At 35.8% G+C, this 60,948-nt stretch overlaps 2 protein-coding genes and 2 non-coding genes across 5 annotated transcripts; 2 read left to right on the forward strand and 2 right to left on the reverse strand.

The window, feature by feature from the left end:
* Positions 1-3,566: 3,566 nt before the first annotated feature.
* Trnaa-ugc lies at positions 3,567-3,638 on the reverse strand. Its single transcript has one exon. It is a non-coding gene; the product is annotated as a tRNA-Ala (tRNA).
* Positions 3,639-9,578: 5,940 nt separating this feature from the next.
* On the forward strand, positions 9,579-11,623 carry LOC120633719 (uncharacterized oxidoreductase TM_0325-like). Its single transcript, XM_039904043.1, has one exon. The coding sequence runs from the start codon at positions 9,734-9,736 to the stop codon at positions 10,493-10,495; it is 762 nt and encodes a 253-aa protein (XP_039759977.1). The 5' UTR covers positions 9,579-9,733; the 3' UTR covers positions 10,496-11,623.
* Positions 11,624-12,822: 1,199 nt separating this feature from the next.
* Positions 12,823-12,894, forward strand: Trnaa-ugc. Its single transcript has one exon. It is a non-coding gene; the product is annotated as a tRNA-Ala (tRNA).
* A 4,446-nt stretch (positions 12,895-17,340) lies between these two features.
* On the reverse strand, positions 17,341-60,498 carry LOC120633718 (tubulin polyglutamylase ttll-4-like). 2 transcript variants are annotated; one of them, XM_039904042.1, is made up of 15 exons: positions 59,597-60,498; positions 58,306-58,650; positions 56,857-57,112; positions 37,591-37,769; positions 36,150-36,334; positions 33,417-33,665; positions 32,546-32,820; positions 31,426-31,633; positions 30,974-31,100; positions 30,264-30,483; positions 28,320-28,469; positions 27,286-27,384; positions 26,614-26,821; positions 25,439-25,506; positions 17,341-18,044 (listed from the first exon to the last, which is right to left on the reverse strand). In XM_039904042.1, the coding sequence occupies exons 1-15, from the start codon at positions 59,971-59,973 to the stop codon at positions 17,796-17,798; spliced, it is 3,195 nt and encodes a 1,064-aa protein (XP_039759976.1). In that variant the 5' UTR covers positions 59,974-60,498; the 3' UTR covers positions 17,341-17,795. The 2 variants fall into 2 exon arrangements, with proteins under 2 accessions (XP_039759976.1, XP_039759974.1); XM_039904040.1 differs by having other exon boundaries at positions 17,341-18,076.
* Positions 60,499-60,948: the final 450 nt, after the last annotated feature.

A 60,948-nucleotide genomic window follows, 5' to 3' on the forward strand; every position in this document is an offset into this window, starting at 1 on the left:
GGTATGTAGGTACATTATTAACAAAAGATCCAAGCCTTATTCATATTAGGTGCAATACCACAGATAATTTCCCAATAACTAGTATATAATCGTCGAAAGCTCATTTAACAGGGTTAAATCCTTCATTTGGCGCGTGAAGATATTTTTATGGGCGGCTAGGAATCTCATCAAAGGATCTTGGCGAGAGGCACCCCCGGTCCACCCCTTGACAACTTTATGATTTAATGCTTTCCTACAATTTGATTATAATAGGATCCATATTGTATTGTTATTATAAATGCGAAAGTGGGTGTCCGTTTAGCTGCTACCTTGATATATTCTGGCTCAACCGCTAACACTGGAGCATGATGGAAACATGGGTATATACAAATCCCGCTCTGGAAACGTAATAGTGGATTGTTCAAATTCAAATTCAAATTCAAATTCATTTATTGCATATTACAGGTCAGGTTGGATAGAATTATAAATATGAAGTCCCAATGTATATTGCCTCTTTGGGCGTGCAACAATTACAGTGTAGGTATTATATTTTACAGACTAAAGTTAATTATTTAGAACTAGTACATTAAATGTCATATTTAAACTAATTATAAAATTCATTAATATTATAAAATGTATTGTTAATTAAAAATTTAAAACACTCTTTTTTAAAATTAATTAAATTATTTTCCCTTACGATCTTTGGTAACTTATTATATATTTGTATAGCCATCACACAGACACTTTTGTTAAAGAACGCGGTTTTGTGAGGGGGAAACCTAACAAAACCGCGGTCTTTAACAAAATTGTTAAACGTGACGGAAGACACCCTCAAACTCTCTCTCTATGGTCGTTCCTTCATCACTGAAGATCGTGGTCCTGGTGAGATCTCAACTTCGCGTTGGTAAACTGTCTCCATCGACTTCTGTTGGAGGCCATTTTTGCAATTTGATAGAAGCGGTCTGAATTTGATTTTTTCAGCTGGTCTGCCCATCTGGTTGGGGACCGGCCTCTAGGTCTTTTGCCTTCGGTGTTGCCCGTAACTATAATATTTTTTTCCCCCATTATTTTTTTACCCTCAAACTATTTACGCTAATTTAGAGAATTGGGTTTTTCCCGAGTTGAACTACTTTTCAAATCGATCGTGAGGAAAGATATACAATAAACAAACATACATAAGCACAGAGAAATCAGATATATTAAAAGAAAGAACTATTTTTTTTTATTCCACCTCACGTTAGACTTTGTTTTGTCGGTAGGGTAGTAGTTACTAGCCACGGCCGAAGCATCTTACCAGACCAGACCAGAGAAAATTAAAACTTGAAAAGTTCCTAAATTGCCTGGGCCGGGCATCGAACCCGAGACCTACTTAATACAACAGCGCGCACCTCTGCGCCGGGGAGGTCGTCCACTTAAAAATATCTACATAGTATTTATTTTATTTTTTATTGTAGCATATTATTTATTTTGTTTTACGTAGGTATACTTATCGATATTTGTATAACATGATGAATTGGATGAAACATATAATATGTCTTCATTAAAATGTGTACACAACGGGTTTATATGAAGTAAATGTTGATTTAAGCCTCTAAAGGCACAATAATCCATATATGCAAAATGAGTAGTAGTAGAGACATTAATTTTTTGCTGTGGTCCTACAAATCCCGAGTTCAATCTCCGGCAAGGTAAATTAAGATAAATATATTCCGACAATAATTAAATAATTCACACATCGCAATCTAGCCCTAAAGTAAGCGTAGCTTGTGTTATGGGTAAGATAACTGATGAATAATTTAAAATAATTTACATAAATACTTTTTATACGTAAATATTTTTTTTAATAATTTATGAATATTTTAAAATAATTAAATTATATAAAAATTATTTAAAATTCATAAATTATAAATTTATAAATATTTTACATATTTTTTTTTTATAATTTATGAATAATTTACATAAAAAAAAAAAAAATTTAAAAAAAAAAAAAAAAAAAAAAAAATTTACATAAATACTTTTAATATACAGATAAACACCGACACCGAATTCATGTTTATGACGCAAACTTTTTCCATTTGTGGGAATTGAACCCACGGCCTTGGACTTTTAAATTAAATTAATTTATTATATCTCTATCAAATTAGCCCATCGATTATAAAACAGACTTGTGATACCTATTGGATAGAAGCAGGCGTTACTTTGCGGAATTCCATGATATATTATGAAAAGCAGGAGAATCTACAGCAATTTATAATTTCTTCAATCCTTATACTCCATAACAAACAAATCTACGGACGTATCGGAGCATTATCAGTACACGTTGACTTTACAATTAATAATTGTTAAGAAATAATCCACTTACATTTTTAAGTGTAATTCTTAAAAATGTAAGTGGATTCTTCTGCTTTTCGGCGAGTATAGCAAGTTAAGCGAAATTTTCATAACTTTTGATATCGACTTTAAGACAGCATTTAACCACTGGGATTTCCGATTCGTTGCCGATTATTTTATTCATCATCGTCATCATATCAACCCCTACCAGCCGACTACAGGGCACGGGTCTCCTCCCACAATGAGAAGGGGTTAAGACCGTAGTCCACCACGCTGGCCCAGTGGACATTAGACTTCACACGCCTTTGAGAACAGATAACTCTTAGGCATGCAGTTTTCCCCACGATGTTTTACTTCACCGTGTAAGCATGTGACATTTTAATGAACTTAAAACGAACATAACTTAGAAAAATTAAAGGTGCTTGCTGGGATTCGAACTCTGTTCCCGAAAGTGAACCCACTGGACAATCACCGCATACCTAGCCATAAATAGTCAGTAATCGTCTATCCTGAATCCCGGTGCAATCGACGGATAACGCGATACATCAGCTTAGGCCTGCCATCTATCCCGGTAATGGCGCCGTACGTACGTACAAACCGACCGTTACACTGAATGTTTTATATCGAGGATCTATTGCTTTGATACCTGTACTTCACTTACCTACTCTAAAAGATTAGCTTAGTTATAATTTAACAAATAATTTAATCACAGTCCGATTTCAAATTTCAAGTGCATGTTCACAATTTTGCGCCGTCTGAGCCTCTCAACATGACAAGTATATAGTATTATTTCGCTCGTATTTATATCCAAATATCCACTGACACGATCTTGTGAACATTTTGTGAATCAAATATTATTTTAATTAATTCTTGAAAACGATTTAATAACGTTAATAAAAGTATAAGCTCATTGGTTAAAAACGCTATTGTAATAAAAAATCAGGCATATATGAAGTAATTAAAAATTTAACTATTTAAAAAAAATACTGTAACATTATACATATTTATAGTTTTCAGTGAAAATCTGTTCTTAAGTAGTTTTAAGGAAAGTTTGAGATTGCGGGCGTAGTGGCAAGCAAAAGCTAGTGAAGATAATTGTTGGTATGATTTTTATCATCTACCCAATATTAAAAATAATATTTTATTTTAAGAGTACTAAATCATCATATCACGTCTTAAGGCTATCACGCTTAGGCTGGAATAAACTTTAAAGACATAAAAAAATCCAAAGAAAAATGTTTATTTAACAAAAAAACTGGAGATGCCGGGGATCGAACCCGGGGCCTTTCACATGCAAAGCGAACGCTCTACCACTGAGCTACATCCCCTGTTACATTCCCATGTGTAAATCGATACCTTAAAATACCGACTTACCTACTTAAAAGTGAAAGCCTTCAATTTGATTATTGCGACAACGTATGCGCAGCATATATAATCAGCGTCACAAGAAGGCATTCGGTATAATTTATAATAATAAGTTTACAGTATTTTTATAAAATGGGTAAATAATTTAACTTTGGATAGATACATTTTGATTTATGATACAAATTTTGTAAAACTTATTAACATTTTAACAAATGTGCAGATAATTCTTATTTAATAATTAAACGTCACAAGAATGCATTAGGCATAATTTATAATAATAAGGTAGAAGAAATAGAAGAAGAAGAAATACTTTATTGTACACAAACATCGAAATATACATAAAATATAGAATAAGAAACAGAACAAGAATTGTAGGCATGCAAAGGCGGCCTTATTGCATATATATATATATATATATAAGTTATGTATTGTTACAGTATTTTTATAAAATGGGTAAATAATTTAACTTTGGATAGATAAATTTTCATTTATGATACATATTTCATAAAACAAATGTGCTGATAATTCTTAAATAGTTTCTGAGAATTAGTTAAAATTTAATTTGATTCATAGCCAATGTTAATGACATCCCTGTCTATATTTTATTTGTTTTTATATGTAATATATTTATATATATATATAATAGTTATATTTATATATATATATATATTTTATTTATATATTAGTATAATTTTAAATCTTATTTATTGCACCACCTACCTCATTTCTATTTTTTTTTCCGTTAACGCCATTGGTTGCCTGGAAGAAATCGCTATGTAGCAATAAGGCCACCAAATTGTACTCTCTTGATAAGTATTTATATCTCTGTAACTATTTTTTTTCTTTGGTGTACAATAAAAGTGTATTCATTCATTCATTCATTCATTCATTCATTGTGCCAGTGGGTATTTTATAAATACGGGTGCATTTTCGATAAACTTCTGTCTGTATGGACTCGAACGATGCAAAGACACCAGGGTCTTAGTCGTTATTCATATAGTATCTAACTGCCTCAGTGCTCACGTACTTAGTAACTTCGATTCTTCTTTGAGTCCTTTTACACCTGGTTGTGCTTAGGACCGAAAATACTTTTTCCCACCCAGATCTTTTTAAATTGGAATTTATTTCCGCTTCCAGATACCGCTTCCATATTGCCTTTGGCCACGCTTTGTTTGCCCCCCCGGCGGCCATTTAAATGCTTCTTGTTGGGCACCGGATATTAGTCGTAAAGCTAGTAAGTTCGATAACGCACCACAAAGTCCTGGATTCGAATAAACTAATTGTTTTAACTAGGGTCGATTCTGGATTGAATTCCAGTAATTGCTCTAACTCGGTTGCTCTTGGCATAGTTTTTAGTGACAATATGAGATTTATATATAATATGACATATAACAATCTTTTAAGGTCGACTCATAAGCGAACGTGGTCGCGAACGACCGCTAGTAATTAATAAAAAAGTAATTCTATTACAACTCTGTGGCATGACGGCGTCCGAGAGCGTTATGCCACAAAAATGTTTATATTTTCTAGTAGGTATAGCCTTAATTGGCAACGCGGCCTGACTGGGAACAGAATGAGTAGTGAATTTGACAAGGAGAGATTGCACAAGAAATAATTTTGTAAATGTATCAAGACGATGAATAATCTTGCGAGTAAGGTTAACATTATTTTATATTTAAATGGAAAATAATTTGTCGTAAACGAACATTCGAATTGCAGTAAAATCGTAATTAAAAGTGAGCGCACAAATTTTTCTCAATTTCTCCGCGATCCAATAAAGAAATGCAAATGAGGTGCTACCAAGAATTATTGCACCACGCTTTAGGGATGTTCTTATGGCAGAATATCGATAAAAATATCGGGAAATGTTTTCGTTCTTAGAATGAATCGCCTGCCTGCCCGCCTGTCCACCCGCTTGATTACTCGCCGGTCTACCCGCGTGCCTGCCCGCCTGTCTACCCGCCTGTCTGCACGCCTGTCTGCCCGCCTAAATAAGAAACCAATCAACTTGATTTTTGGCGTGGAGTTAGATGAGAGGTTTTTCATTTGAGATACCTACACATATGAACTTGCTCTTGATAGATAGGTACTTATCTTTATTATTTTCGATCTAAATATCTAAAGCTAGACATATAAGTTTTTGATTTATGAGAAATACAACAGTGGCAGAATAGTGAAGCGTAGCTTTTGATGCGTACATAAAAATTACACGATAGTGAGATGATGGCGATAACCACATTCGTAAAGAGCTACGAGGGTTCCAAACGCGTCCTGGTCTAAGAAGAAGCCCAAGGTGGTTTTTTTTTTGTTATCACCATCTCACAATGTCATTTAAAATTATTAGAAGAGCAACCTGGTTAGAGCAATAATTCACACCCAAGCTTTTTAATCGATTACGTAGTCCTTTATACTATAATAAGACTTTTCTATAAGCTTACGTTTAATACAAACTTTGAACTTTTTAAGAGACGTCTCCAAGATGTGAATTGGTAGTTTATTGTAGAATTGGATGCAATTAATATAAACGATAAATGGAAACCTTAAATATTTATTATAATATAGTGTAATGCTATTCATCACAAACATTGTATCGGTGTGCAGAATTTAATTTAAATTCGCTCAGTCGTTCCGTCATTAAGTCACAAACATGTTTTTTTTTAAGTTTCGTTTACCCGTGGCGACGAAACTGCCGCCACTGACTACTTTCAAAAGGCAAGAACTTATGGATTGTTAAAGCGTCAAACAGAGTGGGCGAAAGGAAATCGGCATAGTGTACAGGTCCGCGAACTTTAGTTAGTAGAAAAACCAATAGTAGGCGTTAACAACCAGCATCGGTTATGATTTCCTAGTGTAAAAAGTACCTAACTTAAGCCACTAGCTAGCCAATTTATCCGTATTTAAAAAATATCGATAATACCAAGTAACTACATCACTTCTACCTAGCGCCCCTGTGGATTGTAAAAAAGTTTTTATTGCTAATTCCCACGTCACAGGACACAGCGTGTTCCGTCGGCCATTTCGCTGACTCGCGATTGTCTCCTGTAAATGAACTTCAGATGAGTTCGACAACACTTTTACTGTCTATTGCTCGTTTCGCTTTTATACATTGTGGTTAGATACAAGTACCTACCTTAGTTTTATGAGCACCTAGTACCTACCCACGATTTATGATTGTTGTTTGTTTGTTTAATTTTAAACCGCTTTACTTATTTATTTAAGTTTATTTGTAGATGGCATAATCATTGGTTCAGTGGTGAGCATGGTTGACTAAAGTTCACGAGCTCCTGGGTTCTATTAAATTCAGGGCAAAAATTATCAATTACAGTCCGGAGTTGAGAAATTTGCAAAGCACGATCACCGCGCCAGTCCCTGTTACGAACATTAATATTGTCCAAAGCCCGCCAACATAAATTTAAGTAGCTTGGAGGGTCTGCACTCTAAATTCTAAATAAACTGATAATCTTAAGTAAATTACTTATATGTTATTTGATAAGAATACTTTTAGGTACATTTTTCTTGAAATACATTTCCAGATCCTAGAACTATTTAACATTTCGAATCGAATGTATTGTAACAAATAAAATAAATTGCCTAATGCAAAACCCCAAAAAAAAAAGGTAAAATGCACTATTTTTCAGAGCAACAAAATTTATGGCGGCTCAATTGAATTTCACAGTTGATTTGCGGGGATGCTTGAAAAATCCTTCCGGTCGCCACATTCCCAACGCATCTGTCAAATAGAGGCGGGAAAACCGCTAATGTAAGAAACCAAAGACACTCAGTTCTTACTCAATAACAGGATACCCAATAAATAAAAAGAGATTTTTTTTTACCTAAGTGTGCTTTTATTAATGTCTTAATCATTTTAAAATAAACTTTACACTCAAAAAGACCGAAAAGATTGTTTAAGAAAGGTAAAAAAAATTCTTTACTCTAAGGTATCTAATATGATATTCGAGCTACAGTGTGAAAAAAGTACCAAATTATTTGAATTTTTAAACAAAGAAATTAGGTACATGTTATTGTACCTACTTACTCTCGCGTTACATACGAAGCGCTATATATCCTATATTTGTCTCTTAGGGGCATTTAGACTATAACTTTTTGGACCTAGACGCTGCCGCTACGTGTAGATGGTTAATTATATAGGTCTTACCAGTTTTTGCTATGAAATTTCCTTAGGTCCGACATTCAAGGTAACCTAATAGAACTATTTCCTATTGATCCGAAGCGTTTTGTAAATAGGTGTGTATACCTACATACATAACTGCAGATTTTTTCAGTAAGTAGATATTGTTGCCAATACTTTTGTACACAAATCTTAGAATACAACACCCCTACTTTTGACAGGTCTACCTTAATGTAGGGCTATTCACAATAACTCCTTAAGAAAAAGATAGTCCTACTTTGTGTTATTTTTTCAGATTTATATACAACAGAATCGGTACCATTACATTGTAAGGTCCTTTGTAATTTTTACTTTCAACGCATAACTGAGTATCTAGATTTCAGTACATCAACGTAGATAACATAGTGTTGCCCGCTTAACCGGAGGGTCGCCATGCGTCAAACGGGAAATAGTTATTTATGGGGCCCATTCACAAATTGCATTCGTGGCCGAATTGATATATCGCTATGTTTTATATGTTAATGTGATCTTAGATGAATGCCTTGCCCCAGAAACGGATACCGAATGATTTATGCGCTGGTAATATGATTTCGTATCTCATGACAATATTTTGTATGTGGCTGTGATGAATTGGGTAAAATATCGAGCTCTTGAATGAAGCGATTACTATTTGTTGCCCACGACATCTTCAGCGTTCATTTTTTAAATTTCATAATCCCTCAGGAATCCTTTATTTTCACGGTATTCAATGTATCCTATGACCCCAGAATGCAAAGTGCGAATTATATAACTATTTTTATATTACCTATCTAATTATAATACCTAATGAAACAACGGAAAATAAAAATAAGTAGGTTCTATTTATTACTCCATTTCTCTCTAGTATATAAATTCATTTAAATTAATCTGAGCAAGTATAGTTATAAAGTTCAATATAGTTAGGTATTAAAATACTATACTAAAACCAACTACTTAATCATGCTATGAATTGCAATCCATAGCCAATAGACCCTATATTTTAAAATTGATTTGTTCAGTTTTTTCTCTGAAGCAAGTAACATCAAACATGTAATATAACCTTCTTACAGTGTTCGTTTTTCATAAAAATATAGTAAAACAATTTCACCGGAATTCGGCAGTCCGACAGACAGAAATGGTCACGTAATTAAACTTCTTAAAAACCTACTTGTACGTTTGCGTATTCACGTCACCAAGCAAAGTATAGCTACCTTTCAGGCTTTGTATTTTTTCATTTATCATCCTATTAATAGTCTCCACATACAAATCATAAGTATGATAATAATAGCTGATATTAAAAATTCGCGCCAAATTTGCTTATCACGTGCAGTTGACGTCATATGTGACGTAGTGACAATAATGTTGCCCAACTATCACGAAATCTCCTATAATGGTACTAAATAACATGAAAATGGTACTTAGTTCAATAAAAGAATTTTAAAATTGGGAGTTTATAGATGTACTATAATCAGTGAAATTTATAATAAGGTAGGTACCTTCCTATTGTTTTTATTTAGAACTCAATCGAAGTATGTAGCTACGCAAAATAATCCTAAGAATTAGGGTAAGTAGGATTTAGTAAATAATCTTAAATAAATTTACCCTATTACACCGTGGTTGCTATTCGTATAATTCAAATCCAAAATTTTCTTTAATCTTATAAACCTAGTTACTCGTTCTTATAACTCTACTTACCTAAATTTCCTACCAAATCATTTGGTAGGAAATTTATTCTTGATTCGGGTACCACTTATCACCAGTGCGTAATACTTAATTTGCCATTTGGTGTTGTGTTTTGCTTTAGTCTGAAGTGCATAGTTCGTCTGTGCGTTTGTGTTAAGTTAGCACACAGCTAACACTAAATAACATATACACCTGTTGTATTACAAGGTGATACTGATACAGTTGAAAATGGATTTCAACGACAAAGTTGTTCTTATCACCGGCGCCAGTTCTGGAATCGGCGCAGCGACAGCGATACACTTCTCAAAACTGTCTGCGAGTTTAGCACTCGTCGGCCGCAAAGAGAACAACCTGAAAAGAATTGCTCTGTACTGCGAAAAGGCTAAAGCTATAAAACCTCTGACTATAGTGGCTGATGTTACAGATGATTCGGCTTTAGAGCGGATTGTAACAGAAACTATTGATAACTTCGGTAAGATAGACGTTTTGATCAATAACGCTGGAGTTATTGCCATGGGAGGACTAAAGACGTCTGATGTTGATACTTACGACAAGGTTATGGCCGTAAATATGAGAGCAGTATTCCAATTGACAAAACTCTTCACACAGCACCTTGTGGAAAGCAAAGGTTGTATTGTCAACGTATCCAGTATTCTCAGTACTAAAGTTACTACACAGTCGTTAGCCTACAGCTTGTCGAAGGCTGCTTTGGATCAGTTCACAAAATGCGTCGCTTTAGAATTGGCGCCAGATGGTGTAAGAGTCAACTCAGTGAACCCGAGTTACGTGAAAACTAATTTGTTGAAAGACATCGGTTTAACAGACGATCAATTGGATTTGTACACGCAGAATTTTGTTAGTAAGACGCCCCTTAAGAAGTTGGTGGAAGGTGATGAGGTTGCGAGCCTCATTGCGTTTTTGGCGAGTGATAAAGCCAAGAGCATCACTGGAACCTGTGCTGCAATAGATGCTGGGAAATCGTTAAGCTAATAATTTTATTACATGCGTCGTTTCAACCGTTTTTGTCATACCTATGTGGCTTTTTGGGATATCCACTCTTCGGTCTTTAGCCTATTTCCATTGATCTTGATAACCTGTTCTTAAGATGGATTGATGGCGGTTTATTAATATGAGACACAAGACAGAACCGTACTACAGCAGAATTAAGAGACACGGTTGTTCCCTTACAGCTTATGGGATTTAATTTATAGAATACCAAAGGAGTCGCAGTATCGCGTAGTTCCGCTGCTTAATTAATGCATTTGGCATTGAACGCGGAAAAATCTAACAATATGGATGCTACTCTAGCGTAGCATCAGCATGCCCAGCTTCTGGGAGTAGCAAGTGAGATTTTTTAAGGTCAGATCATCCGCGGCTGTTTTGTGATTTTTTTCAGAGGGCCCTCTATAATCGATTCTGAAGCCAGACTGTTTCAATTGTTCATTTTTACTGTCTGTCTGTAGCTTGGGCATCATACATTTTTCAAGAGTTTATTTATTACTTTCTAGTCTTGCGGGTTACCGGCACAACCCAGCTTTTTTTCTTCGATAGTGACTTGTTTTGTTCCTAAAAAGTTGGCGAAAATTATCTGCCAGTTTATTTTGATTATAATCGAAGAAATGTTTACTATACTAATCACAACTAGGTAATAACATATTCTATTAATTCGTCTTTAATTAAATAATTTATTGTTAATGTAATTAATAGCTACAGGAAAATCGCATTCTCCGTAGAACTACTTCTACTTCAAAGAGGTACATAGTGTAAATATATAAAGTATACCTTCAGTATTTTATTAAGTGGGTATGTAGGTACTATACAAATTAACAAGTAAAACAAATAAGCGTAGGTAATTCCTGAAGTAGTTGCGATTTTTGTGACAGAGCTCGTCCGGGGAAATACTGTCGCCATGCCGTTAAGCAGCATTGTTGCAATCTGTGTGCCGGTCTGAAGTGCGTGATTGCCGGTGTATCTACAGGCTCATGAAGTTTAACCTGCTCACGTTGATGGACACAGAGTGGCATGTTGCAGGACCTGCCCCTTGGGCGATGGTTTTATAGGCGATGGTTTCCGCTTACCAAAAGCAAGGCTAGCACGGGCGGGAGATAAAAATTATATCCCCCGATCATATCCCCTCACAAGGGATATAATTAGCGTACCTATCTGCTAAATCACTGGAACATGGAATAGAAGTTCACCCCCGTTTATTAATACACATATATTATTTGGATATTATCTCCACTTGAACGCCAGTGCTCTGAGAGTTGATAAAGCTGTGGGAGAAGATAAATTTATAACCTTACCTCGGGGATATAATTGTCTCCTGCCCATGTTAGCAGTGCAGCTGGGCCATTTGTTTGGTCTGTCAATTATTACAATAAGAAAATGCTTTATAATACGTGTTAATGCAAATAAAATCTGAAGCACACTCAAATAGCCCTGGAAATACTAAATTGGTGACAATACACGTTGCGTGCACGGAATTAAGAACGTACAGAAACCGTGTACACGACTAATATTGAAGCATCATAAACCACTCCACTTTTAGTTCCTCGAACAGGCGGCTAGTCACTTAATATATTGAGCAGTTGAAAGTAATTATCTTACCTCTAAAGTTCAAACGTTAACCATAAAATGGGGTAAATGGGAAACGTTTGTGAGCTAGCAACATTCCACGGGTGTGAAGTGAATTCTGTGGTTGCGTGGCGCAGTTTCTATTAGTGCAATGTTAAAATAATGACGTACATTTTCTTTACATCGCATTTCACACGACTTTACTTATTTTGTCACAGCTATACTTTTTAACATTTTTGTGTTAACGTGTTTATAAATTGAATATATGAAATAAAGTTGTTGAAATTATTTCATTGTTGTTTCTATAAGGCTCCTATGACCCCCTTAAACACAAGTTAACAGTATATCACAATATTTACCTTCCCTCTGTAAACCCAGTTTGTATAAATTTGATACATCTGTATCCGTAGAAAACCGAATAAAGCGGGTTAACATGCCGCCATGCGCGCCAAGAGATAATTATGTCTACCATTTTTTCGACCTATTTCTAGGAGATATAACGAAAAAAAGGTTAAACCTAATTTTCTCGTGGCACGCATCCTAAGTTACTGTTTCATCTTACAGGAAAGATTTAAATGTAAGTAGCACTCACAATGACATGGTTACCTTAATCAATTTAATATAGATAAAATTTGTTTTGTTAGATCTTATATAGATAAAAGTTACTAAAGGTAGTAAAATAATGATTTAAAAATAATTTATCTTTCTAGAATCACATTTGAAAATTCATCATGGCAATCATCGGGGATGTAGCTCAGTGGTAGAGCGTTCGCTTTGCATGTGAAAGGCCCCGGGTTCGATCCCCGGCATCTCCAATTTTTGTTTTTATTCAAAGTTATCAATACCTACTTTTCCTTTTAAATTTACATTAAATTATTTTTAACGATATTGTGCAGTAATTAAATTAAAATATCCTAGTCATAGTTTGCTTTACTGTTTGTAATAAAATTTGAAAAGCACTTCGCCAAAGTCATTTATTTATGTTTTTTAATAGATTTTTTACTCACTTTACTCACTTCGAGCATTCATTTTGCAAACTTTCGTGCTCGAATACGTGCGTGTTTTTCGTATTTTGGCGAGTACATAAGAAAGGCTGTCCGGAACATTACATTTCGAATCGCCTACTCCGATATAAATAAATTACACAAAAATAGTAAGATTTTTTGCAAGATTTTAATACAGATTTTGAATTACCGCATATAAGACGCCATCTAGGTGGAGAACAGCTGAAACCAATATTTAATCTAAGCGAAATACAAACACAGTATTCAAATGCATACATTTAATATAATTGTTCAGATTGGATAAAGGCGATATCGTTGAGGAATAGTTGTCAAGTTTGATAGCCTGGTACATTCTCTTTGGTTGATACATTTTTTTAAACTATAACATATAATGCAAAAAAAAAAACAGGTATAAAAATTGTCGTGATTTAATGGTACAAGCTAAAAATTTTTAAAGGACCACTCAGACGGGAGTTTTGCCATTTTCGCTTACGTTTATTTTCTGCGTTCTGTTCGTAGATATACGATCTCGATCACAGAATTTAAACGTGGAACGCGAGACCAGTTCCTGTCTGCGAAGTGCGTAGAGTTTCAAACTATGGAATATTGCAAATCAGTCGATGTATAAAAAAAAATACATTTCCATCATCGTTCGTTCCTTACTGATAAAAAAAAAATTAAACTATCTTTATTTAAAAGCACACCAATACAATTATATAATAACAACGAAATTAAGTTTCGTAAAAAAAACTAAGTTTCAATATTCCTATGCGACAAATGTAGAGTATGTTTTGTTGTGTTGTGTGTAAGGATATAGTCTTGTTTTACAATCTTACATTCGTTTTTAAGTTTTCGATAAACTGTTTTTTTTTTAGAGTTTGAGCTCTAGACCGATACAAGGAAATAATATTTAGAAATAATATTAAGTTCATTAAAAATAGCTAAATTATTTAGATTTCATTCGTCGATACCATATGATAAATTTCATTTTTTTTTAGCAAAGCATATTAGTTCGGCAGTTTAAATTCATACCGTGCTGTTACAAGGATATTGTTTACAGTGGCTTAAGTAATACAAATAACACACGGTAGCTGCGTCGCCAGTATATTCTTGGCTGGAATTTGGCTTGACACACTGTGTGTCTTGATTTTGGCAAGAATTCGACGCACAACTATGGCACATATATAGAGAAAAGCAAATGTTTAGATATACAAACAGGACTATATCTATAGCTATATTAATAAAACATTTATCATATTGCTCGATAATACCGTAATTGTATTGGCAAATTAAAGGAAAAAAAACAATACTAATTCTATAAAAGCATTAGAAATAAATATTCAAAATGTATTCAAATGCACGAGAAATTATATTAAGCATATTCATGAGACATGCATGCATTTTTTGTTCTCACAAAGGAATGAACACTGTTGACATAAAATTCAAATCGTTTTTTTTTTCGTTTTCAAGATATATACAAATACAATTTAAATCGATTCCGATCTATCATCTTTTCTGAACACGATTCGATGACATCATTAACTTACGCGAACCACTAATCTAGCAACACTAGAGAATACAGTGAACACATTGCATTTTAGATATTCATATCTAACTACAGCTGACATTATTTCAATGTTGCCAAATGAAAAAAAAATTAAAATTTAACGCTGTCAATTTCAGAATATCAAGGCAACACACTTAATTTTATTAAACATCATAAGATTTTGTCTTTTCCGTTCATAGCAACCTTCCAACCCGCTTTAAACCTTGGTTAAGGTTGGAAAGCTACCTTTCCATTAAAGATGCAGCAAGATGCCCTTTATTTTTAACAGGCTTTTATTAGCTTCACCTGTATGTATGTTTGTATGTAACCGACCCCTTTGAGCTCGATTTTTTTATTGCTTTTCTCTGTTGGAGGATCTACCCTACGAACCTTGGGATCGAGAGCGGGATTCAGGAGACTTAATATCAGTAACAATAGGTCCATTTTGATTTAACGTTACAGTGCTCTTAGATAATCGAAAGTGTATCTAAGTTTGCAAGCTTACTGATCCCATGCTGGTAATTTGTAAACATCAACGTGTCAATGAAAGTAATGTTCATGAGGGAGCAGTGGCGTGCATAAAGTGTATGCACAGGGTATGCAGGTGATATAAAATGAAGAAAATCCTCAGAGTATGAGTTAAAAATACTAATTGCGATAATAAAAAGCCTACTCTTAGTAGGCTTTTTAAAACTAGTACTGGAGATTTTCTTTATTTTATACCATGTTTATACCCTGTACATACCCCTTATGCACGCCACTGTGAGGTAGTATAAAACGCATAACCGAATTAATATACTGTTGAAGGTGCATAAGTATGTTTCATAAGGATTCACCCTGCAAAATATTGAATCGAAAGAAGCATATTTATTTTTCCATACAAACTAATTCAATACATACTGAGTGTTTACTTATTACAAGTCTATTGAAGATAAAAGACCGACACGCGCATAGTACCTACGCTACGCGACGCGTACCTAATAAAGTGACAGTATTTTGCATGTGATCTCATGATTTTTATTTTGTATGTGATTTTACAGCTCTTTAACGGATTTTTTCAGTTAGAGCTATGGCAGCGGTTTACTCAAAAACTATTAGGGTATAGATACACAGATAAGTCTCTTGCACAATAAATTATGTACTTGTAAAGCCTCCTAGGTTTTCATTTACACGTTGTATATTTCCCTTTTATTATTAAGGTAATATAGTTTCACTGATAAATTACCTAGCGCATCCTTAATGGAAAAGTACAGCATTTGAAGCTTTAGGAATGTCAAAAGATTCAAAACGCAGTGGAGAAGAAAGAACTGAGTGGTTCAAATACAATCTATATTAAATTTTAATTTACCACAGAGTATATACTAATAAACTATTTTAATACACTAATATGTAAGCTCCTGACTTATCTTAGCGACTGGAGCACACAAAGCGAGTCGCGCGTATTGCTTGCATGACATCGGCGAGTCGCGTCGTGTGGTCTAGTCAAGGAATACCATACAATTTGTATGTTTTAGTCACTTCTAGAATTATTATTTCTTAAAATTTAAAAACAATTTCACTCAACGCCACAGACACAAAGATTTTGAATGGCAGTTGCACATTTCCGCAAATCTTATACAACCTAGGGTGTAACATAACAGTTCATCTCATAGTAAACGGGGGCGTTCATTTATTACTTGAGGCTTTTAGGAGCCGAACCTCACATGTAACGTGTGGGAAAGGTCTTAGCAGATATCATGTATTTTTTTTTCTATAAACTGCTTAATTTTTAGAAAACTGGGTTATATTTTAGTAAAAGTTTCTCTGCTGAAGATTAGGGAATGTGGGGTCCTGCAAAATCTCAGCAGGAGATAAATCGAAAAATTGCAATAACCTCATGTTATTATTAATGGATATCCCCCATTTTGAATAAGATCCGATTAGCCTGTAGTAAATAAATGCTCCAATATTTTAAATGCGTGGCGTGGGTGCGTCATCTTAGAATAAGTGGACTGATGATAGGTACTTGCAATTCAAACTAATTTTAAAAGGCCCCTTTCGTCGAGAATCAACTCCCTTGCATACATTTACGATGAGTTCAGATCTGTTTTGATCGAAGTGAAAGAAATTTGCTATCAGCGCTGGGAACTGATACTGCCCTCTTGGCACTCCACCATAATTGAGCACTGATAAAAATTTACAACTTTTAATATGCTTTACAATTTATCTAACAAGGATTATGCGTTTCTAATGTTAAAAAAATTAAAGAATTTAAATTACATAGTTGTATAATTTTTTTTTTTTAATTTTGACTCAAAAAATTTACAGTTAAAAAAATCTGAGCACATATTCGTAATTTAGAAGATTTCTAAAAACAAAAAAAAGGAAATGTCAATATTCTTTATGTTTTGTTAATAAGCTAGCAAAGTATGAACCCATTTTTTTTTACTTATCTTATTATGAAAACGATCTTTTAATAAGTTTTTATTGTTTGTTTCATCTTGAAAATTAAATAAAATTTAAAGCAGATGTTCTTTACGAAAGTATGTTTCTATTCATCATTATCAGTTACTGGTCTATCACAGGATACGGGTTTACAATCAGGATGAGACTGAAACGATTATAACTCCAAAATGTTTAAGGATCAAAACCATGGATCGAAATCGATACTGTAAGGGTAGCCGAAAACTTACCTTCTAGGCTATACCGGTTTCAGGTTACTTAATAAAAAGTACCGAAGAGCACTATAAGCCGTCAGACACGGTTGTTATCACTGACGTGTGTTATAGCAATCGTTCAAGCCCTCCAACTCGCAACGGACCAGTGTGGTGGGTTCAGAGCTCTAACCCTCCTTCCAATGAGAAAGTAGATGGGACATTAATAGGCTTAGGTTGGAACAAAAAAGTAATGAAAAAGATTGTTTAAATAATAAGATGCCTGAGAAACAAAATGGACTATATACTTCACATCAATGACATAAAATTCGTAAATCACACTGGTGTAAAAGTAATTAAAAAGATTGTTTAAATAACAAAATGAGTAAGAAACAAATGGAGTGTACTTTACATAGATGAAATGATAGTTGTAGGTCACACTGGTGCGATGTACATTGGTGTCATCTGCACTGTAGCGGCGTCAACACGGTACCGGTTTGTCGCACTCGTTCATGTTGACGTCTGTGGCGGCGCTAGGCTCGTGGCTGCAGCGTTGGGGCGGCGATGACGGTCGCTCGGGGGACGGCGTCCGCGCATCCTCGGGCGGGGGGCCCGTGGGAGGCCGGGGCGGGGTGTCCGTGGGAGGCCGGCGCGGGGGGTCCGTGGGTGGCCGGCGCGGGGGGCACGGGGCACGCGAGCGAGAAGGCGGAGGCCCGCTCCGACGCAAGCGAGGGCACGGAAGGCTTCTCCGAGGCGGGCGGCGACGGCGCGTCCACGTCATTCTGCAACGATCCAACTGCTGAGCCGCCGCCCGCTACAACACCGGGGGAGCGGGGGGAGAAACGGGGCGGGACAGGGGAGGGGGAGGGGGGAGGCACCGTTACTCACTCGCTAGTATACCGCCTCACCACCGTCTGTCTTTCCAACGCGAAAACACACAAACTATATTCAAATACAAAACTATGTGAATCTACGATGGAGATAGTTATAATTTGAATACCTAGCGTACGATATATTTAATAGACAGTTGACGGCGGGTAAAGCGGCATATCTTTCATATACTACATTGTGTGCTGAATTTATAAGTATTGTATGTGGAAAATAAAAAGTTCTGACTGTGGAATAAATATATTTCACATTTAAGGGGAAACATTAACTGGATTTAAGAATTACTTAAAAGGGTTTTTATACTAAAGCGAGTAGAATGATGATTAGCGAAAGCACGTTTCTTGTAAATAGAAAAAAAAAGATTTTAGTTACATTTAAATAATGATTAAAATCCCCTAAAAAATTTAATTATAAGATGAAAAGTTGATACATAATAAATATTCGTACCTATACTAGTACCCAAAATCCGAGATGAACGTCTAAGTAAAATAAACCTGATGATCTTAATTACATATTTCGTACAATAAATATTGTTGCTAACAGAGCCATGGTTGTCTATGTATAGACCAACTTGAGCCTTAATACAAGAGGCATTAGGTTCATAGTCTAGTAATTTAGGTGAAACACGAAGTCAATTTCGAGGTTTCAATATCTTACTTAAATAACCGCTGTTATAAATATGGCCACTAGATGGCGCTCTCTCGATTCCGTATAAACCGTAGCTAACTTTCACGCGATCGAATAAGACGTAGGTAAAAAATCTTACACTAGGCACCTTTGTCTTAAACATCGCATCGCAATATGAATGATGACTAATTTTAATAAGCTGCCGTATGTTTCGAAAGTATCCACTATATCCACAAAAAATATTAGATTTTTGCAGAAGGAATTGATAATCATATTTCAAAATTCAAAATTCAAAATTCAAAATTCATTTATTTCAAGTAGGCCTAATATAAGCACTTTTGAAACGTCAAGTATGCATGTTTGTGTGACTCTACCACCGGTTCGGAAAGCAGATTCTACCGAGAAGAGCCGGCAAGAAACTCAGTAGTTGCTCTTTCTTCTTATTTAAAATCATTATTTCGCGCGAAAACGCTTCCGGTTGCCATGGCCCTAATAGTGCCGTCATGCGACTAATTAAAACTTAATGATTTTGGTATTGATAACACAATACTGATTGTTTGAAATCGCAAAAAACATGTTATACGTCAAATAACAAGTACAGAGATTTTATAAGCGGTATAGTACTATGGTTATATAGACGTGACGTCATTCTGAATTTCAACTTACATGGTGGATCGTTCGTTTTGCATTTCACTTATTGAAAATAAATACCAATCTCACTTATAATATTAATAAAAAATATTTTAGCGATTATTAGTACTATCATCATGCTTATTGCCTTTGTTTCTCTTAAAATACTAGAGGAGAATGTACTGTAATGCCTCTAGTTTTAGCACTCAAGTTCGTTTACATAGACATACCTACAGTCTTTAGCTTTAGCTTTAAATTCTAGTAACTGACTGAATCGTGAAAAATGTACGAATTGCATTGATGAATCTTGTATAATGTGAGTGGATGAAACAGCACATTGCGCGAATTCACTGGTGCATGCAGTGTTTATAGGGCTAAATAAAAAAAAATAGAATGAACGCATGATATTATCAGAAGCTAGAACGAAAAATATCTAGAGAAAGCAGTTCTTATCATAATATAGAAATGAATAACTGTTGTCTGATGTATTAAAAACATTAACTACAGTAGTAAAACTGATAATACTGTCAATTATTAAACATCAAAAATATAGTTTAGATTGTTACTTCTGTTCACTAACGATAGTTAAAGTTCTTGTACAAATATATAATTGTAATTTAAAAATAAAATGAGTAGTTCCAAGAACTAGTAAATGCAAACTGTTGCCAGGAATTAATAAAGAGGGAGGAAAGCGGGTATGCGATAGCGTGAATTCGAAATTTATAACTACAAAAGAACAGGACAATAGCACCATATATTAAATAATAAATATTGATAAATATATACACAAATACACCGCATTATAAAATAAAAAATATATCTAAAACATCTAACAAAATTTCATTATAAAAATAACGATCAAAAAAATCACCTACAGTATAAAAATTCGTATAAAATCGCCTAAATCGCTCACTCACATCTAGAAAATAAAAAACATCTGAACATAATAATATCCAAGTACAAAAAAATTATACGGACCACAACACATTTTATTAGCGTTCAAACAGAAATTCGTGTTACCTGTTACAACGAAGATGTAGATAATAAAACTGTTAGGTCATATACATTTCCTAGCTCCCGATACGTAGCTGACTAAAAAAACAATACATTCAAAAAATTACATAATAACTACATACTCCAAAATACTCTCAAAATTTTAGCACTAACAATAATACCTTCCAAAAAGTAGTACTCTATGGCAACGTTACTCTATGGTTGAAAAGCGACAAATATGTTTTAAAAAATCTCTATGTTAACATTAGTCTATAGGTATATGAGTTTAAAAATTTACGTAACCAGTACATGTAAATTACTAAAATTATTAGGGCAATAAAATCTATTTCTGTTTTAACAGTACTTTCAACAAATATTGCAATATATAAATTACTTTTTACATTCTATGAAAAAATCTATTTAAAATGTAACTTCTATTTATATTATTTATAAAATACCTAATATTTGGAACACCTCTGTGATTTTGGGGTTCACACTTCAACCAATCATGCAATACTATTGAAAATGTTACTGGATTTTTTTTTAACGATTCAACAATATAGTGTATCAATTACATTGCAATTTACCCGAAACAAATTACGTAAAAACAATCGTAGTCTTGACGTACAATCTAGCGCTAAAACATTTGATTCACTAGCGTTTGTTCTATTTTTGAAAAATCGAATTGTCTATGGCAGCCCTAGTGGTTCCATTTAGTTGTTACAGATTAAAAAATACTAAAGGGTCGCTCGAGATGGCTCTGGTAGTTATCTCTCGGGCCGCTCCTATCTACGCACTTACTGTGAGCGACGTGCTTACAACCCAAGTAGGCTCGCCTGAGAGCATTTGTGACTTTGCCCTGATAGCCACAGACAAAAAGGACTCAATAAACACGCCAAAATAAAAAAGTATAAAAAAAATATTTTCTAACATCTGTAAAATTTGGATTTAATTCTTTTAAGTCCAGGACTGATCAAAAGAGTTACGAAAAATGCTCATAGAACGCGCAAATGACATATATTTTTAATGTATCGTTTTTAAATACCTGACTAAAAGTTTAGGCGAATTAACGGCGCAGAGTGAGAATATTTTTTATGTGCCCTTCCTCAAAATGAAGTAAATATAATTTTTTTTAAAAAGTGTGACATTTCAGAGGTGCATTTCAGCGATAGCCCAGTCTATTTAAACTTCAAAACATGATTGACTTCTAGTTGCTTTTACAAGAGCCATACAAGTGAAATACAGAAACATATGAAAATTTTTAACTGTTCTCATTTAATACAGTATAAAAAGAAAAAGTTAGTCACTGTCCAAAGTTATTGAAAATTAACAGGTGTAAATTCTGATGCAAAATAATATCTTAAATAACTTAACAAAACAGCTGCTGTGCAAGAGGTGTCATTCGGATAAGTGAAAAAATAGCACCATTTTTAGAGCGTAGTTATGTAGTTTTAGAATTCGCCTAAACTTTCACAGCATGGCAATTTTTGTTTTCAATTCTTGCTCACAGTTTTTAAGTTTCATTTGCGCATTCCCAGATATAAAAAGAAAGATAAAATTAAAGAAACCATGCTTTAACGCAAAATGCCTCACCACACTAACTCCAGTTTTGCCCTGTAATTATAACACTGTTTCACTTATGTCCTATCTAATAAAGTTTACCTAGTTATGGCTGTGAATTTTATGACCTAAACATATAGTTTATCTTTAACATAATAATATAGTTAATGTAGGGTTTGTGATTTAAAAAAATATTAAAAATATAAGAATACTTACACAAATATTATAAACATAAATGTATAATCAAAGATTCATTTTCAATCTTCACACTAAATCACGTCAAAATACAAACTAGATTTATTATGTACTGTATCGTTTGCGAATGACAATAATAAAATAATTAATAAATCATTGGTCTGTTTTAATTATGTGTACTTAAATATAACTCTACAGTTTAAAAAAATATTTGATTTGAGACATTATTAAAGTGGTACTTTCCAATTCTTTTGTATAATAATACTGCCAATAAATAAACATTGTGATAAATTATGTATGCATTGCGATATATTAATAAGTATATAATATAATGCAACAGTGAAGATTGTAAATGATAGGTACAATAGATGACTAGTACTCAGTTAACCAAACATACAGTTGTATTTTACATTCTTACTTATGCAAGCTAAAGATTGCTCAACGAGATGTTTACGGATGTACCATAGACACAAGTCGCTACTTGTCAGGGATTTCATAAAATCCCATAGCTCCCATACGGTTACGTCCGTAGAGGTTCGTAACCGAAGCTATGGGATAACCGTAAAAATCTATCCGAAACCGTAATCGTAATCTCATAAATTTCAAATAATTTCGGAAAGTTTTTCTTGTTCTTCATTTCTTAGTTATGATGCATTTAACTTGGTGGCGGGCTAACCTTTTAGGAGTATGGCAGTTATATTAAACCATTACCCCAACACGATTTCTACTACTGAATTCAAAACTGTAACTGCACATCTCCACGTGACTTACTTCAGCCTAGGCAATTGAGAGGCTCTTTTATGTAACTGATGAGAACTTTTATGTAATTGAGTGTGAAGGACTGTTTGAAATTTTCAGTTTCCAATACACCGATTGAGATGGCAATGGCATTCAGAATCGTAAAGCCAAACTGTATGGAAGCTTAACTATGGAACGAGGGTTACCAAATACAATAAAATACAATACATAAATAATATGGCGGATAAAACAAATACAGGTGAAATAGGGATATACACTGGTGTTATTTTTATCCAATTACGAAAGAATCATAATTTAAAAAATCTCAGTTAGTGTTCGCTTCATTTTAAATTTTTTATTTTAAAATCTTAATCTTACAGACTGGACTGCAGCATTAAGATTTGTAATCATGACGTTGTGTGTGATGAGACATTACAAATGTCGTTTTTTAGAAACGTTATGCTAAAAATAATAAATCAGACGTAATAAACCTCGAACGATTCTTTCGATTCGATTATAAACCAGGCCACGTTTCGCTATGGAAAAGTCTGATATTAATATCCGTTCCCATTCGAACTTAGCGATAAAAAAAAAGTATTAAAACACTCTTGTATTTAAATGCAACATTGTAAAAATCCATAGGCATCAAAAGTAGAATTTTCATTAAAAAATAATGATATTGTCACCTCTCATAAGATCACAACCTAGATTCTATTCTATTAAGAATCAAATGGTTGTTCTCGGCTCTGCATAAGAATGAACTGTTCAAGACATCCGTATTTAAGAAAAATCTGTTTGTAAAAGGTCGTGACATTACTTACCGATATATTAAGGAAATATACCGATAGTACCCGTACGTAATGTTTGTGTCATAGACACACATTTGGCCGCAATTACCAATAAAACTGTATTAAAAATATATTTTTCCTATTTACGCAATACACGTTTTAATATACCACATGTGAATTTGTGGTTTACGGATTTATTTCTAAGGATTTTGTTATAAATCCTTGGAAATAAATCCGTAATATATATATGTTCAAAAATTCAAAATTCAAAATTCATTTATTTCAAGTAGGCCTAATACAAGCACTTTTGAAACGTCAAGTCTGTCCGTGTGTAGTAACTCTACCACCGGTTCGGAAGGCAGATTCTACCGAGAAGAAGCCGGCAAGAAACTCAGCAGTTGCTCTTTTCCAACATCAAAAATTTACATTTTATATTTCAACATTCATTTTTCTATCTTGTGAGAGATGAAAGCGGAGCCGGATGCTTCCAAGCAACCTTGTCATTAAGAAACTCATCAATTGTATAATAACCTCGCTGTAATAAATGTGTAAACACATTCTTTAAACTTATGGATTGGTAGGTCCAAAATTACCTTAGGAATCATATTATAAAAGCGTATACTCAATCCCACAAATGACTTCTGCACCTTTCGCAGACGATATGCAGATGTCACTAATTTATGACCATTTCTTGTAAGTCGACTGTTTATATCCACTTTTTGTTTATAAAGACTAATATGTTGTCTTACAAATACTATATTGTTATAAATGTATTGTGAGGCTACCGTAAGTATACCTAATATATACATAATATATAATTTCTTTAAATTTTTCACGGAGGGATTCACGTGATTTAAGTTTATATATTGACCGTACAGCTCTTTTCTGCAATATGAATATAGTTTCAATATCAGCAGCTTTGCCCCATAATAAGATCCCGTAAGACATCACACTATGAAAGTACGCGAAGTAAACAAGTCTTGCTGTTTCTACGTCAGTAATCTGTATAATTTTCCTGACGGCGTAGGCAGCCGAGCTTAGTTTACCTGCTAGTGTATCTATATGGATACCCCACTGAAGCTTACAATCCAAGGTCATGCCCAGAAAAACTGTGGAATCTTCCATTTTTAGTGATTCTCCATTTATTATTATATTTTTTTTTTTTTTTTTATATATATATAATAGTATGCGAAAAAAACACAAGGCGTATTAACACTTTTCTAAATTTTATCCAAATATAACACCAGTGCAGAACCCGCAAAATAAATCATAACATCATAACCACAGCTTAGCAATGAATTTGCGTAGATCAAAATAAGGCGTGTTCGTTACGTCCCACTTTAGATTGCAATTCGTACCAAAACAAGACGAACGTACAACAGCAAATAAACGTGCTATAACGTCTTAATAGCTTTGCAGTGTTTTCCCCACTTCAATTGATAGATAGCACCTTTCAAATGTCAGAACGTGATAAAACATTAAATAACTATTCCAACATTATTCCTTTTCCGTTTATTTTTAAGGCCCAAAATAGTTGAATGTTCCAGGTGAAGGTTTGTTTTTTTCAGAATTAATAAGTAACTTATCACATTACATATAATATATGGAAAATAAAAAACAATGTGTCTACTGTAGGCACCCTAAACTGTGTTATAATACGTGTGACGTAATCAGCAGTAGTGCGGGATGAGCAGAGAGAAAGAGAACAAAGCCAGGAGCAGCTGAATGCAGCGCTGTAATATGGTAGGGACAGTTACCTTGAGGGGCACGGGCGGGACTTCCAGGTGGTAGCCGATGTCGCAGAGGTTGCGCAGGAGCTCCACACCTGGAACACAGGGGAGGAAATATAACTCAGCGTTCTTTATCTGTCCCCGGAACCAGTAACCGTTACAAAGTGAAACGCGACCTAAAATGCTGTGGCCGCTCCGTGGAACTTTATCAAAGCTCGATAATGCACGATTTTAATGCATCCGGTTAGAGTACAGAAGGTCTGAATTATACAACATATAACAGAATTACGAAATAATATAGAAGGATATCTATTTCGTAAGGAAAAATATCAAATCAAAAGAAGCATATTTATTTTTCCATACAAACGAATTCAACACATTCTAAGTGTTTACTAATGAGAACTCTCTTGAAGATCAAAGACCGACACGCGCATAGTACCTACGCTGCGCGAAGCGTACCTAATAACGCAACAGGAGAGACAAGATTATACTTGCATGTGATAAAAAAAAGTAATAAAAACTATGTATAGGTAGTAAAAACTATGGCAGTGGTTTCCTCAAAAACCATTGTGAAACCAGACAAATCTGTGACCATATAGATCTACTGTGAGGATTACTTAATGCAACAGAGTTATGCCACTTATTAGCCGAAAACTCTTTAATTGTCTATTCAAGTAGTGTTTTAAAACATCACCAATCATTAAACTCACACTCAAACTATAAGGAATGGTCACTAAAATAATCGTATCTCGGGGTACTTCTATTGGTTATCCTACTTCTGATAATTTCACTTATCATCATAATATCAACTAGAAGTAAGGATTTCCAAATGGTACGGCTTTTTGTCGCTCGTGAGTCTTTCCCTGCAACTTTATATGACACTCAGTGGAGCGGGGATCCAAACATTTTTTTGACAGCCGACTGGCGCAGTGGGCAGAGACCCTGCTTTCTGTGTCCTAGGCCGTGGGTTCGATTCCCACAACTGGAAAATGTTTGTGTGATAAACATGGTTGTTTTTCAATGTATGGGTGTTAATCTGTATATTTTAAATTTTTATGTGTGTTATATTCATAAAAATATTCATCATCATCTTAGTACCCATAAAACAAGCAACGCTTACTTTGGGGCTAGATGGCGATGTGTGTAGTGTCGTAGTATATTTATTTACTATTTTATTCTGTATAAGACATAAAAAGACTCACCGCGTTCTCTGTTGGAACAGTACCGCGTCTCCCAGGCGTCGAACAGTCGATTGTAGTATCGCGGGCCCGCTAGATAGCCCAGATACTTGTGGGAATGTTCTGTGGGGAACACGCGCTCCATCGGACCAGTCTGCGTTAGTTCGTCTTCCGCTTGGATGAGGTGACGGACGTCGTCTGGCGTGAGTGTTGACAAAATGTCGCGGAGGTACTGGAATGGTTTATAAGAATAATGTATTTGCTTAAACTGGAGCATAATATTGTGATATTTTGTTCTATTTTTTAAATGTTAATTCTTCCAAATGTTTTTAGCTCCGGATGTGGCTAGTTACCACCCCGACAAAAAAGTGTAAAAAATTTTTAAAAACCTTTAGAAGGAGTGGTCGTGCACTCGACCGTAACCATAGGAAGATCATCCTCCGACCTGGGGTTGTGGTGTTTTGTGTTTTTGTGTTTTAATCAGGTGCCAATGTACGACTATTCATCTTTGGAAGTCGTAACATCATCATCATCGTTATATCAACCCATTGAAGGCCCACTACAGGGCACGAATCTCCACCCACAACGAGAAGGGGTTATTAAGGCCGCAGTCCATCACGTTGGCCTAGTACTAGTAGTTTGGTGGACTCCTAGGACTCCTGAACTAGCGAATATCAAATAAAATCTGAAGCTTACCATGTCTCTGTCTTCCATGTTAGTATAAATAATATGTTTATCCCTTTCTTCTTTCGACAAGTAAACTGTATACAATCTACTGTCATAGGGCAGTCCGGCCTGAAACACATTAATTTCGTTATTGCGAATGTGTAAATTAAATATTGGCTTAAAAAAACTGTTTTATCGCTACTGTAGCATTATATTCCTATTTCCTATTTAAATCTATCTTCGCATCATTGACCTAATTGTGTAAAAGTTCGACTACGAATCAAGATGTTTTCTGTACGAATCACGAAGTCCTGAGTATTGAGTTTTAGTCTAGAAACAAATGCGATGGTCGGTGATAATGATGAACTAACATTTTCTTGGTTATAAGTACGATCGAACGTGTGTGTTTTTTTTTTCTGTTTTATCTTCTAGACACCAATCCGTGACCTCATTTCACCCTAAGAACACTCGCAGCTAATGTCATCGTTGTCACTGCGTATTTTTTCTGCTGTTATTTCTCTTAATGATTTGAGAGATTGATATCGTTCTACGCCGTCAGATAGTACCTTCTTTTCGATTAATAGCCGTTTTACACCACTTTTTTCCTAACCTATACTAATATATAAAGCTGGAGAGTTTGTTTGTGTACTTGGACGCTGATCTCAGGAACTGCTGGTCCGATTTTAAAAATTATATCAGGGTTGGATAGCCCATTTATCGAGGAAGGCTATAGGCCATATATAATCTCGCTAGGACCAATAGAAACATAGCACCAACGAAGAATGTTTTAAAATCGGGTTTTTGTTTCCTTTTGAGAGTTTCCGCTGCGTTGCTTTAGCTTCGAAAAAATTATGTATGACAAAGTGGTTCTTCTTAAGAGTTCTAAAAAAAAGGCCGCGACAGCATACGCCTATCTTTTAAGATTGACTTATACGCGAACAAAGTCGCAAGGGACCGCTAGTCTTATAGAAAAAACGATCATTTCGCCACTTTGTATTAAAAGTTACGAGTATGTGTAAGTAAAGTAAATATTTGAACTGAGCTAAGATGATTAATATAGTTACCAATTTTGTAGGCTTCTCCTTCGATAGAATATCTAGGTTGGTCTTAGTTGGAACTTGGAACTGGGCAATGTTAAGAACTGTTGTTACTAGAGGGCCCTTCACGTGTATATCAAGCGGCGATGCGCTGTGCAAACTTGGTGATATGTTGACCTGAAACGCAGGAAATATAAAAATTTACTTACCGTTCTCTATTACATCGATAGTAATTTTTATTTTTTGTGTTTCTAAACATTATCTTAATATATATAAATCTCCTGTCACGATGTTTGTCCGCGATGGACTCCTAAACTACTTAACCGATTTTGAATTAAATGGGCACACCGTAAGCAGTCTGGTCAAACTTAAGAGATAGGATAGCTTAGATCTTTAATTATAGTCGCAACTTTATTTTATTGCAAATTATTTGTCTATAATTAATTGACAGTCACATGTTATTGTATGTATATATATATATATATATATATATATATATATATATATATATATATATATATATATATATAAATATATATATATATATACTATAATCATTTAAGGCTTAGCGAAGTATTCAGTATACTTTAAAAATAAAATCAAACGCAGACGAAGTCGCGGGCAACAGCTAGTTAGTCTATAAAATTATGGAATTTTTGTTTACATAATGAGCGAATTGAGATAATATCAAATATACGATCGATACATTTTATACCATAGATGAGTTTTACGATTAATATATGCAAAAAAATCTATGGAAATATGCTATCAAAAGTAATGCAAATGACTTGAAAAATATAAATAAATAATAAATATATAAATAAATGTACTACGACAATACACACATCGCCATCTAGCCCCAAAGTAAGCGTAGCTTGTGTTATGGGTACTAAGATGACTGATGAATATTATTATGAATAATATACATAAATACTTAGAATATACATATAAACACCCAGACACTGAAAAACATTCATGCTCATCACACAAACAATTTCCAGTAGTGGGAATCGAACCCACGGCCTCCGGCTTAGAAAGCAAGGTCGCTGCAAACTGCGCCAATCGGCTGTCCAAATAGAAGTTATTCAATAAAAGTGATTAAGCATAATGACAATTTCGACGAAAAGTTGGAGATATTTTTTCTACTTATTAACCTGATTCCAACCTGAATTATATTTTAGTTAGTAAAGTTTAAGTTTAATTTTATTTATTATTTTGAAGACATCACTATTAATTATTTTAATCCGATCTATTTATTTTGTGATTAATTTATTGTTTTGTTTCCTAATAATTGATTAAATTAAATTATTCATTGTAACATAGCTTTAAATAATTGAATTTTTATACTTTTGTAGGTTTATATTAATCTGCTAATAATTAACTATAAATGATTTATAAGAATGACTTTTTACATTTTAATGCATTCTGTGATACCAGAACATTTACGCAAATAATAATGTATCTACTGTTGGTTGTCCATTATAAATAAATACTAGTGATACAATGTTTTACTGCGTTATACGCAGGTAAATAGCATGAATGAAAATTTGTAAAACTACGCTTAAAACCATGTAACATTTACATACTAATAGAGATCTCTTAAAGAAATGTCTTTCTAATAAATAAGTAACTACAAAGTACTAATTATACCCTCCAGTAATTTATAAGACAAATAAGCATATATTTTAGATACTGCTTTTTATGTAAAATTGCAATACTCCAAATCAGAAAGAGCGAGACCTCCAATACAGGTTATACAGAGTTTTAATTGTTTTTATTGTTATTAGTTACAACTATTGTTAGTACTATTGTTTTAAGTTAAACTATTGGTATATACGTTAAAGTTAGTATTATTGTTTTAAGTTATGTAATGAAATTGCTATAAAAAAAAATTGTTTTTGACACTGTTTAAAATCATCTAACTTCAAGGACAGCTTATAAAAAGGTTAAGTCCGCATCTTTTTCACTTACCTCTAAAAGCCATGGCTTTAAATCCTCATCCAATAGAACATCTATACCAAACAACTCATAGCAGTTATATCGAGAGGTTATATTGGCTTTTGTTAAGGAACTAATGCTGGCTTCACCGGAGATTATAGTTTTGATCACCAAGTCCTTTATGGACTCCCATAGTGCTTCAGTGTCAACGTTCTGTTCAGTCTTTAGGTATTGAAATAGGGTCTGTAATGTCCTGGAATGTACATAAAACATAACATAACTAAACTGGGTGTGAGGTGTGGCAGTTATATTAAACCCCTAATCAGTTTCTATGTGGTGAAGCTAAATTTAACTATTTTTATTAATAATTTGGCGGGACGTCTTTGGCAAATGGTACCTAACCTACGGACGAAGTGTCCCACCAGATATGTCCAGAGAAAATTCAACAAAATTATGAATTTAGCCTAAAAACTATTACCTACGTTGTTTTCGATTATTCCGTAGCTCTACTAGTCAATATGGGAACCGAGGGTGATATTTCAAGGCTACATTTGAGAGAAGATTACATTGATACATTTGGTTGGTTGCTGAAGAAAAATTATATGGTAGACCACACAGATTTGTCTCGTTTACATATTTTTGACGTTTCTTTCTATGAATATCTTTACTAGATATAATTCCATGTTTTAGCTGTCAAACAGTACAGAATGAGTTGGAATATTATTAATTAATTTTTAACTTACCACTTATGCCCCTCGCACGCCGAGAAGTCTTCATTGGGCGTATAATTCTTGGAGAGTCTGTTAATGGAGTAATTTGTTAAATGCATGTATCTATCGTTCAGCGACGTCAACTCGTCGTTATATTTTACTGAAATCATAACAGAAAATTTTGGTTTAATAATCGTAAGTAATTCTAACATTAAATTTTTCTTATTAGCCTTACAAATATTTTTTTTTATATGAATAGCGGGCAAACGAGCAAGTGGTTCACCTGATGTTAAGTGATCACTTAACATCAGATGAACCACTTGCTCGTTGCCCGCCGCCCAAAAACATCTGCAGCATCAGAGGAGATACCAATGTATTGCCAATGCGTTGACAGTGACCAGTGTTTGTCCGCTACTGCAGCGTGCTACTTCCCAGGTAAAGGTACTACTAAAAGTAGAGTAGATTAACGCAAATACAATACTCACCAGAAGCGAACCTAGCTAAGCCATCTTTATAAAGGTATATCCGTAGCGGGTGCATTGACGTCACTAGCACGTACAATCGGAGGTCGAACTTGCTACCGTTTATAAGGTACGGCTTGGACACGTATCGCTGCACCACTACGGGCTTCTTTTTAGGGATTTGCGTCCAGCGGGACACCACTTTGATGCCGGTCCCACGGGCTGAGGCGGGCTGGAAAAAAACATACAAATGTTACTGCACGACAAAGTTAGCATTCCTCACACCAGCAACTAATACAGGATATATTTTGTCTACTGCGAAAATGTCACATTTTCTCAATAATTTAATGTATACCGCCTCCCAGAGTTTTATCTTCGCTCCTAGCAAGAGCGCACGGGTGAAAATAACATCCAAATAATCCATTATAATATTATATATGCAAAAGTGTGTTTGTTTCTTTATTACTATTGTAGTTTTACTGTATCATAATAATGATTATCCATTTTATACTAAGGCGCATCTTCGCATGTACCTGCAGTTAATACCAGTAAGATTGCAGTCAATGGCTAAGTTTTAATGAACTAAAAAATGGAACCTCTGTATTTATCAGATAACGAATTTGATGCAGTGGGCAGCTACCCCACAACTGGCAAATGTTTTTCAGTGTCTGGGTATTTATCTGTATATTATAAGTATTTATATAATAATAAATAATAAATATACTACAACAATACACAGATCGCCATCTAGCCCCAAATAGGCGTAGCTTGCGTTATGGGTACTAAGATAGCTGTTGAATATTTTTTTAGGAATATAATACACATAAATACTTGTAATATACAGATAAACACCCAGACACTGAAAAACTACCATGTTCATCACACAAACATTTTCCAGCTATGGGAATCGAACCCACGGCGTAGGACTCAGAAAGCAGAGTCGCTGCCCACTGTGCCAATCAGTGTATTAGTCATAAAAAATATTCATCAGTCATCTTAGTATCCATAATACAAGTTACGCTTGCTTTGGGGCTAGATGGCGATGTGTGTATCGTCGTACTATATTTACTTTTTATTTATTCTTATTTAATATTATTTATATCATTATTATTTAAAATTAAATATAAATAATACAAGTACGTACCGGTTTAATAATCCACCTTTCGTCATTAGCGGCGTGCATTTCCCAATCGTGTTTCAATATCTTCAGATCATGCGGCAATACGTAGGTCTTGGGCATTATGCCGAATTCACTAACGCCATACTTCGTCACCAACTTCTGTAAGTTTCTCCATAGCCTGTCCTTGCGGCCGATTTGGAAGGTTCCCGGAAAATGGTTCATTTTCTGACCGTCCTTAATGGCTCGGAACATTAATGATTTCATATGTTTACCCCATATGCCTATCCATTCTACTGTTTCTGTAACAAAAAATTACATCTGATGTTTTTATATCGTAATAATTGACGGACCAAGTCGATGGGCCAACTTTATGTAGCCTTAGTACAAGTAGTTCATTTCAGTAAGTCAAATTTCGAAATCGAGTATTAAAATATTTATTTATTTATTTTTATTTGGTATCTATGACCCATCTACACTATAACATAACAGAATAATTAAAAACTAAACTTAATCAAAAAAAGTTACATTAAATATTAATATGCAAATGTTACAAATTAGTTTAATATACAGCTTGTAAATCGGAGAGTCGTATCGATTTATTAATGTAAAGTATGTTTTTAAAATAGACGAGGGCATAATGTCCCTCGTCTTAGAGTCGGAAATCCCGTACTTCTGATTTTTGTTTTACAATAGTTCTGTCCAAAACCAGAGTTAAAGGCAAAATAAGGAATGGGGTAGGCAAATTTGAGCTTTAATATATATAGTACGAATGAGATCAATGTAAAAAAAAAAATCGGCGAGTCGTATCGATTTTTTAATGTAAAGTATGTTTTTAAAATAGAAGAAATGCAAATGTGAAATGACTTTTAGATTATAAAAAATTACTTGAAGATACCTTCCTGCGGACACTCGGCCGTATCACACTCGCTCTTCACCAGTCTGAACCCCGAATTGATCAAAGTTTTCTTCACAACTATAGGTGTGATTGTTGTGAGTTTCCACTTGAGGTGTTTCTGTATTGGCATCGGTATCTTGAGCGGTGCGGTCTCCTCGTGACCTATGAACTTGAGGTAAGGAGGTACCCGAGGGAACAGGGACGGCCTGAGGCAGTTGTTTATCGGCTCTGGCAGGCATAAGGGCGATTCTGCAAAAAAAAATGTAATTTATTTACTGAATTTTATATTTACTAGCTGTTGCTTGACTGCAATCTCACCTGGTGGTAAGTGATGATGCAGTCTAAGATGGTAGCGGGCTAATTTAGGAGATTGCAGTCAAGAGTTAACTTGTAGTGGAATAAAAATAAACGCAGTAGTCATACCCCTAATAGGTTTCTACGCGACATCGCACCGGAACACTTAATCGCTTAGCGGTACGTCTTTGTCGGTAGGGTAACTAGCCACGGCAAAAACACCAGAGCTGACCAAAGAAAATTCAGTAATTATAAATTTTTGCCCCCGCCGGGATTCGAACCCGGGACCTTCTTCTTAAATTCACAGCGCTAACCGCAGAGTTAGGGAGGTCGTCAAAATCCCGTGGTGACCGTTTTTTTTCCCCCGAGATAAAAAGTCCATTGGCAGGAAGCAATGGTTAAATAAAAAATAACAGAAAACTCTCAGCATCATTAAAACTTATGTTCTACACTTTTTGAATATTGTATAGAAGCAGGCGTTACTTTGCGGAAATCCATGATTTATTATCAAAATTAAGCTTAATTTGCTATACTCCGCGAAAAGCAGGAGAATCTGTGTGGTGTAATTTATGATTTCTTCAATCCTTATACTCCACACCAAACAGATCCTCGGCAATACACCCTCTACGCACGTTTCGCTCCGAAACCGGAGCATCATCAGGAGATGTTGACTTTTTTTTTGTAAAGGAGTATAGCAAATTAAGCTTAATTTTGATAATTCTACACTTTTTTAATCAATTTATTTCATACAAAAATAAAGCATGTTATTTCTGTAAATTGAAATTACACTGTGGAACCATATACATGTGATTTGACAACGTCAGGTCAGTGATCGCACGATAGAGACGTAGTTCGCGCGTTACTGCCAATGTTACATTACAGAGTAGTAACGAGTAGAGTATCTATTTTTGTAAAATATTTAATATTTCACAAACTTTCAAGTCGTAAATCAAAAGTTGTTAGTTTTAATGTAAACAACTACAGGCCGAGAGCCTTCGGGTATTTTTTATTCAACACTGTATATGTGCCAAATTTAGGGAGTGTTACATCGTTTGTAAGACTAAATACAAGTATTAGAACACAAGTTTAAACAATGCGTTAAAACTATTTTATTACATGAAGGTAAATTGATGAATTAAATATTAATAAATAAAAATTAATTAAAATAATTGATGAATTTCTTAATTACGAGGTTGTTTAGATGTACACCGCTCCGCTTTCATTTAAGTATAACAGATAAAATAATAAGATTATAATGTCTTCTGAACTTGAGGTAGAGTCACTACAGAAAGGTAGACCCCGCCTATTTGATTTAAATGAGTTACGTTTTTTTACTGTGACTGTGTCCAGTAAGGGGACGCTAATATTTAGTACTGGGGAAGATATTGATAATAATGGATTATTTTACATCTGCGTTTTTACTATTAACTATATATCTAAAAGTAAAAAATTACAGATTACAATAAATCAGATGTCTCTACTATTTTTACTGATACTGATAAATTTAATTATCTTTACAAATAACCTTTGCGTGTTGGCGCAGGTTTGAAAGGATTAATTGTGTGTAAAGTTGTCAAAAAGTGATGATCCTTGTTCACTCGCTCTGAAAGATTTAATTAATAATAATAATTTAAAATCAAAGCGGCGATAGACTAGCTAATAGGGATTCGATCTCCAGTTCTTCTCTTACTGAGAAATTAATTATAAATTGCTTTTACGGTGATCGTGATCGTGAGGTGAGGTAACTTCATGCCGCAGAGTTCTCCACAATGTTTTCAAAAGCGTGTGAAGTCCATTAAGTCCAGCGTGGTGCAGTAAGCCTAAGCTCTTATCATTCTAGGAAGAGACTCGAGCCATTTAATAAATTAATATACTAGCATTTAGGGAATCCACCTCTCTTTTTTTCTCTTGTCAAGAAATTAATTACTACTTATTTTAACGGTGGAAGAAACCTCGTGAGGTAACCGTCATGCCGCAGAGTTCCCCGATAAGGTTTTCAAAGGCGTGTGATGTCCACCAATTCACACTTAACCGACGTGGTGGACTACAGCCTAAACCCTTCTCATTCTTATAGGAGACCTGAGCCCTAAGTAGGCTGGAGTTTAGTTGATGATGATGATTTCAAATCAAAACGAAATATTAAAGCTATACTCGAAGCATAGTGCTAAAACTAAAATCCGTTCAGAAAACTAAGTTACTGGCGTAGCAGATATTCCTATTTCTGTCATCAGTAATTTGACAGCCAAAATGCAGCAAACAAAGTTTCGTTAAATACAATAAACCTTTTTTTTAGTAAGGTATTATGTGCAAGGTAATTTACACTGTGCAAAGTGTTTTCAATATATTAAAATAAGGTTATATATAATAAACTTAACTAACTTATTATCAGATTACAGATAGATTGAACATAGAAAATGGACGTACGAGAATTTAACCTACCTTTAGAAGCTACTTTCTTAGGTGTTACAACGGTTCCGTTGAGTTTACTAGTAATTTTGACCACAGAGTTATGTTCCACATCGCTTTTCTCTATCTTTAGGTGATTGTCTATGACGCCGTGTGCGTCTGTCTCCATGTGCCATTGCTCTGTGTAACCGTCAGGCGACGGTGATCTGCTTAACGAACTGAAATGAAGATTACATATTTTAGAGCTTTCATAACTAAATTAACTACAGTGGAATCTCTATAACTCGAATGTCAAGGGAAATGCCATAAAATTAGAGTTAACGAGTTTTCGACTTAACAAGAACTTCGAGATACATATGACTTAACAGCTGAAATTTCGACTTACAGAGGCGCGATTTATAAGTGTATATTTCGATTTGTAGAGTCGAATTTGGATAATAATTCATCTACATGTACCTACACGTGTACAAGAAAAATACAATAGAAGCCCCGAACCTGAACATTCCTTTTAGATTTTTTTTGTTTGGGGAATCCCAAGTAAGACGTCATTATATTTTACTAACTACGACTTACGGAGTCTCCTTTTTGAAATTCGAGTTATAGAGTATAAATATGTATCATCAATACTTCGTAAGGAAATAACATTTTGTTCGAGTTACAAAGTCTAAATAATTCGAGATACCGCGTATTTAGGTGTTCAGCGGAAGGGAATGGCCAGAGGATTTCTACTTAACGAGGTTCGAGTTATAGAGATTCCACTGTTCTATATCGATCTTTTATAAATCTAGTGGGTACCGTTTTTGCAGAATTAAAATGGTTGTATGTCTATGTCCAGAATTCTTTGTGTACAGCCAGAAAGAAAGCGACACAAGACAGGTTACAAGATAGGTTAGGTTAGGTTTTTAAAACTACCTGCAACTTACCTATGATCATGTACGGAATGAAAGCTGTCACTCACTATGTAAAATTATCGTCAAGATCAGTATTGCGATTAAGGGATGGAAGTGGGAGTAGATTAATAACCGTGAGTTTACAGCAGTTTTCTCAGCATATATCCCACTCCTAACACCTCCTTCTCATTCATATAAAAATAGGGACCTCGTGATACTTAATTGAACTTATTAACTACTAATTGCCGCGATTGCCACGAATCGCATCGATTGAATGAGACAGTTTATATTAAAGACAGGTAAACAGAGCAACCTGAAGAAATCCCAAAACGCGCATTCGATCAGTACTACTTTTATACTAAATCTCTCTTTCTAATCCTCCTCTGTCTCTCTCCATCCATCTAACCATGTCGCTCTCCATCCCTCCCCCTCTCTCTCTCCGTCGCCTTTCCCTCTCTATCTAACAAAATTTTCTCTCTATCTCACTCCCCTTTCTCTCTCTATCTCACTCCCCTTTCTCTCTCTTCCTCTCTCCCCTTTTCTCTCTCTCTTAATAAGTGTTGGGATAAAGAAAAAACACTCACTTGTCCTCGACGTCATGCACATCGACCTTGCTGTTTATTTTCATCTTGACGGCCTTTTTCGTCTTGGCCTTCTTCTTCGTCTTGACAGGTTTCTTGGCTACGGGAATGGCTGTGACCGAGCTAACGGGAAGCGCCGGGCTCACAGCCGGCCGGGTGGGCGTGTGAGTGTCTTGACGTGGCTGGGGAAGAGACCTCTTATGAATGGCTGTGACTTAAATTATTGATAATACCTTACCTGGTATGATTACACCATACGGGACAGGATACTTTATCTTTAGGTAGTTCTGCTTATTCAATAAAACAACATCAATTATCAAGAGTATATAATATTTCATTGAATTGCGGAGCCTCTTCCGGCAATAAGGGTTGGCTCATAATCACCATGATGGGCATAAGTACGCACACAGACAGAGGAAACTGCTGCCTGTACTGCGTTATATTCCCTCCTCCCGCGTCGAGAGGAGGTTTAGTGAGAACTGTATTCTGATCTGCCGTCACCACACGGTTAATAGAAATTTTCATTAAATTGTCGTAATTTCTTTAAAACAATTCCGACAATAACATAAGCAAATAAGTGTAATAACAATCATAGATTGTTCGACGCGGTACGGCGAGGCTGGGATGGAGGGGCGCAATTGCATAGTTAAATACTCGTTTGCCCTCTGGAAATACTCAGTTAAAACCTAAAACTGTTAATCCGCAGTTAATGTTAGACAATCGTGCTGAACGAATAAAACAATATAAGTCATACTATGACCGAGGAACTAAAAGTTTAATACCATTATCTCAAAACGATCCGGTTCGAATGAAACAAAATAAAATATGGGTCAAGTCTCGTATTTTGCGTCCAGCACAAGAAAAACGATCGTATTGGGTACAAACTGAAAACGGTGGCGTTTATAGACGTAATAGGCAACATTTGATGAAAATACCAAGTCGAGGAAACGATGCCGATCGAATTAACAATTGCCCTGGCTTGGATTGGGATAGTTTTAACTTCGCGCCAACGGGTAATACCACTCCGGCCACGGAGCCGAACGTGGCGCGTTCACCGCGACCACCGCCTGCCCATCGGGTAACAAGCAGTGGTCGAGTTGTACGATCGCCCATTCGTTTTGCCAGCGAATATAACTATTAGGTATCTATCTTTGAACACGTTTTAATGCTTTATACTATAAATCCAATGTAATAATCTTAGTCTAAGTGTAATAATCTAAAATATTATTTTAAAATAAGTAAGTCTAGCTAGCTTTGTCTTAAAATTAAGCTAAGTTTAGATATGTTAATACAATAATAATAATAATAATTGGTACATATAGATTTTCATAACCTACTATGAGTGCATGACAAAATATATAATTTTATAGAAAAAAAGGAAGAAGATGTAATAACGATAATAATGTTACTTACCTATTTAAATATTTTGATCATAAGGTGATATATAATTAAATATATTAGACTTATTATAAGGGGGAGATGTTGTGGGTATTATTACAATAATATACTTATGAGGGTAGGCCTTAAGGTTATTCAATAAATGATCCAGTCATCTTCCAATAATGGTTTGATTTAGACCTCTTACTATAACACCAGTCATTGTACAAAAAAGCGAACTCTACTTTTTTTCGAATATGCTTTAAGCATACAAAAAACAAATTAGGTGCAAAAAAAGTACCCTATAAAGACGGTCAGCGGCACTGTGAGGCGGCGGTATCAATTTAATTAATTGCGGTTGTTTTTTAAAGCACAATTTTTCGAGTTAGTACTTTAATTCCAAATCTCTAAATGCAGATATTAATGTTTTAATTTTTATCGCTGGTTTAATTATCAATAGCCAATAACCAGTGAACTTATAATTACAGTAACATATTAAATCAATGCCCATAACAGACCCTGCTGAACTAAAGGCCTCTTCTAACGGGAAGGTGTGACTGTAATCACCACGGTGGGCAGACGGGTTGGCGATCGCAGTAGATTGTAGTAGTAGCAGCACCGAGGACACTGCTGCCCGTTCTGTTTGTATTTCTATATCTGGGTTGTATTCTCTACCCTCGTACGGCACCCGCGCGAAGAAGGGGTGGTGGCGAATGTTTTTTGATCTGCCGTGACACACTGATGATAGCGGGACAGCACATGTTTTATACGGATAGTTTATTAAACATTTAAATTTCTTTTTAAGTAAATAAACAAAATAAACTTTTGATTATTTTCACTGAACAATCTCCTTTATGCCTTCTCCATCTAGAAGACATTGGCGAAGTACCTTGTGCCCAGCAATATTAGTAAGGAAGTGAGGCAAAAGCATTCAAAGACAAAATGTGTTATTAGGGACTGTGGATGTTCGACAACAGAAAAATCACTGTTCATAAACATTCACCTTTAAATGAAGATATAAAATCTAAGTTTTTGTTTTTGTTATATAGATTGCACTTTGTGTGCCTACATATCTCGCTAACTCTTCAGACGTTTTGGAGTCCGCTTACTATTCGCGATATTTGCAAGCCAGATTTCGTCCCGCAGTGCGTTTAGAATTGTGGAAAAACTGCCTTATTAAAACTAAAAACTGCCTTATGTTAGATTTATCTACAACGAAATTCTCAGTACCAACTACATCAATTATTACCTAACTCTTCTAGGTAAGTAGCGTCGGGCACCCCACACAGAGTAGTACCTGTTTTTACTAACGACGAACAAGGTAATGCCTAAATAAGTAACGCCGAATCAAAGGAGACTCCTAGGCATACGACAAACGTTCATCAATAGTTATCACCTAAGAGTTGGTGAAACGATTTTTTTTTCTTTAGACATCGCCTAAATCATGCCTAGGTTTAGGTTGAAACGGGCAAAGTTAAGTATAAAGATAATAATGAACTAAACGCAATAGTCGTAAGTGGTGTTAAGATGGCAGTTCGATAATATCATAAACAAACAACGTAAGAGAACAATAATTGCAAACGTAGTAAATACTTTATTTACGGTCTAGGTATGTATAGGTGGGTGTTAGCCACATACCGAGCACGAATTAAACTTCCTTATTAACTGAACGCCATTAGACTGTCTATCCATCATAGATATGAAGGGTGTGTGAAAACCACCGTTAAAATTGCTTTATTTTCATAGATTAGCTTAACATTGCATTGCATTGAGTTATATTTGCATACGAAAGGTTCCGTACCAAAGTGCTATTAGAAAAACTGTATCATCATCATATCAACCCATTACCGGCCCACTACTGGGCACTTGTCTCCACTCACAATGAGAAGGAGTTAAGCCGTAGTCCACCACGCTGGCCCATTGCGGTTTGTTTGCCTCCACACACCTTTGAGAACATTATGGAGAACTCTCAGGTATGAAGGTTTTCTTACGATGTTTTCCTTCACCGTTTAAGCTAGTGATATTTTAATTGCTTTAAACGCACACAACTTAGTAAAGTTAGAGGTGCGCTCTGAGATTCGAACTAGGCCTCCCGAAAGTGAAGTCGAAGTCCTACCAGTTGGTCTATCACCGCTTCAAAAACTGTATAGTTCAACATGATTATAATATCTAGGGAAAACACATTTATCTTTGTGGAAAATTTGGAGGGTTTCCCTTTTTAATTTTGTCGGTGTTATGCGGCAATAGAACATTCTCAATTTCAACAGTCTACCTATTACCAATCATAACATGCAGTCCGCTAAAAGACAGACCAATGCACGGACATCGAAGGCTTAGTAATAGGGTCCCATTTGTACCGTTCGGGTATAGTGACCAAGAAAGGATTACGATGACTGGCAGCGGCCCTAAAAAATTATCGATTTGTGCGCAACTATTGCTGACAAATTATACGTTTTGTATCATAACGAACTAGCAATTCGTTACTGGATGTGTTTCTGAATCGGGGTACAAGAAGTCGTTCGTAACGTGCTGGGTTGTTCGCACTTCTTCGAAAGATAGGTGCGGCAGAGATTCAAACGGAACACATTCGCATTGATTTAAATAATATATCACTCAACATTACAGTTAGGTGCGTTAACTAAGGTTGCCAACAAATATTTCATTAGCTTCAACAACTCAAGAAAACATATATGGGGCAAAATCTTCAACAAATAGGAAGACAGATTTTGGAAAAAGAAAAATAATAAAATTCAAGGTATTATTAAGAGAATAAATAAATAGAAGATACGTTATGATTATTTAAAGGTAGTGAAGTTTCCGCCGAAGTATCGCGAAGTATCAGAAATAATCTACTCAGATTTTAAAAAGATGATAAAAATATCACTTGCCGTACTCTTATCGGACTATTAATTCAAGCCTTCCATTTGCTTTTCTCCTCTCCTCTATAGTGGAGACGCAGTTTATAAAAAGAACATAGAAGAGTTAATAAGCATGTAAATAAAATAAAAGTTAAAATTATAGTACAGTCAAAGAAAGTAATTGATTATTGTAAATTAGTCTGTATTGAAATTTACTCGTATATTATTATAACTATAGGTCGATAGTGATGGGATAGACGGTCTATTTTTTTAACTTTTTAAGAAAATAACATACTCAACCAATCTTAGAGAATTCCATCACACGGAAATTTAAGAATTTTAAGATACCTCAATAAAAAAGCGAAGAAACATTGCCTCTATATAACGCAAAACCATCTATTCGTTTTTAATTTTAAAAGAGTGAATGCAAAAAAAAACCACACAAAATAGTTTTATATTTAAAGGGAAGTTAAATTAGTCTAAGCGAACAAGAAAAATCGCACAAAACCTGTCGCCACTTTAAACACCCCGTGCAGAAAGACAGGTTTAACAATAAAATAGCACAATCGCATGAGGACAGGAATAGAAATAGACAAAATAAAAACACTATACAGCAAAATTACCCGAGCAACGCAGTTCCAAAATACAGACGTTTTTTGGCAACCATCACTGCAACATTTAGAAAATCACATCACAATATAAAATAATATTTTATAATTTCCACTGCACGATAAACGCACTAATCATTGTCAAAGTTTATTTGCTCAAATCGCAACTGCAAACGTGTCGAGGCTTTCGAGCTAACTGAATCACAAAAGACTTTAAAATCGCCCTAGGCCCAGAATAGGCCCTGAATGAAAATCACAAGTGACTTTAGGGCGATGATATTTCTTTCTTTTTAGATTACAAAAATCACCAGAAATGCGAAAACAATTGAACAATTAATCAAATAGTTCTCAGCCAACTGGTCTGCAGATATCTGACGAAGATCTCAGTTGAAACAGTTCCGGTTAGATAAGTATTAAAATACAAAAAAAAAAGTTAATTGAAAATGTGCACAATAGATCTATTAGGCGTCGGAAACGTACGAGTACCGGTATTAATGCTTCGTATTGACATTTCGCACAATTGGCATGGAGCCCGATATTGTGAACCGCTGCCGCAATAATCTCATTGCCTGTACCCACTTGAGAGTGGAGTGATGCTATTAACCCGATACACGGTGACGTGAAAAACGTTCGATAGTAATGAAGGTGGTGTTCATCATTTCAATCCATTGCCAGCCCACTTCAGGGCACGTGTCTCCTCCCACATCGAAAAAGGTGGACACGCACCTTTGAGATCATTATGGAGAACTCTCAGGAATGCGGGTTTCCTCACGATGTTTTCCTTCACCGTTTAAGAAAATTATATTTTAATTATTTTTTCTTTCAACTACAAGCCAGACCTTGACTGTCATCTCACCAGGTAGTTAGTGATGATGCAGTCTAAGACGGTAGCGGGCTCACATGTTAGGGAGAATTACAGTTATATTTAATAAATAAATAAATAAATATACTGCGACAATACACACATCGGCATCTAGCCCCAAAGTAAGCGTAGCTTGTGTTATGGGTACTAAGATGACTGATGAATATTTTTATGAATAATATACATAAATAATAGCAATATACATATAAACACCCAGACACTGACAAACATTCATGCTCATCACACAAACATTTTCCAGTAGTGGGAATCGAACCCACGGCCTTGGACTCAGAAAGCAGGGACTCAGGGTCGCTGCAAACTGCGCCAATCGGCCTTATTTAACCCATATCTTCCCCTAATCGGTTACTACGCGACATCGTACCGGAACGCTAAATCGTTTAGCGGCATGCCTTTGGTAGGATGTTGACTAGTAACGACACCAAACCAGACCAGACCAGAGAAGACAGATAATATTAATTCCCGAATTGCCCCTACCAGGAATCGAACCCGGGACCTCCAGCTTAAAATCTTAATATATAATAATGTTTATAAAATTCGAACCTTTTCTTTAAGTCACCAATGTTTTTTACAGTGATAAGTGACATTTAGAAAAGGTTAGATATAAGAACTCGAGAAAAGAGTTCTTTACATATATAATAATAATAATAATAATTTATTCACAAGAATGTAGTTACATACAGTTTTTAAAATGTAAAGTAGTTATTATATTATTTATACAAACAAATGCGTGCCTCACAAATTATATTGGTGTGTATGTAATAAATGTACGTAATGGTGCAATTTAAAATCTACTGTCCCTGATTTAGGTCAAAACCTGTATTAAAGGCGACACTGCTCTCCTTAAATTGTTGTTTCGATGATTGAGTGTATGATTGTGCGTGTGTGAGTTTGCGTCGCGTAGGTAATTGTGCTGTAAATATAAAGGCTTAATTGCTTAAAACGCACATAACAGAAAAGTTACAGGTGTGTTCTGCGATTCTAACTTGGCCCCTCGAATGTGTAGCCGAAGTCCTAACAAGTAGGCTCACCGTTTCAACGAAGCGAAAAGCGTGTTAGGAACGCGGAATTAAGATCGATATTATACACTGCAGTGATAGATATATTATTAGCGGATAAACCCTAGTATATCGGTGATGGTAGTGGGAAAGGTTTGGGCTTCCCTTTTGAGAGACTAAATTCGATCTCCGGCACGCCTCGCAACCTCCCAGAAAACTCTTAATTTTTAGGCGTTTTTTGCAGTTTTAATTTAATTTAAGCATTTAAAATATCACTGACAAATTACAACAACACAGAAACGTTTCGTTTTTTATAAGTTGTATAAAACAACACCGAGCAGGGAAACATTTTCTCCACAGGGCAAAGACAAAATGGCTATCTTCAATCACAGTTTTATCTACTCTCAAGCAAGTAAATTTTTGATGCCGTGCTTTAGCAGGTGGACAATTACATTTTATACCTTGTCAGTGGATATTCGTAGGGATAACGTGCAGGTTACGATATTGACAGTTCGCTATAAAGACATTCTATGATCGGGAAATAACGATATCCAGTCCACAGATGAGTATTAATGAGCGATTGCATAATTTTACACAATATGTTAAAACACATTTATTAAATCGAGGTTACTATACAATTGACGCATTTCTTAATGATAAGATCCCTTGGATAACACTCACATCTCCCGCAAGAAATAAAAATGATTATGAATGTTGATGTTGATAAAGAGCAACTGCTGAGATTCGTCTCGGTAAAATATCCCTTCCGAACAGTTGGTAGAGTCACTACAAACATACATACTTGAAGTTTTTAAAGTGCTTATAAAGTAGGCCTACTTGAAATAAATTAATTATTTTGAATTTTGATATATAAATTAATTAATCTTAATTATTTTTAAGAATAGGTAGATTACCCGAGCTTTTAAAAGAAGTGGCACAAGTGTTTTCGATTTTGTTTCCGAGTTTTCACAGTGAGTACACATCGTCACTCGAGTATCGTTAAAAAGGTCTGATACGCACTGACGGTGCGTGCTTACCTCAGAGCATCCCCCGATACACTAAGTCCTGATGCTCCTGGTACAGACATTTATTGAGAACAGTTTTACAAAACCGAACGCAATTCTTTTTTTTTATATTAACAAAATAAGGCCTGTCAAATTTAATTAAGCCATTTCGTAGATCGAACTGGATAAAGTTACGAGACATGCTGACACAACTTTTAAGTCTAGCGTTTTGGATACACAAATTCGGTTGATTTAAGATTACAGACATCGCCAACCTGTCTGCCCAGCGTGCTTTTTATGGGAAAATTCTCCCGTTGAGAGATGCCTTTAGCATTGGACTGTTATAGGCTATTTATAAAAAACAGACTTTCATTTGCCTGTAATGATTAAATTTGGACGTCACCAAAATGTAATTTTATAATCGGTTCGATCGGAACGTTATTCAAAAACTTGGCAACACGCATTCCAGCAGCGTAGAGGGTCTTATCACAAATTCCCTCTCCCTATTGGAGAAGAAGCCGGTGTCCCAGTGGTTACAGGCTGGGAATAAACCTACTAAGATTGTAAATGTGAAAGTGTGGATGTTTGTTACTCAATCACGCAAACACGGCTGAACAGATTTGGATGAAATTTGGCATGCATGTAGCTTTTGACATTGAAAAGAACATAGGCTACCTTTTATCCTTTTTATATATATATAAAATATCTGGATACCCCATAGACATGCGCATAGAAATCTCGACGCAAACGAAATCGTAAAAACTAGCGATGATATATTTTCTTATCTGTAGTAGTTAACCTAACAGACATTCTCCACAGAATATATCACGCGTTCGTGATGAATTACAACGCTATTTCAAGATCAATGATGTATGGACAGTGAATGACGAATAGTAAACCGTAAACGCAACGTCACGAGTCAAGTGTAACGCTCACGCTCGTCATAAGACAGGAATTCATATATTGTTTTCGTACTAGGTCACCTATTTTAGGAACATTTCGTCGCCATGTGATACACGTAACTAATACGAAACGAATGGGTATATTTTCTTACACGTGCTACTTTTATTTTTTGTTAATGTAGGCTCAAGTACTTTTCTACTTTCATCATCATCATCTTTATGAGCCCATTACCATATTGACGGCCGACTGGCGCAGTGGGCAGCGACCCTGCTTTCTGAGTCCATGGCCGTGGGTTCGATTCCCACAACTGGAACATGTTTGTGTGATGAACATGAATGTTTTTCAGTGTCTGGGTGTTTATCTGTATTTTATAAGTATTTATGTATATCATTCACAAAAATATTGATCAGTCATATTAGTATATCATTATAACACAAGCTACGCTTACTTTGGGGCTAGATGGCGATGTGTGTATTGTAGTAGTATATTAATTTATTATTTTATTACCGCCCAATTACAGGGCACGGGTCTCCTCTCAGAATAAGAAGGATTTAAATGTGACTTGGAAGAATGCACTGTCTCCCATATCCTCTTCTCTTGCCCTAAACTCCTTCATCCCCTCTACGATGTTCTCCCAGCCCAAGTTCCTCGTCCTCTAAATGTTGATTGTCTGTTAATGTCTGTGTTTAGCCCATTCTGTAGATTCCTATGTAAATATGTTAAGTGTAATAATATTAAGTTGTAAATATATATGTAAGAACCTTCCTATCTCCAACCGACTAACATTCTAATTATCTGTTTTTCTGTGGTGTTTTCTGTTGGAAATTAACTCATAAAGAAGAAGCAAAAAATCTGCTACTTATTTAAAAGATTAAAATTTGGTCTTCCTCATATTTCACCGATCATTCTCGAAAGCGTGTCTCCTCCATACCACGTGACATTTGACATTGAAATCGTACCCAATTGGTACAAACGCAAGCCATTAAAAAAAAAAAAAAAAAAAAGAAGGATTTAGGCCGTAGTCCACCACGCTGGCTACGTGCCCTATAGTGAGTCGGTAAGGCGTCGATATCGATGATGATGAAGACCCAAAAAAGGCGTTAACGCCCGTTGCCTGCAAATAAAAAAAACGCCTCGTGCATAGTGACTCTAAGGTTCCCAAAACAAACTTAGCCGTCTATTTGTTATCATGATACATTGATGCTAAATGAACTAAATTTACCGCGTTGAATTTAGCGCCCGGGTATCATTAAATCAACATACAGAATCCTCATTCAGGAATTATTGTATGCAAGTGCATTGTGTCCAAAAACAGTGAAAAAGCCCCGCGCACGTCTCACACCCCTCTTTACACCCGCGGAATTATGCTAGCTCGCAAACTTTTTCCCCATTTAATGGTGAACGTAAATTAATTACTAAATAGTAGGAAGTGACCGTTTCCTCGATAAACACTACTAAAGTAGAGTGGTTTTTGATGCTTTAACATTACTCGTGTACACGGTTTATGTATGTTATATAACCAAAAAAAGAAGTCACTCTTATAAAGCCCCTGAAGCTAAGATCATCATCAACCAATCGACGTCTACTGCTGGATATGTCTTTTGTAGGGAGTTCCGCAATACACGGTCCTGGGCCGCTTGCCTCCAGCGGCTCCCAGCGACTCGCCTGATGTCATGTGTCCACCTAGTTGGGAGCCGACCTACGCTGCGTTTACCGGTCCGGGGTCGCCGTTCCAGCACCCCAAGACCCCAACGTCCATCGTTTCTCCGAGCTATGTGCCCCGCCTATTGCCACTTAAGCTTCGCGACTCTCTGAGCTATGTCGGTAACTCTAGTTCTTCCACGGATCTCCTTATTTCTGATTTGATCACGTAGAGATACTCCTAACATAGGTCTCTCCATCGCCCGCAGAGTGACTCTGAGCCTTCTTATGATGTCAATAGCCGGATCAGAAGCTAAGACGAGCATTTTAAAATCTCGGGTGTTTTCTCTAGATTAAAAATTACTTCTGCCTGCTGTAGGGCTAGCATTCGCACCGAGAGAAAATTATGCGTACTTATATATCACCTATCGCTATGGAAATAAATCGTGATACGGCCCTACTGGATTCAAGCTACCTCTGTGCCAAACATAAAATCAGTGCAGCGTTTGAGCCGAATTTATGTAACAAACAAACATACAACCTTGCTATGGACTGCCGCTTATTTAGAATGTGTTCGTAACTTAATTAACAGCAATGCCAGCGATTTAAATATAAATAAAATAAATCGGATATCGGATAATCCGGTAGAACATTGATAAAAAAGCCAATTAACGATAAAGCTGTGACATTAACGTTAGCCCAAGTTAGGGCATTTCATAAACCCGATTTAAAAAGTATGTAGTATACTGATCAGCTTAATAACGACACATTGCTGGGCATAGTTCTCTATTCTCACAGGCAAAGTAAGCCTCTAGTGCGTCGGTACTTCGCATTGGTTTACAGCTAGAGTCTAAGGACATGTATGAATAAACCGACATTTAGTTAAGAACGGGTTCTCAAGTTAGGTCATAAGCATAGATTGGCCGATACTTTAACCTGTAGCTCGTTTTTTCTGTAATGGAGCTAGGGTGATATGATTTTATAATTTTTATTAGTGTTTTTACCCACACTTGAGACGGATTATAAATTTTTATAAATTTAAAATGAATATATATATTTTCGGAAAGGTCAGAATTTGAACCTGCGACTCTGTCAATCGCGGCCTGAGAACCAAATAAGCTACGGCTCTTCTTATAGCTCGTAGGTGGTTTACTAATTTAGATACGCACGCTCGCAACTGCAGAGCCGCTATCGAGTATTGAAACAAAACAAGGTGAAGTAAAATGGGCCTAATGTCGCTCAGTATAAGGTCGCAAATTCTGTAGGTGCATAACACTATTTTTTATGTATAAACGATCCGCCAAGATCAATGTCAGTAGACGTAGTGAACTAATTTGAGCTTTAAAAAATGATATGAATAAGTTCAATTTACTTTGTCATGAGTGTTTCCATATTCGAAATTGTCAGTATATAAATATTCATATACTAAGGGAATTGATTCGTAGAATCTGAATACGCACTTCGCTACCGCATTCCAATTTATATTGTTAGTATCAATTATTTAGCGATACAATGGTTTAGACCATTTAGATTGTCGTGGTTATATTTGAGTGCGAATGAAAATATGATGTCATCAATTGAAAACAATTGAAATTTTCATCGAACAAACACAGTTGTAACAAGTTATGTTTAACACATTCCTTTCCTCCATTTTCACTACCTCTCTCAGATTGTTAATGACCCTCTGCAGAGCCTTCCTCTCAGAAAAGAGGTTTTCATCATCATCATCATCACATCAACCCATTACCGGCCCACTACAGAGTACGGGTCTCCTCCTACAATGAGAAGTGGTCGAGGCCGTAATCCACCACGCTGGCCCAGACTCGACACATCTTTGAGAACATTATGTAGAACTCCCAGGCATGCAGGTTACATCACGATGTTTTCCTTCACTTTCTGGGGGCCGAGTTCAAATCCCAGCTCGCCACCTCCATCCACCTCGAACTATTATAAGTTACGCGCATTTTTTTTTAATAATTAAAATGTCACTTTCTTCAACGGTGAAAGAGGTACGTACGTATTAATAATCCGACATCGACCTAAGAGGAGATTCTCTAATTCCGTCTTAAGCATAGTTAGACTGTTACTTTTCACGCTATGTTTGAGCGCTGTGGTCTTATAAATTTCGGAGGTCTTCTAGAAGTTCCCGGGTTCACAGCGCTCGGGATCGAATTCATTATTGAAGTTGGAATTTATAATTTTCATAATTGTCTCTGGTCTGATTTGGTGTGAGATTTTTGCAGTGGATGGTTACCACCCTAGCGACAAAGACGTGTCATGCGATTAAGAGGTACGGTACGATGCCGCGTTCAAACCGATTATGATTACGAACTTAATATTACTTCCATAGCAGCACACATCCTTCAGCTTGCTGTCGGATTATTCATTAAATCATAGACCCAACGCTGTTGTACTGTGGGTTGGTGAGCTTTGAAGATTATTATGGCATGCGAGATTTTAGTAATAATTACTGGTGCCAAGGCTTTAACGAGCTGCTGTTACGTATGGGTATGGACAACTTAAACTTTAGAAGCTCTAGGAAGATCCAGGGAATTAAAGCAAGGGCCCTTTTCCATTGCAGAACACGCTAACAACCAACCCAAAGAAGCCGTTCCGTTTTTTTTTTAGTTATTTCCACTTTTAAGTAATGTTTTAAGTAATGGCCTAATAAAATTAAAACATCAAATGAGAACTCACCGAGTGACATAACTTGAGTAAAAACTTTTTCAGCGATCTCATAGTAATAATTTAGTAATATCTCACTGACCACTATTTTTAGCCACCGAAACCGTAAACAAAATCCTCATGGCCGCCACTTGTATAATCTTCGCTACCGGCGAGTTTAAATAAAATTTAAAAAAAAAACACCTGTCGCTAGCACTCGCGAGTCGCTAAAATTGGAAAATAATTTTGTAAAACTATACTACAAGTACGCCGGATGCGGAATAAGACTGTGTAAAAACTGTAAACAATTTTCTGTGCGCAATTTTATCGTAAGCTTTCCAGACGCGACGTAAACTATTTGCCTATACGTAAAAAAAATAACACCTGCCAGACTAATAGTCACTAACTTCGAAACTAATTTCGTGAGAGAAAAACTTCCGCGCCAGGTCAGATGCCGCACGCGATTGTGTTAAGAGTGTAAACAAATTACTCTGCTCGCTAATTCATCGTAGGCTTACCTCACACGACGTAACTAATTATTGTGTTTGCTTAAAAAAAAGTCTATTCTCTTATTCTTTTAAACAGATTTTTAGACTTAGGGCAACACTTCACAGGGCATCAACCTTAAGCGTAGGTTTTAAGCCTCATGTGTCTTTAATTTTACTGGCAATCAGAACTCAGCATAAAACAATACTGAATGCCGTACCGTACCGTACTTTTCCGGACGAGCTGTTCATAGCATCTGGCTCCGCTTTCTTCTCTCACAAGATAGAAAAATGAATGTTAAAATGTAAAATGTAAATTTTTGATGTTGGAAAAGAGCAACTGCTGAGTTTCTTGCCGGCTTCTTCTCGGTAGAATCTGCCTTCCGAACCGGTGGTAGAGTCACTACACACGGACAGACTTGACGTTTCAAAAGTGCTTGTATTAGGCCTACTTGAAATAAATGAATTTTGAATTATTTTATTTTTTTTCCCTTTTCCTTCGACATTTTAGTCGCTAACATAATCTAGGGCTGTACTACCAACGCTTCAAACCGTGGAATCTTTAAATTACAGTATGTTAATAGACGCACAGTAAAATATATAATTAAGTGAATAAGTCGGTAGGAAATCAGTATAAATTATATATTTAATGTAATAGTAAACTTAAAAAAAATCTAACTTTTTTTAGGTCTTTTAAAGAGTAACTATTCCTTTATACATTTTTCTCTTTTATATATTAATATTGTAGCGGAACATTAACCGTTTACACATCGCACGCATCGGACACTCGTTAAAGAAATATATCTTTCCGTTTTTGAAACATTTTTCAATGATGCTATTGGTAGTAGTTTGATGTGGTATAGCCATCTTTGATAAATAGACTATCCGACACAACAACATTTTGCCACTTCTCACCAGTATTTCCTGAGATGGATGACCGATGAGAGATCGATGATCTCAGGAAGTACTGGTCGGATTTGAAAAATTCTTTCAGTGTTGGATAGCCCATCAAGGAAGCTTATACTACATCACGCTAAAAGCAATAAGAACACCTCTATTTTGAAACGTGCTTCACTGGTGCTAACCAGTGGAGAATGTTTCAAAATAGAGGGTTATTTTCCTTTTGAGAGCTTCCGCTGCATGCGCCGCGTAAACGGTTAAAGTTTCGATAAAATCCTGTATGACAAAGTTGTTACCCATTAAAAGTTCTACAAAAAAGTCTGCGACAGCATATGCCTTTCTTATAAGGTTGTTTAGGAGGACGGAGTCGCGAGGGAGCGCTAGTTACTTATTCAATAAAATATGTTACATCTTCAGCCTTTTAATACATCACTACGCTAATGTAAACGCAGCTTTAATCTGGTGTAATATTTCGCACTTTTCTTTCAGGAATACAATACCCAATAGCTAGACGGAGTGTGAATCATCGCTTGGAAATTAGAAAGGGCATGTTCGCACAGCGTAGTATCGCCGCACGTATTTCCTTCATGCTATATTTAACCGTAGCACCGAAATCCAACCTCGCACTGTTAATATAACCTCACGGTGTTTTATCAGTTTTTACACAGTGTGAGGATTTATTTCCTAAACCTGATAGTGAGACACTAGATATTCTTAAGGTATTAAATCCCACTGCATTGCGTCCAATTTCAATACAAGGATGCGCAAATGTAGGCCTGATATTATTTGAGATTTTTTTTCATTTTTAGCAATAAACATAATTGTTATTTGAATAAATGTCACTTTTGGTTAAATCTAATGTTGCCAGATATGAAAAAACCATTCGATCATTTTTAATCGACTCCTAATGAGGATTAGTGAATAAAACTATCAAACAGCGGAAAACGATTGAATTGGTAATAATAAACTGCAGTTATTACGAAATAACTCGGACGTCATTGTCTTTTATTTGAACGTTGACTTATCTGCCAATATCAAAGTGGCATTTTTTTTTAAATCTAATAATAACTCAGATGAAGGGTATCCATACTAGTATTATAAATGCGAAAATGTGTTTGTTTGTTCCTCCCCACTTTACGCCCTAAGTAATGTGAATGTTTATGTGAAAGGTTTTTTTTTAACTTTTTAGTGAAGTATAAACTAACTACAGTAATGCAAATATTGATTAAATTCGGAGAATTAAGAACACACAGAAACCGTGTAAGCGATTAATATTGAAGCATCAAAAACCACTCCACTTTAGTAGTATTTCTAAAACAGGCGGTTGGTCACTTCATTCTATTTAGCAGTTCACAGTCATTATTTTACACCTAATGCCAGTATTTATCATACTCCTAATGCTCAAACGTTTACCATAAAATGGGGGAAATGGGAAAAGTTTGTGACCTAGCAACTTTGCGGGGGAGTGACAGAGTGAAAGAGTGAAGTGAGAAGTTCGCAGAGCGTATAATAATGGCTGAATGAGGGTTCTGTATGTTCCTAATTCTGTGTTTCATTATAAGATAAGTTAGAAAAAATTTAATGTGTGATTGTATGGTAGCACTTGCTTAGGTCCTGTTTAACATGTATCCAGCTTGTAAGAATGAAGAATCAGTTTACAATGAATAATTGTTGACTTAACAATTATTCATTTTTAAGTCAACATCTCCTGAGGATGCTCCGGTTTCGGAGCGAAGATCTGTTTGGTGTGGAGTATAAGATTTGGAGAAATTATAAATTACACCATACAGATTCTCCAGCTTTTCGCGGAGTATAGCAAATTAAGCTTAATTTTTACAATATATCATGGATTTCCGCAAAGTAACGCCTTCTATCCAATATAATATGTCTAGTATCAAAGATTTGCAGTAAAATCGTGGGAAAATAATGTAATGTGCTAACTAAGGTTTAGTTTTGCGAAGGTTTAATTTCGATCAAATACACCTTTGCGTGTTACGTACAAACGAGAGTTCATCGCACTTTAATTTGTAGTGGTATAAAAGAACTTAGATGTACCCGGTACCAATTACCCTTTCTTTCACTTTTGTGTAGGAGCCCTTAATTTGTATACCACACAATCCATTTTTACTGAGTTTCAGTTCTTATGCCGTAGAAAATAAGCGATGTTTTCGCGTGATGTGATTTCGGATATGGTATAGATGCGGTATCGGGATGTGCCAGGTGTTCAACGAACCGCGAAATCGGTTTAAAACAGTAGTTATGACACCAAACTTATATCGACAGCTCTTTAATCGCATGCAAAACGCAAGATTAGGTAATGGTAGAATGACTGTGTGAATGGATTATCGAAACTTTGTTTCCAAACTTTATGTCTGTTGCCTGCAGTGCCGTGCACTTAATACATGCACACACGCACTGCCTACCCTAAAATTGATATATAGCTCGTATAATAGGAGGATTTTTGCCATTTTATGCAATTTTCCTGCTGTATGCATACCCTGGTAAGAAACCTAGTGCACGCCACTGGTCGCCAATGGCTCCCTCTATATTTGATGGTAATTATTTTTTCCTTCAATTATCCTCTGCAGCTTATTAACGTCCCACTATTGTGGCACAGGCCTCCACTCTTATAGAGGAGACGGTTTTAACATAATATAACAATGATAAAAATGAAAAATGAAATTTCCCTCGTTTGATTTTACCGTTAATTATTAGGTTTAAGATTTTAAACATCTGGAAACAAACTTAATGTCGTAATTTGTTTTTAGATTCTCAATCAATTATAACTATCTTAGATAAGGTAGACATAAATGCTGATATGATTAAAGCCGAGTTCAGACACATCAATCTTGTCTTACTCATGGGACACATAAGAAGGCCCAGAGTCACTCAGCGGGCGATGGACAGAGCTATGATACGAGTATCTCTACTGTATAGTCTAAGAAACGAACGTTTACCATAAAATCGTGAAAATGGGTAAAGTGTGTGAGCTGGCAACATTCCGCGGGTGTGAAGATAGACTTGCTCGGGGCGTTTTCTGTTTGTGGACACAATCCTCCGCTTGCAACAATGGCTGTATGAGGATTCTGTATATCCTTAATTCTGTGGTTATTTCCATAGTTGCTAGCTAAATTTGTTGCCAGTATAGGTCTGCGGTTCCCACGTGATTTGTAAAAAAACAATATTATAAGCGGACGTCTTAGCAACAGCTAGTTAGCTAGTTTATGCTATCGCAATCATTTCATCATCATTACCAATCCCCGGAAGCGGTGATAGCCCAGTGGGCAGGACCTCGACTTCACTTTAGGGAGGGCGAGTTTGAATCCCAGCACGCACCTGTTGTTGCTTCAACGGAAGGAAAACATCGTGAGGAAACCTGCATGCCTGACAGTTGTACATAATAAATAAATAATAAATAAATAAATTTACTACGACAATACACACATTGCCATCTAGCCCCAGAGTAAGCGTAGCTTGTGTTATGGGTACTAAGATGACTGATGAATATTTTTTTGTATAATATACATAAATACTTATAATATACATATAAACACCTAGACACTGAAAAACATTCATGCTCATCACCGAACATTTTCCAGTAGTGGGAATCGAACCCACGGCCTTGGACTCAGAAAGCAGGGTCGCTGCCCGCTGCAATCGGCCGTCAAGTAATGTTCTCAAAGGTGTGAGTCAGTGGCGTGTACTCGATACATGCACAAAAGCTATATTATAACTCAAATAGGAGGAGAATTTGTGCCGTTCTATGCAATTTTCCTGGTGTATGCATACCCTGGTAAGAAACCCAGTGCACGCCACTGTGTGGAGTCCACCGATCCACACTGGGCCAGCGTGGTGGACACGCCCCTTCTCATAGTGGGAGGTGACCCGTGCCCTTTAGTGGGTAATGTCAGTAATGGGTTTATATGATGCTGATGATTACCACTCTATTTTTTGACGTGGTGGAAAAGCTTTATTGCTACCAACCTATCACCCAGCCAATTGGGCACGCTCACCGTTCTTACACATAAGATGAGATCGCATTTAACCTAAAAAAAAAATTCAACCTGACCCAGAAATCGATCTCAGGACCTCGTGATCCCGTAGTACTACAAGACCAACGACGCGGTTGACGCCACATACAACTATGATATAAGGTATAATATAATTTACGAGTCAGTGAGCGAGCTGGTAAATGTAAACCAAACTATACCAACTAAGATTCATCACAGACTGCCGAAAAAGCCGCAAGCAACTAATTTTCCAACACTTCATATGCGACTGACGTTAACAAGTCGACCCCACATGTGCCAAAGAATTATGTTTTATTTATTAAAATTTATAAACAAACCACTCCTCTGCATGCAGGTTCGAAGGAGTGGTTTTTTTTACAAATTTTGAATAGTGTTATTTATGAGGGGGGCCGACTTCGATCCCCCCCGTTAGTTATGTCCTAACTGTAATTATTTTAGGGAATTTAAAATATCACTTGCTTTAAGGGTGGATGTAAACATTGTGAGGAAGCCTACACGCCTGAGAATTCTCTATAATGTTCTCAAAGGCGAGTTAAATATATCAGTCAACATCCTGCCAGCGTGGTAGACTACAATGTAATCTTTTCAAATTCTGAGAGAAGTTCCGTGCCCTGTAGTGGGCCAGTAATGGATCGCTAATAAGTATAGTAATCTTTATATATATATTTCTTGTGTGCGTGTGTATGTCACTGAACTCCAAGACGGCTGGACCGATTTGAATGAATTTTTCTGTATGGGTTTTGGTGGCACCCTGGATGGTTTAGATTCACAAATCAGCCCGACAGATGGCGCTTGGGTCAGCTAGTAAATAAATAAGTTAACATGCTCTGCAAGGTATGGGATTGTACTTTCTATAAGCTTTGAACGCATTCCCAATCAATCAATAAAAATGTATCAGTATATTAAAAAAGGGGACTCACCATTTCAATAACAGGAATGTCGTCAACCGTGTCACTATTGATGGCAGTGGTTCTCAAAATGTGCATTTTGTAAATTTCCTCCTCGGGTGCCACTATAACTTGGTCTCTGCATGTACACCGAGTGCTTTTTGAGTAGTTAGTAGTTGGAGATCTTGCTCGTGTGTTGCTTAGTGCATTAATGGCTGTGCCATATGAGTAGCCAGTGCCAGAGTTGTCTTTTGCCCGTTTCATATTGCTTGATAGGTACGATAAGTGGCTGAAATAGGAAAATAATATTTAGTTACACATTACCACATTCTTACAGTTAGTTGTTGCCTGATACACTACATCCATAAATTATAAATGGAAAAGTGCATGTGTCTATCCATAGGTTAACAGCTGAACTAATCTTAAGTGACTGATTTTGCATGCTGAAATGGACATAAAATATGTTTTCCTAATAAAGTCATCCTTGTTAAACAATGTAACCAATAGAGCGTAGAAGTAGATTTGCAAGATGGTGCCAATCAAAAATTATCATTAAACTAAGAATTTTCTATCTGAGCCAGAAATGAAACAATGGAGAATCCTGCAATATTGATATAGTCAAAAGCTTTATGTAGTGTATTAGGTAATTTGTTTACCTTTAATTCATTTAACACCTTCAGAAATAGATCCAAACTTTTACTATTTGATACTTATTGTATTTACAAAATTATGTTTCCAACACCTGTTTTACTATTTTTTTAGAAATTATAGGTTACCCTGCCATACATTTTCCACATGGTAAAACAAACCAACTAGATTTGATTAATTTTATCATTGGTATTCACATATTATAGTTATTACTGATAAAAAAAATATATATTGCAGATAGGAATATATTATTGTTTTTTATATGATATAGCTAATATATTTTGCATCATCTTAAAGAGGTTAAATTTTTGCAAAAATACTTTAACATATTTGCAAACAGCTTTTGGTTATTGGTTGTAACCAATTATGTTAAGAACAGTTACATTAGATTGCCTGGTTGGGTAACCTCCACATGTACGCGAGTGCTGTATGCCTTAGAGTAGAATGCGGATGGTGCACCCAAGGAACATTGGTTGGCAATTTCTCTTATAGAGTATTGATAGCTGATGGCTTATAACCTAATGATATGGGGGTCTCCGCGTGTCCCTCCTATCTCCAGAGGTAGGTGCAGTGGAGGTGACCGACCCCAAGTGGTAAAATGTCCATTCCGGTATGGGAATGGTGGCTTCTTGCCTCAGAAAGGATGTAAAGCAGTTGATCCCCATAATTATTTTAAAACATGCTCAATATTATCATTAATGTTTTATGCTTGTTAAGCTTACAAACCAGAATTGTTGCAAGATGATCTCTGCCATGAAAACATGTTGCAAAGGACATAAAGCTGCTGATATAATAATAAAAGCAAAATAAAAATGAAATAATTATTTAACTAACCTGTCATAACCTTGTATGGGAGATCCTATGTGAAATGTACAATAATAATTATCCGATTCACTTGAAGCCCTCTGCCGTCTCCGCCCTTCTACAATTGATTTTGTATCCTGATAAGATCTATTTTTAGGTTTCTTCAATATGCTCTGCAGTTGTGTCTTGTGGTTATTGAGTATTGACTTCAGAGGTTGCTTGGGCATTGTCACCTCCATCATCTCCTGGTCAACCTTTTCAAACATTTCCTCAACTTTTGGCAACCTATTGTCGTCTAATTTGGTGTTCGACATTGTAGTCACTAACAGCGGTCTTGTTGGACTTCTATGATATTTTGACTTTCCTGGCTGGTAACTGAAAGATATAATACACTATTAACAGTTAATAATTTGAAGATTTTATGGTTATAGTATCTTCATTATCAACCTGTAAAACCAGAAAAGAGTTTAGCCTGTAGACCACCCTGCTGGCCAAGCACAGTTTGGTGAAATTCACATGCCCTTGTGGACACTATAGAAACCGCTCCGACATGCAGATCTTTCACCTTGTTTTCTTTCACCGTTAAAGTAAATCATATTAATTTTTATTGAGTGTACTGTGGATTAAAATCTGTCCCCTCAACAGTGAGTCTTAACCAGTAGGCAATTGAAAACACTTGTTTAATGTTGTATAGCATTGTGCAATAAGTATACAGCTGAACTAAACGGACCATAGCTGTACACCCTATTTACAAAAGCTTTATTGTATGAAAATAAATAATCCAGCAGATTATTTTTTACATAAATCTCTAAATGCGAGTAAATGGGCAGGTCTAAAAGTAGCGTCATCTTTTTCACAGTGTATCACCTGGAAAAGGGTAACACCATTTTTAGACAAGCTAATTTTGTATGTTTAGAGATCTTTGGACAACAGGATGAACACCATTAAAGGTTTATTTAGTGTTATGCTATCAACTATTTCAGAAGTCAAAATAATATGCAATATGCTTGCAATGTAATAAATATTGTTCTTAAAAATAATTAATACATTCTACAACTACAGTTAGACAGCTGGTTGGATTTGAAGCTGTCTCAGTGATTCGATTTCCATAATTTCAATAGATTTTTTCAGATAGAATAATGTTTTCAGTAAAATGTTGGAATAAAGACCTTGAAAGATAACTTATTCAAGGTTTTGTACACAATAATTAGAAATAAGTTGCCCATACTTCTCATGCTGTACCACTTCCGCCAGCCATTTACATATTTAGTTGTTATGGATTGAAGGTTATGTTTATCTGAACTCAGGAGTCATAACTCACCCATGGTGGCCGTTGTGTTCGTGCGCCATGTGGAAGTCGCCGTTCTCCGCGGCCGGTAGAGAGCACTCGAGGTGGAAGCGGTCGTATCGCACTTCGTAGCCGTTATTTATCGTAAAATGGCTCTTGTTTGGCAAGGAGCGGTGATTGCGAGCGTAGTCCGCGGATCGGTGGTACTCGCGCACCGCATCCTCGTACGGCGAGCGATCGACGCCCTCGCTGCGGCAGCGCCGCCTCAACACCCGCGCTGGCCCTCGCCCAGACCACTCCAACACTGAACCCAACGGATCACACGCGTCAAACCCGGCCTCGTAGCTTGGACACGTTCGCATGCCATCCATATCCGCGTCTAATCGCAACGCATTATCCAAAGTCCACATCAATCGCACCGCACCAGGAAAATCACTATTGCACTTCTAATTTTGCAGTAAGTAAACACCTCCGAGACCTTAAAGTCCAGGACGAGGCGTCGAGGCCAGACGGCGACAGCTGACAGATCACCATCTAACAGCCCAAAACAACGTGCCAGGTCTCCCGCCAAAATTGAAAGGAATCAATTCCTTTTACAAATAAGTTCACAGTATGTTTAGATGGAAAATTACTTCCTAGGATAGGAGACATTCAAATTGACTCTGCACCGTTATTAATTTAGTTTACAAGCATAATGGCGTTCCGAGTGTAAATATTTTTTTCCTTTAACATAAACGCAACTCTACTATTCCAATTATTATAATAATTACTTTTCACAACCTACAAAACCATTTTCACTGAATAGAAAACGCTTAAAAAGAATAAAATAAAAATTAAAGGAGTTTTTCTTTGAAAAGCTAACTACTACTTTTGTATAACTTGACTGAATTAAAACGTCATTGATCTATTTTTTCCATCATCACCAACACACGGCATATCGATATGCACAAAGGAGAGATACCATCACTCCGTTTTGTCATTACATTCATTTTGATTTATCAACATAGCACATTGTAAAATTACTATTCCATTCATTGGTGCGATTCCCAGAAAATAAAAAAATTTCGCCAATGAGTATACAAGCATTATTCTATCTTAGTCTGTGCGATTGATCGCAATGTTACTGAGGCTAAAAACAGGAAACAACTGTATGGGTACCTATATCAGTATGTAAGATTGCATCATCAAGCTAAAAGAAATAAATCTTTAAAAACGAAATAGAAAATCGGAATAATTTTCAGAGATTTTATTTATTTTATAGTACTTAAATATAACCATAAAAATTATTTTAGCTTTTTTTTAAACAAGCACTGCATACAATAATGACTGAATAAAGATTCTGCATGTCGATCGAAACGATCGAGTGAAGAGATTGCTTTTAAAAA

The sequence above is a fragment of the Pararge aegeria genome, chromosome 22, assembly GCF_905163445.1.
Source record: "Pararge aegeria chromosome 22, ilParAegt1.1, whole genome shotgun sequence".
Taxonomy (NCBI): Eukaryota; Metazoa; Arthropoda; class Insecta; order Lepidoptera; family Nymphalidae; genus Pararge; species Pararge aegeria.

Excerpts from the sequence above, each read along its gene's own strand:
- LOC120633719 (XM_039904043.1), top strand. The coding sequence starts at position 9,734 with ATGGATTTCAACGACAAAGTTGTTCTTATCACCGGCGCCAGTTCTGGA.
- LOC120633718 (XM_039904040.1), bottom strand. The coding sequence starts at position 59,973 with ATGTGGACTTTGGATAATGCGTTGCGATTAGACGCGGATATGGATGGC. Across the intron at positions 36,335-37,590 it reads GTGCATGACGTCGAGGACAA|TTCGTTAAGCAGATCACCGT; the intron begins GTGAGTGTTTTT and ends TCTTCATTTCAG. Across the intron at positions 27,385-28,319 it reads AGGAGAAGCCTACAAAATTG|GCCGGACTGCCCTATGACAG; the intron begins GTAACTATATTA and ends AATGTGTTTCAG.